General features: G+C 36.5%; 1 protein-coding gene, 1 long non-coding RNA gene and 1 other non-coding gene across 3 annotated transcripts; 2 read left to right on the forward strand and 1 right to left on the reverse strand.

Annotated features, from left to right (window-relative positions):
* Window positions 1-5,951: 5,951 nt before the first annotated feature.
* Window positions 5,952-33,722, forward strand: LOC110664453 (uncharacterized). Its single transcript, XR_002496680.2, has 2 exons — window positions 5,952-8,087; window positions 32,892-33,722. It is a non-coding gene; the product is annotated as an uncharacterized LOC110664453 (long non-coding RNA).
* LOC131175425 (uncharacterized) lies at window positions 8,095-9,644 on the forward strand. The gene is made up of 2 exons (XM_058139716.1): window positions 8,095-9,046; window positions 9,143-9,644. The coding sequence occupies exons 1-2, from the start codon at window positions 8,426-8,428 to the stop codon at window positions 9,380-9,382; spliced, it is 861 nt and encodes a 286-aa protein (XP_057995699.1). The 5' UTR covers window positions 8,095-8,425; the 3' UTR covers window positions 9,383-9,644.
* A 1,239-nt stretch (window positions 33,723-34,961) lies between the features above and the next one.
* Window positions 34,962-35,068, reverse strand: LOC131175699 (small nucleolar RNA R71). Its single transcript, XR_009145890.1, has one exon. It is a non-coding gene; the product is annotated as a small nucleolar RNA R71 (small nucleolar RNA).
* Between the last annotated feature and the right edge of the window lie 37,021 nt (window positions 35,069-72,089).

Below are 72,089 nucleotides of genomic sequence, written 5' to 3' on the forward strand. Positions count from 1 at the left end.
TGTATATCCACATCCTTCCTTTCAACACTCCTGCTAACTTCATCATTCTTCAAGGAATCTAGAATTACTAGTTTTCACAATTTCAGACTATGGTTTGGAATATAAAACCTATACCTTTTGTATTTCTCTGGATAACCAATGAAGTATCCACTTATCGTTCAATAATGTAATTTCTTTTCATGTGGATTATAAATTCTTACTTCCACTCAGCAACTCCAAACATACAGGTGCCTTAAACTAGGTTTTCTTCCAGTCCATAATTCATAAGGTGTTTTGAGGCTGCCTTACTACGAACCTTATTTAATAAGTATACAGTGGCTTTGAGTGCATACATCCACAAATATATAGGTAAAAAAGAGTTACTCATCATACTCCTAACCATATCCATTAAAGTCTGATTTCGCCTTTTCGTCACCTCATTTTATTGAGGAGCACTTGGTAAAGTATATTGTACACATATGCCATGACTTTCTAAGAACTTTACAAATAGACTAGGTCATTGTCCTATTTCAGTGTGTTTCCTATAGTATTCACCACCTCTATCTAACTTTACTATTTTCACTTTTCTATCTAATTGCCTTTCAACCTCATTTATGTATATTTCAAGTGCATTTATTAATTGAGATTTTTTATTAAGCAAATAAATATATCCATAACATGAAAAATCATCAATAAAGATAATAAAATACCTTTTTTTCACTAAAAGATGGAGTATCAAAAGGCCCTTATAGATTAGTCTGTATTATTTCAAGAAGCTGATTACTTCTTGTGGCTTCTTTCTTATTATGTTTGGTTTGCTTTTTCTTAATGCAATCCACACACATCAAGATCAGTAATATCTAAACTTGGTAGAATCACATTATTTATTGACCTTTCTAATATTTTTTTGAATATGTGACCTAAACGCTTATGCCACAAGAAAGTAAAATTTTCATTTAGTCTACTATGCTTAATTCAAATATTGTTACAAGTGACAGACAAAGATTCAACAAAATTATCATCAAGTTTCAGTCTATATAGACCATCAGTAAGGATTCCATAAACAATAATGGAATTATCATTATTATTAAATAAACTGAAATATCCATGCCCAAACATAACATTGAACCCAAATTCATCAAGTTTTGAAACAAAAATGACATTCTTAGAAATTAAAGGCATATAGAAGGTTTGTAATTAGTCTAATTGATAGCCATTATCTTAGACCAAACGATAAGTCTCTATGCCTTCAATTGGAGCCTTCAGATAGTTTCCCATAAATAGGAAGTCTTAGTTGGGTTTTCGGTTTGGACCGTGAGAAATCCTTTCATCACATTGGAGACATAAATAGTAGCACCAAAATTAAGCGACCAAGTATTATTAAGAACTTCAAATAAGTTTGATTTGAAACATACATAAGCATAAAGATTACCTTTATTTTCAAATCAAGCTTTACTTTTCAGGCTATTTTTCTAATAGTGTCCAACTATAGTACAGAAGCGACACTTATCTACCATTTGTTCATTTTACTTAGCTTGAGTAACATTCGAAGATCATTTCTTTTTCTTCTTAAACTTGTAGGCTTTAACTTTAAGTCCTTTATTAGCTTCTTGACCTATAATGTTGACAAAATAAGTCCCTTGATTTTTCAGTCTTATTTTCTCCTAAACTAGGTTACTAGCCAATTCATTACCATTCCACTTTTCCTTAATTGTGTTTGTAATTAATTTGAAATGGTCCATATTCAAGAGGTAATGAGTTCATAATGAACTACACCAAGAAGGAATCATTAACCATCATTCTTAAGGTTTTTAGTTTTACTGCAATATCACTCATTCCTATAATGTGCTCGTGCATACTTTTTGACCCATTATACTTCATGGTCGTGAGTTATGCCATTAGAGTATCAGCGAGTGAATTGTCTACAGAACAAAATTATTCTTCCACAAAATTAAGGTATTCTTTTGCATTTTCAGTTTGTGTAATTGTTGTCTTAATGTTGTTGGCAATAGTCATTCGCAGAAACATAAAGCCTAATTTGTTTGACTGTTCCCATTACTTATGGTATAACTTCTCTTCTTCACTGCTTGTATCTGTAATAGTAGCGGGTTTGTCTTTCAATAATGTTAAGTCAAGTTCCAAGACACCTAAATGGAACTTAACTTACTTACACCATTCAGAGAGGTTTAGCCCATTTAGACAATAACAGATTAAGCTTGCGAATGAAGAGAAAAAGCTTCAATATTATATTTATATGTTCAAAATAAATTCAGTCAACTTTAACAATTAGAGTATACTATAGTTCTCCTTTGAGTGATACTATAATATACTATCTAAATTAAATGCCTTTAAATTTGATTGGATAATAATTAACTTACATCAAATATACATGTTATTTTTGGACATTCTATATATATTTGATAAAATATTATTGTCCTCATAATTCTCACTATCATAGAATAATTGATTTACCTTTGAGTAAAATCCTTAAGTTCTAATGACTAGTGGGTATCAATTAATCCATTTTTCATCATAAACATCTATTAGTATGGATAATTGATAATTTTTATATACATGTAAACATCATTCATAGTTTCACTTTTGTGACTAAAAAACTATTAATTTTATTTTATTTTAGTTTAGCCACTTTGGTGACTAACAAACTAAAACAAATATCATAAGGCATGCATATAAATTATGTAATAAACATGATATTTGTTCATTGATTAGGTTTAATTACAAATCTTAATTAGATTGAGTAGAAAACATATATATTTTTTTCGATTTCCTTGCTTTAGGGAGAACATGTTCCGAAAAGAATTATTCTTTCCAACACGTTTTTTTCATCATATTGAACTTTCATGGCCCAATTAAATTTGGGCAAAAACTTTAATTTAGTAATTAATTAATTAATTAATTTTAAGTAGCTTCCATCATAAACACGTTTTCATGTAGTTTGAAATTGATGGCCAAAACAATTATGCCACTTTGATATATAATTTTTTTTTTCTTTTAATTTCTTTCTTTTGAGAAAACATAATCTCAAACTTAAATATCTTTATAACATGTTTTTTTGTTGTATTAATAATCCTCATCCCAAAACTTAATTGGGTCAAATTTTAATAATAATAATAATAATAATAATAATAATATTATTATTATTATTATCATTAACATTAATCATAAAACTTTCATGATCCACACTTTAATTTTGCTCATATCTAATAACAAGCAAGAACTTCAATATTATGTTCATCATCACAAATTTAATGGAGAAATTTAATTGTTCAAAACCTAGGGCTCTAATACCACATGTAAAATAATTCTTAATAGATCATAACAATCATAAACATAATGTGAATCATAAACATGAGATTTAACTATCACCCTAATAATGGATCTTGAACAAATAAATTCTCATAGATCTAGAAAGCGTACCTGACGCGAAGTTTAATTGAGCCATGGTAATAATTGAGAGAGACCCTTCTTGATTCAATAAACTAATTTCTCCATCTTGATCTTTCTTGATTCACACACAAAACTTTAGTGATGGAAGACTTTTTTGAGATAATCCTAATATCTCTGACTTTATGAAAGATAATGTGTGTCCTTATGGGTAAAGAGAGGACCAACTTTTATATATATATATATATATATATAAAGACTTAATCTGGTACGTCCATCAAGTATCCTTATACAATTAGAATTAGGATTTACTTTAATTAAAGTAATTCTTATATAATTAGGATTTGTATTAATTAAAGTAAATATCAATTAATATCGGGTCACATTAAAGGAATTGATTTTGACCCATATGATAATACTAATTACTGGGCAAAAATCTTGCCCTCATTCTTAATCTTATCCAATATCGCAATACTAGAGATATATCTTAATATCCACATATCTACTACATTCATATTGTTGGTATGTTGTATCTTAAATGCCCAATATTCTCTATTATACAATATAGCTAACCTTACCATACTTATTTTAAGCAAATAAAATTATAGAAACTCAAACATATAAAAAAAAGTCAATAGGATAAAAAGGCCAAATGTTTGAACAAATTTACAATTTTATTCAAACATTTTAAGTTTTAGCTAATTATCTAAACCTTTTAATTTTGAAGAAATTTTAATTAAAATTGAAAATTAATTGTCCAATTGATAACATCATACTTAGCCACATATTTATGAATGTTTAATAGAATACTCTTGCATCTTACCTCATAAAATCCCTTTTCAAAAATAAATTCTCTATAAATTTTAATTTTTGTTAAAATTTTTCAAAATTGAAAATTTTGATTGAATAATTGGTCCGTAAGGATAAAATGATAAATAGGCAAACGTTAAAAATTAAAATCAGGGATACAAAGATGTGTTCTTCCTTGATATACATGTTGCCTTAGTATAATAATACTAAATTTATTTTTATAATAGTGAGGTGTTAGATTGAGTCTTACACAGCATTTGGATAGGGAGGAAAGTGAGAGGAAAGAAAATAAGTGAGGTAAAATAACCATGATTTGATAGATTCTCCTATTTGGTAATTGCAGGGAAAAATTAAAAGGAAAGAATATAAGCCCTATTTTGCCCTTAGTATTTTCTCGCCAATTTGGAGGGAAAATGAGAAATCTAAGAGGAAAATTGACCTTGACTTTGTGTAATTACATAAGTGCCCATCTATTTTTTATTGCCATTTCCCGTTTTCCTTTTCTACGGTTCATAGTGGCCATCTACAAAAATTCCTTTTCTCAGAAAAATATCAACTCCCTCTCATTTACCTCTCGCCTCTCAAAGACTCTTTCCACTTTTCTCCCATCGTGCCTCAGCTTTATTTCGTCCTTCAGAGCTTACGTGGTGATGCCAACATTTCACTCCCCCTTGCATGCTCCCAAACCCCATTTCTTCATTCTCACGTCGCTGCATCCTTCTCTCTAGTCTTACTGTGTTTGATTTCGGCTCTTTATTCTGGGTTGGTAAAAATTCAAAGCTGGTGATTGGAGACCTTGAGCTCTTATACAATTACAGTTTGCAAGGTAGTTCAATTTAGAAAATCTTGGAGATCTAAGCAATTTCCTATCCAAAATTAAAATTTTGGTAATTTTGTTGGGTTGGTATTTCACTTTTTTTTTTTTTTTCATTTTCCAAATTTCTTTGATGCAAGTGAGTTAATGGTGCATTAGTAGAAAGAGGAACAATCAATTGGATAGTTTATTAAGGTTATTTACATCTTATCTTTGAACCGTTCAAATGATTTCTGAGGTTATTATTTGAATGATCAATTTTATGATTTCTTATCCTTGATGTGAATAGTATGTTTCTGGTTTAGGAATTCAAAGCCATTGACTTTAGGAATTCAAAATAACCTTAGCCATCTTAGAACCTCAGCATGGTTGGACTTTTCATGCTTCAATCCCTACACTTGTTGGAGTTCATATGCAATATATCTAGTGGGTAATTTGAGGAGAAACTTTGAACAGGTAACATGCAGCAGAATATGTTTCTTTTTACCAAAGTATTTCATTGAACTTTTAGGATCCATATTATTGTATTTAGAAGGTTGGTTCTTAGCTAGGATGATGCAGTTGTCCATGTTTTGAAATGAAGTTGAATTTAGGACTTTTCTTTTTCCTGGTATAATGAGCCTTCATTTGGTGTTTTTTCTAATGCTATAATGGATCGTAATACTTCAGCCGTAATTCAACCCCATTTTCGGTTCACAAAACTTCTTCCTGCAGACAATATTATGTTTTTAGTTAAACTTCAACAAGCTTTGTCTAATATGCTTCTTGGTTGGTTCATATTGTGGTAAGTATTAACAATGATGCGGATTAGTGTTATCAAGGCGAAAGGCGACACTAATGCGACAAGAGACCTTATGGCCTTAGGCGAGAGACGATAGGTGAGACGAAGCCTTTTCGAAGCAAGGTGCCATAATCAAAATTGTTTAAATTATATATATGTGTGTGTGTGTGTGTACTTGTAACATAAAATTCATACTTTTAACTAGTTAGATATGTAAAAAAATGCATATTGAAAAGAAAAGAAAAACATTATTTACATTATGTCTATATGTAAGATAAAAAAAATTGAAAATTGTGTGTACCTGCATTTTCAGGTTAAGTAAAAGATAAAAGTGAGACTGTAAAATTAAAACTCATAGTATAAGCAATAATACAAATAATAATAAGAGATGGTAATATAAAAAAAAAAGAAGAAATTGTGCATGCTTACATTTCTAACTTAAGTACAAGACAAAAGTTGATACTATAAAATTGAAATTCAAAGCATAAGTAACAATACTAATAATAATAATAATAAAAGTTGTTGAATCATAAAATAGAACATGCAAATTCTAGAAGTTCAAACTTTAATAATTATACATCATGCCATATTGATATATTTCAAAAGCATTTATAATACTAACAATAATCAACATAGAGAAGCAAATTGAGTCATCGTCGTCACCTCTTGGCTTTATAATACTAACAATAATACATTGTGGCCTCGTAGCCTCTTGGCTTCGGGGCAGCTTCCTCTTTGAAGTCGCCTCACCTTGGCCTGGGGAGTCGCAGCATGCTCGGCTCGGCTCACCTCGCCTGGCCTCTCGACTCGCCTGGCGCCTCTTCTCGCCTTTTACAACACTGATGCAGATAAGGAAAAAAATAGAACGTATTATGATTTAATTAGTAATTATGAAATTCAGATTTTTATTTATGTTTTTTCCCTATTCAAGAATATTATGTAGCTTCCTATTCAAGAAGTATAGGACTTATTATTTAGGAATTACCTTATTTGGAAAGGTAGTTGCTTAATTGGTAGTATTGGTTTAGTATTTTCCTCATTTGGCATTACTAATCCTAATAGGATATTAAGATGAGGAATTGCCTGTAGGTTGTTTAAACATTTATCTACTTGGTTGTTTTCTTTGGTTTTTGATTGATGCAATATTGCAGTATGAGTTAATTTTCAGTATTTGGAGTGCACTTTTGCCTTGTGCTTCCCCTCTTTTCCTTGTCTCCTTCTTCCTATTCAATTATTTTCTTTCTTTCAAATTCAAAGGCTGCCTGTTACTATAATCTGAGTGACTGTTCAAAGCTTGAAAACAGGTACCAAATTCTTCATTTTCTCACTAAAATGAGCTCCAATTTAATTTAGTATAGGATTTATGTTCCTAAATAGATATGATCTGTTTCTTAATTAGTAGAGTATATATTCCTAAATAGGTAAGTTTTATATTTCTAATTAAGTGGAGTAGTTATAAGAGATTATCATATATAAATATGTAAACTTTTATTTTATTGAGTAATGAGAAAAAAGATGTAGCCTTTTGGGTGATTTCCTTCTCTTCTCTTCTTTCCTTTTTTTCTTTCATAGTGTTTGGAATGAATGAATTCCACAAAATTTTTGAAATTCATTTCTAAATCCAAAAATTTTATGTATGAAAGCAAAAAAAAAAAAAAGAAAATATAGATTTCAATTCTATGATTTGATTTTTTGCAGAATTGAACATAATTATCCCAAATTTCATCAAAATAGGCGGAATTTCCAAATGAATTCCATAAAATTTACCACAAAAATTATTATGACAAAACTATCCACACTTAAACCTATTTTTTTACCCCAATCTTCATATCATCGTTACTCTTCTCTCTCTCTCTCTCTCTCTCTCTCTCTCTCTCTCTCTCTCTCTCTCTCTCTCATTATTGAGATTTGCTAAATAATTAAGTTTCAAATAGTCTCATGACTTTATATATAAAACTGAATTACTGAATTTTAACTGAAAAATTATTATATAGTTAAATGACGAGATTAAAATAAGATATTTAAAATATTAAAATAGAATCTTGATTTTGTCTTTCCCTGGTTCTAAATTCCATTGAATTTTTAATGTATTTGAATATTCTATTTGTTGTTAGAATGCCATAAAGACCAAGGTTATTGTTATTTGAAGTTGTGTTACATATAAATTTTACTTGTAGGATTCTAAACTTTTTAGCGATGTGTAACGGGCAGATTTGATAGCAGCTTCAAGACTGGATATACGGTTCATATAAAAATTTTGGCCACTTCTTCCTCGTTGCAAATATGAGTTTCGTACGCGTAAGTTGCTCTTCTCCTATTTTTTTTGTTCTCAAATTGTTTATTTTCTCTTATTAGGTCATATTTTGAAATGCATTTCTTTAATATGATTACTTAAAATTAGTATTATTAATATTTTAATTTGTAGATGCATAGGGAATCAACCACCTATTTTACTAGGTTAAGTGAATTAATTTATTCATCTTTTTTTTTTTTTTTTTACAATAAAGGGATGCTCCAAAATTTCAGTAATCAAATTTATAATTCAAAATTTTCACTTTCTCTATTTATTCCATTTTTTGAATAATTTTCTTTTTATTTGTTTTTTAATAATAGTATATTAGTATTATACTTTGTAGATGGATAAGGAACAAAGTGAAGATAATTTCTTAGAAGATGACATGGATGATGCATGTTATGATATGTCAATAGCCGATACAAATGATAGTTTAGAGTTTGAGAATATGTTGAAACATATAATGGACACTTGGCAACGACAACGAGTAGAGGCCATAGTTCAGCTATTGCGTTATGTTGTGAATCTCTTATGGTTATTGGACATCCAAGCAATGGTTATTGCCAAACCCTTAAGTAGTCTAAAAGTAGAAAGAGATGCATTACAAAATAAGCTAATGAGTGAGCTCACTACAAATGAAGTCATTTGTTGTGATATTGTACGTATGGGTCCAGTTGCATTTGCTGAATTTTGTGGAAAGATCAGAGCTACTGGCTTGCTTAAAGACTTTAGACATTCTACAGTGGAAGAGCAATTAGCTAAGTTCTTGCATATTTTAGGCCAAAACTTTAAAAATAGCGTATTGGGATTTTATTTCCATCGCTCAGGTGAGACAATAAGTCGTCATTTCCATAATGTCTTAAGAGCAGTAGTGGCACTAGAAGCTGAGTTTCTTAGCCTACCAAATGAAACTGAAGTTCCCCCTCAAATTTTGAATAATAATAGATTCTATCTGTACTTCAAGGTAAGCAAAATTTTGGTCAAATGAATATATATTACGTATTATTATTAGTTAGTGTGACTCTTATATAGTTATAGGTGCATGTACTTGTCTATACAGGATTGTGTTGGTCCATTAGATGGAACACATATTCAAGTTAAAGTGCCTAAAAAACATGCCCCTAGATTTCGAGGGAGAAAAGAATGGCCTATACAAAATGTATTAGTAGCATGTTCTTTGGATATGAAATTCACTTATGTGTTGCCTGGTTGGGAAGGAATTGCCTCTGACTCAAGAATCCTAAAAAATGGGCTGGTTAGGGAAGATAAACTTGTAATTCCTCAAGGTATGTGCAATTGAATATGAACAACTTCTACATTTAAATATATTATAAGACAACACGTCATATTTTCCCCCTTTGTTAGGAAAATTTTATCTCGTGGATGTTGGATTACCATTGAGGAGTCGATTACTTGCACCATATAGGGGTGTTCGTTATCATTTGAATAAATACTCCAGACGTGGACCTCAAAATGCCAAAGAATTATTTAACCATCATCATGCATCACTCCGTAATGTCATTGAGAGAGTTTTTGGTATTTTAAAGAAAAGGTTTCCAATTATAGCTGTCGACACCATATTTTGGCCGATCCCCCGAAATTAATAAACTTTGAAACCGATCCCCAACACAGTCCCCTTTGCCAACCGACCACACTTCCGATCTCCCCTCAAAAGGAATTTAATTAATACCAAGTCTCCAGGTCATTTAAAGCCTCACCGATCCCTCAAACCAATTCTCGAGTCCCCTGATCATTTAATTGTATTTCCAATCTTTTTTGTCAAATAAAATTGAACCAACATAAGGCCTTCGTAACACCAGTCTTGTTGCCGGTCTCTCATTTAAAATTTGAGAATGATAAAGGTTTCGACTCGGTTTAAAGATGATCCCGATCTTAAGTGTTCAAAGCCAAATTTCTAATTTTAATTAAGTCCCATTTCGTAACTGATTTCATGCATATTGTGTTTTCCGATCTCCTATACTTAGATCGAGTGCTTACGCAATTTAGAATTTTTCCGATCACAATCAATCATTGAACAAAAGGGGAACTTTCATTGCATTTCATTTCAAAATTTATACAAGTCATTCGGCTGGGGGATCGCCCCCAGCCTGAACTACATGTTGTTCATTTTCTCTCTCAACTTCAGCCTCCTCTTCACTATCCTCACCTTCGTCCTCGGGAGCCAGGTTGGCCATCCAGGAGAAGTCCTCCTCAGGATAACGCTTCTTGAGCTCAGCCAGGAGATCTCTATGAGCATTCACATAAGCGCCGGCCACTCCGGTCACCATTTCTTCTTCTTTTGCCTTGAGCTCCTCAGCAAGAAGAGCGAGTTGAGCAACTTCATAAGCTCGGAGCGCCTGAACTTCCTCAAGAACATGATCTCGCTCGGCCAGAACATGAGCTTGCTCGGCCAGCTTGTCCTCATAGAACTTCATTCGTCCCTCAATTTGAGATATGTAATCCTGAGCGGATGAAAGTTGGGATCGGAGAGAAGACACCTCATGACCCATCTTCTCGACTTCCTTACCCAGGCGATGAGCCTTCTCCCGGACCATGTGCTGGTTCACCAAACACTCCACGTTCAGGCTCATAGATCTAGTCAAGATGTCATCAAGGTTATCCGGAGACAGCCTATCCCGATCTTCTCGAAGGCAGATGGAGGACGCCAAGACCTTAGCGAAACCAGGGTTCTCTCGAACCGTGCGGTTCTTCTCCAATGAGTGGATCAGCACTTGGGCATCGCGGGAGAGAGTCCTTGGGGCAGGCTGGGAAGGACCCCCTTCCGCACTCGGAGCGACTGGAGGAGATGGAGGCGGCTCTTCTCGGTGAGGAGGAGATCGGACCACTTCTATGACTGGAGGCCCGAAAGGTTGAGATGAGCCTTCCTGTATTTCCTCGGGCTCATGACCAGGCGTTTGAAGCAGCTCAGAACGCTTCATCTCCCGTACCTTCCGAGAGATCACTCTCTTCTGCTTCCTGCTCTCCTTAGAAGCTTCGCCGCTTGCCATACCTGCACAAAGAAGAGGTCAGTGAGATCGCTAAGGTCCAAAGATCTGAGATATAGAAAATAATAATGCCGAGATCAGAGAGCTGAAGCCCGCGATCTTGATCGGTGACCAGCTGCATAGTCCAATGGTGTAGCTCGGCCGTCACGGCATCCAAACAAGAGAACTTCTCTCTGGACGCCTGTTCCTTCAACTCCATCACCATTGCCCCCTCTTCCCTATTTAGGGCGATGTGCTTTGCAAGCAAAGGACCCTGATGCAGCCAACTACAGGGGAAACCCTCAAAGCTATTCGGAATTTTGCTCCTCAGGATAAAGAAGCGGTTCTTCCAATTCTTCAGGGAGGAAGATAGATCGGTAAAAAGCCCACAATGGGGTTTCGCCTGGAAGAACCAATACTCATCGTCCTTACGACGAGTTAACCGGTGCAGTTCAGCGAACACCTTAGCCGTGGGTCAGAGCCCCTTAGCTCGGCATAGGCCTCGGAAGGCTACTAAGATCCGCCACGAGTTCGGGTGAGCTTGGGCGATGCACACTTGGTGATATTTTAAAACCTCTTTAAAGAAGTCGTCAAGAGGGAACCGCAGCCCGACTTTTAACTGTTCTTCATACACCATGATCATATCGTCCCTCTCAAAGAAGTGATCTGCTCGAAGGTCGCTATGACACCGGATAAGTTTGTACGAATCAGGCTAGATGTTGTACTCTTGGCTGAACGACTGCAGGTCGGTTTCTTACAAGATTGATGGCAGCTCGTCCATGGGAAGATTTTCCCTCCCCGAAGAAGGCACATGCCTTGATGATGCTGGTTGTCCCCGAGCTGGAACGGAGACCCTAGGAAGTTCAGGCTGCGCGCTTGGTTCGACCACCTCTACATCATCGGACGACCACGAGAACTGAATGGAAGGGGGGCTTGCTACTCTCTGACCCTCGGCACCGCTCATTTTCAAAACAGAAAATTTAAACTAAAAGAAAGATCAAAACCCTTACCGGAGCTTGATCGGTGTCGGAGGAACTTGAGAAAACGAGAGAATGTTGAAGTTGTTCGCGAGAGACTGAAAATGAGATAAAGGAGCAACTGGCTAACCCCACCCCTATTTATACTCGTCCGAGCATTTAATGCTCACGATGTTCTAGGTAGTGCATCGGATAGCGGGACTCGCCAGCTGTTCTGACACGTCTCACGAATATTCCAGAGATTCCATAAAGAGGTTGGTTAACTATAGAGCGACAGATTAAGGTGTTTTGAATTACGGATCGGATAAGTGTCATTCAAATTAAGAGTCGGATCGGATAAATACTTTAGGGATCGGAAAATAATCAATAATAATAAAACAACAGTTGTCAAAATAAATTTTATTTCCGAAAAGATCTGATTACATCATTTGGGCGATCTCTAGAGATCAGATTACATTAAAGGTCTAATTACATCATTTGGGCGATCTTTGAAGATCGGATTACATTAAAGGTCTGATTACATCATAAGGGCGATCTTTAGAGACCGGTGGAACATCCTATCTAAAAGGCCTATGTCAAAGCCTAGTCTTGTGGCTGAGTCAAAAGATGTGTTTGACCAGGAGACCAGCTGGGGGAACTATGAATCTCATGAGAAAGAGAGAGGTCGTCATCAAAGTTACCGCTCGAAACCGAGCCGCTGTCGGAACACCCAGTGTGGAGAAGAGCCAGATGAACGCCAAAGAGCAGTCACCGGTCTTGAGGGGAATATTAGCAGTCTTCTCTCCCGAAACTAGTTCACTGATTATATTGGGCGAATGATTCGAGATCGGTACGATCGAGGTCCTCAATCCAGATCGGCACGATCGAGGTCCTTGATCCAGATCGGTTAATTAGTCCAGTTCTCTCACTGTCATCAGATAAGGTCATCATGATTTTTCGATCACCGGGATCGTAAATTTTCAGGCAAGGAACAAAGAGGACAACCGGAAAAAGATTAAAAGCGGTCATTTTGTCCGGGATTGTTGCCGGAGCAGCTAGAACAAGGAAATGAGGAGAATAGGGGAGAAAGTCAAGTGAAGTAGGGCTTTCCGATAGAAGATATATATATAGGAAAATTTGAGCATTTATTGCAAGCAGAAAACAAAGCGGACGCCTCGAGAATTGAGGGAAATAAATGCTTTGACTGGATCGAACCCGACAAAAAGGAAGACTGGTGTGGTAAAGATCGGTAGAAGAAAGCGTGTCAGGAAAGATCAGAAGAGAGCGTGTCAGGAAAGATCGAAAGAGAGGAACCCAGTATGAGAGATCGAAAAAGGATCACGTTGAAAAGACCGGAAAAGAGGGGAGGTCGAAAGACAAAGAGAATAAGACAGCTCCTGTCAATTATCGTCATAATCAGAGCCGAGGTAGTTAAAGCGTTGCAAGAGAAATCTCAACCGCATGCCCCAGAATCGCCCGCATTTCTGACATGTGCCAGAGTACGTCAGGACAGTGCTGTACATCCTAATCTCCACCGTTGATCTTACTTGTAAGGACGAGCTCGGAGCCCTCAGATCGAAGAAGAAAACGACAAGATCAGCGCCTTTCACTCCCAGCCCTCGGATCGCCCCGAACAAGAGAATTTGGGACCGTCAGATTAGAAGAAGAAAATGACAAATATTCTGAAGGGGATCTCAGCCGTCCGTTCTGATCCTCTTTAATTCCTGAGCCTCAGATCATGTCCTTCAAAATCCTGACCCTCCATCTCCCTCAAAATAGATCCTGACCCTTCAGGGGAAGCACTCGGTTCCTATAAATACCTGCATGAAAACTGTTCAAAGGACGGGCAAAAAAAGGAGAAATAGTTACTATAGTGGAAGAACTCTGAAATTTAATTCAGTTCGTTACTCTGCTGTTTTTAAGTTTTTGATAAGGAAAAACTTTTGAAACCAGTTTTCTGAAGTGTTTTCTTGCAAAAGGGATTCTTGAAATACTGGAACTCTCCATTTTCAGTTCTTTCATTATCCTGTGACGCCCTTACTTTTAGTTCTTTGTCATCTTTGTTTCCATTCTTATTTCCCAAGCTCAACTTGCTTGTTTAAACCTGATTGCCGTTTAGCTAAGCATCCTTCGTTTCTTGGTGAGCTTCAGCCTTCGAGCTAAACAGCTTGTGCCCCTATTACGTTCTGCGATTAGTTTAGTAGGTTTGGCTCCTCACAGGTGAGTGTTTATATCTCTGTTTTACTAAAAGCTCTTTATTTTACGTATTCCCTTTACTTTTATGTTTGTAATCTTCGCCAAGTTTATATGGTGTAATGAAGGTTATTCCCGAAGTTTACTTTCTTTGTCAACTGGTCCATTCTTTTTGTTAAGCTTTGCTACTTCTAAATGCGAAAGTCCTCATCTCAAGTAGCGTATAAGTAGTTCGGTAAAATGTAGGTAGTCGTGTCTTAAGTGCTTCTTTAAAATAGAAAGCCTGAATAATACGTCAAGAAAATAATAGAGTTGCATCACTAGGCTAACATAGAAGGTGATTCAGTATGACGTCATAAAGCAGAATGAAACTAAATTTCAGGTAAATAGACAGAACGGATTATGTATAAAAAGGTACTGGTAAGGTAATTACATAGGAGATCGGTAAAATTTAGTCTGGCATCTTTTGTCTGGTCATAAGGTACCAACCAGTTAAAAGAAGCCTTATTTCGACCCTTGGCATCTTTGAATGCCGAAACTCTTAGTCTCAGGTTCTTATGATGCGTAGCTGTAATTAAACCTTGAGAGATCGGAAAAGTCTTTATACGGTCCCCATTTAAATGTTTAATAGAGGTCAGAGGAGAGTTCTTACCCGATCCTCGCCCAAAACTTCCATAAATATTTAACAGAGGTCGGAGAAGAGTTCTTACCTGATCCTCGCCTAAAACCTCCATAAATATTTAATAGAGGTCGGAGAAGAGTTCTTACCCGATCCTCGCCCAGAGTTTCCATAAATATTTAATAGAGGTCGGAGGAGAGTTCTTATCCGATCCTCGCCCAGAATTTTAATAAATATTTAATAGAGGTCGGAGGAGAGTTCTTATCCGATCCTCAAGCTTAAAATTTTAACAAATATTTAAAGGAGATAAGAGGAGAGTTCTTATCCGATTCTCAAGCTTAAAAATTTTAACAAATATTTATAAGGAGATCGGAGGAGAGTTCTTATCCGATTCTCAAGCTTAAAAATTTTAACAAATATTTATAAGAAGGTCGGAGGAGAGTTCTTATCCGATTCTCAAGTTTAAAAATTTTAATAAATATTTAAAAAAGGGAGATCGGACGAGAGTTCTTATCCGACCCTCAAACTTAAAAATTTTAATAAATATTTAAAGGGGATTGGAGGAGAGTTCTTATCCGATTCCCAAATTAAATTTTAACAAATATGTAAAATGATTCTCCCTAAAATAAAGTTAATACACAACCGCAATTCACCAAGGTCATCTCATTTACTTATGTATCTGGGTAATCCGGATTAGTGAAAAATCAAACATTCCTTTCGGTCAAAAGGATTAGCATTTCCATTCAAGCCCTCCTAACTATGAAGAACGTGAAATTAAATCTGCTTACCCTCGTTGAGGGACGAGGTGGGGTGCCTAACACCTTCCCCACCCGTTCATGGACCCCGAACCTAGAATCTCTGTTTTTGAAGTGGTTTTAGTGTAACTTACTTTCACAAATGGTTTTCTTTAATTTCCCTTAAAATTAAAGTGGCGACTCCTCACTTTTCCCACTTCGGTGAGTGTTCGTCCAGGCGACCGCAAAATACCTTGCGACAGCTTGGCGACTCCACTGGGGAGGTTAAAACTTAACCCCGGTCTAGAGGTCCAAAAGTATATTTAATTTTGCGATCAAATCATAGTTAGGTGGGCTCACTCCTCAAGATTATGTATGTTAATTATTGTTATTCCTGCTAACCATTTTGTTTGTCTTGCTTGTCTTATTTTCTACAGTGCTCTACATTTAAAAAAAAAAGGAAAAATAAAATCCCCCTGAATTGGGAAGAGGTAAAGGTGTCCCTTCACACACTGAACACTCACACGATGTCCTCACACACTTCAGCCCTATACCCGGGCTTTCTTACCCTTTTAGGAAAGTAGGAGGGAGTCATGTAGCGGTGCAGTGGGTTTTACCTGTTAGTATCCGTGAAGGCTTCGCTCAAATTGAAACTCGTTCTATTCAGCTGTGATACAGTGGAATTTTCAGACGATGATCGTGGGGATAGAATGGGGCTCCACTGTTCTGATCGGGCAATTTGGGAACCTGTGGCTTTTAGAAAATTAGACCCTGAGCTAAACTATCACGATAGTTGGAAGCCGTAGCGAGCTACCTTGTAAGATAGAACTGTCCAACTAGATAGCACCCAGCTGGTATTAGGACTTTCCTTTACTTTAAGACAAAGGGGGCATACTTACTCTTACCCTATTCCGTTTATTTTATTTTGTTCTTATTTTTAAGAGTAATCTCGAATCATACTGTTAAGAAAACCTACACATTTTCATACTTTGATAAATGTGTAGGTGTCACTCTGCCAACAGTATAATTCAAGATTACCTGAATTTATCCCGCTAACCAATTTTTCCTGCAGGCATCACCAAAATAAGGTCTGTAAAAGGATAAGCATCATTTTTAACATGGCATCCTCGAGTCAGTCGGCAGAAGAAGTTCTTAAATCTGAACAGAATGCAAAACCATGGCCTGAATCGTCTCATAGCTCAGTGCCCCCACAAAGGGATATTAGCTCATTACCTCCATTGGACCTGACCAAAATTGAAGTCAGGATGAACAGTCTCGAAGGTCTGGTCAATGGTTGGAAGTCGTTTCCTGATCAGGTCAAAGCACAATTTGAGAAGAAATATGGGAGGATTGTAACTTTAATGTGAGTTAGGGTCCAGGTCCTGGCCCTAAAGGCCATGTTGCCGGTTTGGAACCCTAAGTATGGAGTATTCTCTTTCAACGACATCGATACTGCTCCCACTATCGAAGATATCAAGCATTGCTAGAAATCCCTTATGCGGCGCAGAATCGGATTTACCTACACCTTGAACATAGGCAGACCTGGAAACGGCTCGCACATATGCTGAGGATCTCACCAGAAGAAGCAAAGGTGAGAGAAATCGTCAAAGGAAACACGCATGGATGGTATTGGACTTACCTCAAGAAAGGGTTGGATCAATGCATCCAAGATCAACAGTGGGATCAAGCTTCATTGATGTTCGCTTTAGCAATTTACGGCTTGATCTTGTTTCCTGGGCCTTTCGGGATCATAACCTGCAGTGTTGTGGAAATGTTCTGGGCAGTAGAGAAGTAGAAAATCAATCCAGTACCGGCAATACTTGCCGAGACTTTCTTAACCCTCACTTACTGTAGACAGTAAGGCAAGGGGTCCATTAAGTGTTGTTCTCAGCTGTTGCACCTCTGGATTATTAGTCATATGTGTCCGGTGGAGACAAAGGGACTAACTTGGTATCTTGATCAGCCTCTCATCGAGAAAATGACCCGATTGGTAATTAGTCCGAAGGATGAGCCACAGTGGCAAGAACGGATTTTGAGCTTCAATAGCCATAACTATTGTTGGAAGAAATTATGGACGTCAAGTCAATCCATCTTAATCAGCACGGGGAACAATCAATCACTATCCCTAATCGGAGTGACTGGGTACACAAGTTACACTCCGGCCTTAGTAATGAGGCAATTCGGCTCAACACAGTTCAGAATCGGTGAAGAAGAGTGCCACCAAGGTCACTTCTACCATGAGCTCAAGGAAGAGGAGGGGTTGAAAATAGCTCGCAAATCTTGGGAAAACATCACTCTGATGGAGAGGTCGCCTAAAGGTCCGAGTGCCACAGGCGACTATCTTAAATGGAGGGCTGACAGGGACCAAGAACACTCGACTGCAGAATTCGAAAACAGCGACCCTCGCCGAAACATCCTATCGGAAGAAGCTAATAATCAGTTGGCTGACTCGCTACAAAAGGCAAACACCGAAAACTCGCGACTGCAAGAACAAATAAAGCAGTTGGAGGATCAACAGCAGAATCTTAAAAGAAAAGTGAGAAGACTCAGGGAAGAGGCAAGGGTCGAAAAGATGAGCTTCGAAGAAAAAGAGGCATGGTGGGAAGAGGAAAAAGGCTCTCTCCGAGCTGTGGTAAGAGAAGTAGAAGGGCAGAATAGTAAGCTTCAGGAAAAGATGAAATACCAAGAAATACTCGTAGAAGAGTATAAATAAGAAAACAAAAAGAAGAAGCTCGAATTGAAGGAACAGGCACTGCTCATCAACGATATCCTGAAAGAATGTGCTAAAGAAAGAAAGGAAAAAGAAAGACAAGTTTGCTCTTTATCGAGGCGAAAGAGAATGTTGGCGGTGGAGAGAACAATAGCACAGGAAAACAAGAACTCCTTCACGAATCCGAGTATGCTCAAAGCATTCGACCACGCCAAACAAGAAGAAAGGTTATACGAGTATCTCAGAAAATGTCATCTCATTATAAAGAGCCTCCCTGAGCCTAGGCCGATGTAAAGAATGCTGTGTATAAATATTCGATTAATGGAAAACTTTTTGGGCCATTGTTTAGCAAAATTGTGAATGAATAGTATAACTCCCGTAGGAACCCCCTCGCTAGGATTATGCGAAAAATTGAATATGCCATATGAACAGGTATCATAAATGCGCATTCAATCCGGTCATTCACAGTCAGACTATCGAATGATGCCATGATAAAATTGATGCAACCATCCTTCTGCAGATTTCATTTTGGCTTCCAAATGCCACCGTATCCTTCGTCCGAACCAGGACCTTTAGTTTTTTTTACAAAATTCAAAATTCACTAACAATTTTTATTTATCTCCTCACAGAAAATCAAACATTGCTTCAAACAAGGCAAGTCTGACCAAGCACACGGTTCAACCCAAGCGAGTGTACTTAACAAGATCTCGAACCAAGAAGATAATGGAAGATCAGGAACAAGTACAGAACTTACAAGGGCAAGTATCCGAGTTGAAGGACCAGGTCTCAGAACTTATGAGGCTAATGAGGGAGATGTCCCAAAATAAATCAGCTTCAGAACCTAACCTACCACTACGTCCTCCACCACCCACGACAATGGATCATCATCAGGCTTCAACCTCCTTTACCTTTTCCACCTATCCGGACCAGTGATCACAACCCGGCTACCATAAATAATGACCTACCTTTCTCCCATTACCCAGTCGTCTCAAATATAGACCCGTATCCTCTGGTTCACTCCACCCCTCATTTCCCAGCTGGGGGAGTATCTTTTGCAGCAGGAGAAAATAAGACCAGGGAAAATGAAAAACTATCTGCTCTGGAAGAAAGATTGAGAGCAATAGAGGGGCTGAACATGTATGGTTCAGTCGATGTGGCTTCACTGAGATTGGTGCCAGATGTGGTGGTGCCACCCAAATTCAAAGTCCCGGATTTCGATAAGTACACCAAGAACTCAGATCCCCGCATTCACCTGGCAACCTACATTGCCAAAATGTCTGCCTTGACAGAAGATGACAGACTTCTCATCCATTTCTTTCATGAGAGCCTCTCTGGAGCAGCCTTGAGATGGTGCATTCAGTTGGATAGGAGCAAACTGCACTCCTGGAAGGATTTAGCTGATGCATTCTTAAAACAGTACAAATTTAACTGTGATGTGGCCCCTACGAGGAGAGATCTCCAAAACTTGGTGCAGAAGGACAGGGAAAGCTTCAAAGAGTATGCCCAAAGATGGAGGGAGAAGGCTGCAGAAGTATATCCTCCGGTGACCGACAATGAACTCTGCTCCCTATTCATCAAAACACTGAAGGCTCCTTACTTCAACCTGATGATTGGGAATAGCTCCAACAGCTTCTCTGACATCATCCAAGCCGGTGAAAGGATAGAAGCTAATTTAAGGATGGGACGGCTGCAGGAGTTAACTAAGAATCCTGCAAAGAAAACTGCCAGTTTTGGCAAAAAGAAGGAGGGTGATGTGCATTCCATTACCCGTCAGAATAACTATTCCCCTCTTCCCCAAAGTAACTACCAACCATATCCCCCCCGTGGCCAAACCATTGCCAACATTCCACCTCCTTTCCCAAATTATCCACACACACGCCCATAATACCCACCACCTGCAAATTATCAACCTAGACCTCCTCCTCTACCTACCCAACCAAGGCCACCTCAAAATAACCCCAAACCACCAAGAAATCCCGATCCACCCCTTCCCCTCCCACTTAGTGAAATATACCGATACCTCGTCGGTATAAACTAGATAGTACCCGTTCCCCTAGACCCAATTCAGCCACCCTACCCTAGGTGGTATGATGCCACTGCCCATTGTGAATATCATGGAGGGGCACAAGGGCATTCAACTGACAACTGTGGGGCACTCAGAGGGAGAGTGCACGCTTTAATCCGGAACGGGTGGTTGAAGATTGAGGGAAATAGTTCCCTCCCCAATGTTACCTCAAACCCGTTGCCCAATCATAATGTGGGCAATGGAGTAAATATGATAGAACCGAATGGAGAGAGGTTGGCACCAGAGGTAGAAGAGCTAATTCCTCACTTTGAGGAAATTTTTGCCATGGCGATGAGGGAAGGTTACCTTTACCCTCAGGTATCGGAATCAGAAAAATGTACGGGATGTCCTTACCATGGAGGGGCAGCTGATCATGAGCTGCGAGACTGTGAGGGATTCCGGCAAGAGGTCCAGAATCTGCTGTCCCTCAAAATTTTAAGATGCCAAAGGAGGTCAAAAGTAGAGGGCGAAGTAAATACCGCCAGGTTTGGCCGGAATGCCTCTACCCCCAATCCTAGATTAACCTTCTCTGTCCCCAATGCCCCAATGCGCTCACCACCAGTAACAATTATCCGAACCCCGCATCAGCTCCCTATCACCAATACCCATGTCATACCTTGGAATTATAACTTCTAAGTTTTCACCCAAGGAGCATCAAGCAGTACGTCGGCTCCTAATCTTGCTACACCTCCGGCACCTCCAAAACCGTGCTTCACTCCCCATGAGCACTTCAGAATGACATATGCCGGACCTACCAGCAATACTACTCCCCAACCTAATCCTCAGCTCGTTGTTGCCACAAAATCCTCCCCACCTGAGCAAGAAGTCGAGTTTACAACTCGAAGTGGGAGATGTTACGGGAATGAAGAGAAAGAAAAGAAGAAGGGGAAAGTAAAAATGGGAGAATTACAGCAGAGTACAGAAGATGAGAAAACGGGGGAAGTGGAGCTCACCGGGCCTAAAGAAGAGGAGGAGCTGTTGCTCCAAATAATGAAGCAGAGTGAGTATGATGTGGTGGAACAGTTGAGAAGGACACCTGCCTAAATTTCACTGTTATCACTGATTTTGAGCTCTGAGGTGCACCGTCAAGCCCTGCAGAAAATCCTGGATCAGGCCTTTGTGAACCCCGACATCACACCGGGGCAATTTGAGAAAATAGTGGGACAAATCTAGACATCCAGTTTTGTTACCTTTTCTGAGGAAGAGATAGATCCTGCAGGCTTGGCACACACTAAAGCCCTTCATGTGACAGTGAAATGCAAAGGATGTATAGTGGCCAAGGTCCTCATTGATAATGGATCAGCACTCAACGTACTACCTAGTGCTACCTTGGCTAGACTGCCAGTTGACCAATCGAATATACGTCAAAGTGCTATGGTGGTAAGAGCCTTTGACTGTACAAGAAGAGAAGTATTGGGAGATATTGACTTGCCACTTCAAATTGGCACATGCACCTTCAACATCACGTTCCAAGTGATGAACATTGAACCGGCTTATACTATGTTGCTGGGGAGGCCGTGGATCAATTCAGCGAATGCCGTTCCTTCAAATTTGCATCAGAAAATAAAGTATATTATGGACGGTAAAATCATCACGGTGAGAGGAGAAGAAGCCATTTTGGTCACCAAGCCACAATCACTTCCTTATGTGGAAGCGGCTGAGGAGTCGTTGGAAAGCTCCTTCCAGGCCCTTGAACTACAAGAAACCAGAAATGAAAGGGCTATGGCTATGGTAGCCAAGATAATGTCAAGGAATAGGTATGAAGAAGGCAAAGGCCTAGGCGCCGCATTACAAGGAATTGTTGAATCCATACCGGCTATCCAGAAGGTGGGCCGTTGCGGTTTGGGATATGAGGAAGATGCCCTCATGGATGGGCGATTCTGGATGAGGAATAGACTTTGGGATCAGAGATTCGACCAGAAGATCGGGAGAATGAAAGTAGTCCCGAGAATCACAGAGGTATTCACTAAACCGGTCATTGAAAGTCCAGCTGAGGTTGAAGAATCACCCGATGAACCATCCATTGATGTCATCCACTTGGATTCCTTGTATGAGGCTCTGGTCTCGCCGATAGCTGAGGGGCAAGAGTTGGACAACTAGACAGCAGAGGACATCCCTGTACTTAATTTCGAGTAAAGTACCTTTGGTTATCTACACTTGATCATTTTGTCCATGATGGCAAGTGTAACATTGTAAATGGACCCTCTTCTTATGTCATAAATTTTTAATGAATTAATAGCGCATTAATTTCCAATTCTCTTTTCCTTTCCACTTGAATTCCATCCTTATAATATATTCTATTTTCGTTCATTCAGGACCATTCATCAATTAACACCTAATAATTCAATAGACTTAGAAACTCCTCTGGTTAATTTTGAAATCCCCATAACTGCCATTACTTCAAGTGATTCTGAGGTAGAGCTCACAGAAGAAAGGGATGAAAGGGATGAACCTTCCCTAGTGCCTTGTGGAGACAAAACGTGGACCATAAACTTAGGCATGGAAGAAATGAAAAGGGAACTTAAGGTTGTGGATAGTGAAGAATTGGGAGATATGATCAGTTTGCTTAAAGAATTCCTGGATGTGTTCTCATGGAGCTATGATGATATGGTTGGTTTGGACCCCCAGATAGTGACGCACAGAATTCCCCTAATTCCGGGGACAATCCCGGTGAAGCAAAAGCTGAGAAGAATGAACCCTGACACACTGCTCAAAGTTAGGGATGAGGTTAAGAAACAGTATGATGTTGGGTTCCTGGAAGTAGTCAAATATCCCCAATGGATAGCTAATGTTGTCCCGGTAATGAAGAAGGACGGGAGAGTTAGGGTGTGTGTTGACTACAGGGATCTTAATAAAGCAAGCTTGAAAGATGATTTCCCTCTCCCCCATATTATTGTGTTAGTAGACAACGCAGCAGGATTGGGCAGGTGTTCGTGTATCGATGGGGCATCAGGGTATAATCAAATCCCAATGGATGAGGAAGACAAGGAGAAAACTGCTTTTATCAGCCAATGGGGGGTATTTTGCTATCGGGTCATGCCTTTCGGATTAAAGAATGCTGGAGCCACCTACCAACGCGCCATGGTCACATTATTCCAGGATATGATGCATAAGGAAGTGGAGGTGTACGTGGATGATATGATCATCAAATCCCGGGGAGAGGAGAGCCATGTACAAGTGATGAGGAAAGTATTCGAGAGACTCAGGAAATATCAGCTGAAACTGAACCCTGCCAAGTGCATATTCGGAGCTAGATCGGGGAAGTTGTTGGGATTCATAGTGAGCGAGAAGGGAATAGAAGTTGATCCGGAAAAAGTTCGAGCCATTCAAGAAATGCCATTCCCAAAAATAGAAAGAGAGGTGCGCAGCTTCTTGGGGAAGTTGAACTACATATCAAGGTTTATTTCCAATCTCACCGCTAAGGTTGAGCCTATTTTTAGACTACTCCGAAAAAACAACACCACTCAATGGGATTCGGTTTGTCAAGAAGCTTTCGAGAAAATCAAGCAGTACTTGTCAAACCCGCCAGTGCTGGTTCCACCAGTGGCCGGGAGGCCTCTGATTCTGTATATGGCAGTCCAACAAAGCTCAATGGGATGCGTTTTGGGACAACATGATGACACCGGCCGGAAGGAAAGAGCTATTTATTACCTGAGCAAAAAGTTCAACGACTGTGAGTCAAGGTATTCTTCCCTAGAGAAAACTTGCTGCGCACTAGCCTGGACAGCGAGTCGCCTCAAGCACTACATGTTGAATCACAAGACATGGCTCATTTCCAGAATGGATCCTATCAGGTATGTATTCGAAAGCCCATTCGTGCTGGGAAGAATAGCCAAATGGCAGGTCATACTATCCCAATATGATATTGTCTATATGACCCGGAAAGCGGTGAAAGGTAGAGTGATCACTGATCTCTTAGCAGAAAACCCCATCCAGGATTATGAAGCTCTGGATTTTGAGTTCCCTGATGAGCATATTAATGAAGTAGACTGCGAAGAAGAAGAGCCAGCTGATGTTTGGGAAATGTATTTCGACGGAGCCGTCAATTTATCCGGTAATGGAATCGGAGCTGTATTGATATCTCCAGATGGGAGACACTTTTCGATAGCTATCAAGTTGAGATTTGATTGCACCAACAACATCGCAGAATATGAAGCTTGTGTAATGGGTCTACAAGCTGCTATCGAAATGAAAATCAGAAAGTTGGAGGTGTATGGAGACTCAGCTCTGATCATTTATCAAGTCAAGGGAGAATGGCAAACTAAAGATCCGAAGCTAATCCCCTATTAGAAGTACTTACTGGAGCTGATTAAGAAATTCGAAGAAATCTCTTTCACTCACCTTAGTCGAGACAAAAATCAATTTGCAGATGCCTTAGCCGCCCTGGCTGTTATGGCTCAAATGGAAGAAGAACAGACGACCCAGGTGCTAAAGATTAAAGCAAGAAGTGAGCCAGCTTACTGCTTCATGATCGAAGAAGAACCTGATGGTAAACCTTGGTACCATGACATCTTGCTCTACATCAGAACCAGAGAATTTCCCTCTGGGGCAAGCAAAAACAAAAAGAGGATGATTCGAAGATTAGCATTTGGATACTTCCCCAGTGGAGAAATCCTATACAAAAGGAGCTCCAACGGCGAATTGTTGAGATGTGTGGATGCAAAAGAGGCGAAGAAAATCCTTTTCGAGACTCATGAAGGGAACTGTGCCACCCATGCTAATGGGCATATGATGGCTAAGCAAATCATGCGACGGGGGTATTTTTGGACTACCATGGAAAAAGACTGCATCGAGTATTTCTAGAAGTACCATAAGTGTCAAATCTATGCGGATCCGATAAATGTTCCGCCTCACCAACTGTTCAATCTCGTGTCACCATGGCCTTTCGCAATGTGGGGCATCGATGTGATTGGTCCAATCAACCCTAAGGCATCCAATGGGCATAGATTTATCCTGGTGGCTATCGATTTTTTTTCTAAATGGGTAGAAGCGACATCATATGCTCACATTACGCAGAACACATTCCTCAAATTCCTCAGAAATAATATTATCTGCCGACACGGTCTCCCCAATGAAATTGTCACTGACAACGCCAAGAACTTGAATGGCCCAAAGATCCAGAAGTTATGTGACCAATACAAGATTCGACATCTCAATTCCTCCCCATACCGGCCCCAAATGAATGGAGCAGTGGAAGCCGCAAACAAAAATCTTAAGAGGATAATTCGGAAAATGACGGTCACATATAGGGATTGGCATGACATGCTTCCCTACGCTCTTCACGCATACCGGACTTCTGTAAGGACCTCAACTGGTGTGACTCCTTATTCGTTGGTTTATGGGATGGAGGCTGTATTACTCATTGAGGTAGAAATTCCTTCTCTAAGAATTCTAAAAGAATCGGGGATTGATGAGTCAGAATGGATCCAGTCAAGGTTGGACCAATTAAATTTGCTAGATGAGAAGAGGCTAACGGCGGCATGTCACGGATAGCTGTACCAAAGAAGAATGGCTAGGGCATTTGACAAAAGTATTCGCCTATGCGAATTTCAACCTGGGGACTTAGTTCTGAAGAAAGTATTGCCAACTCAAAACGATCCCCGGGGCAAATGGTCACCAACCTACAAGGGTCCCGATGTGGTTAAAAAAACATTTTCAGGTAGGGCCTTGATCTTGACCCACATGGACGGCGAAGAATTTCCAAGACCTGTGAATACTGACGCCGTCAAGAGATACTATGCTTAAAAAAAAAAAAAAAAAAAGAGTAGGGGTGAAAACCTGAAAGGGCGCTCCTAGGAAAATGTGTGAAAGAAGGCGAAAACCCTCGAAGGGCACTTTCTATAAAATGAGTGAAGGGCGAAAACCCGAAAGGGCGTCCTGAAAAAGCGAGCTGAAAAAAAAAAAAAAAAGAAAAAAATCTAGGGGTGAAAACCCGAAAGGGCATCCCAAGAACCAAAAAGAGAAATAAGGAACGGGGCAATGAAACCGAGGATGGAAATAAACCGTCATGGCATGAGGCTTCAAAGTACTTGAAATAATGGCAATTAAAGGACTTCAAAGCTAACTACAAGGAATATGTGAGATCTGTCCTTATACCCTTCTCCTTTGACACTATACCTTTGTTTCTAAAACCATAATAAAGTCATATTTTCCTATTTCTTTGCTTCTATCTTTCCTTCTCTAACATTGTCCTTCTTTAATCTTTTTACCTAATGCGCTATTAATCATTTAAAATTTTGCTATAAGATTAGGATTTGAAATTAATAACCTCACGTACTTTACTATGAGATTTGCAGGAAAAGGCCAAAAAAAAAAAAAAAAAAACTAGAGGTGAAAACCTGGAAGGGCGCTTATAGTCAAAAGGACGAAGGGAAAGTGAAAACCTAGAAGGGCGCTTCTTTAATCATCTGCTTTCAGAATCCTGTTAAGTACACTTCTTCGGGGAAGAACTTCTTCTGTCGAGATTAGGTTTGCCTTGTAACCTGCATTTAAATTTCCTGTTATCAACCTCTGGTTCCTTGATCTAAGTTGATTTTAATTTCCTGCTTTTAAATTTCCTGTTATCAACCTCTGGTTCCTTGATCTAAGTTGATTTTAATTTCTTGCATTTAAATTTCCTGTTATCAACCTCTGATTCCCTGATCTAAGTTGATTTTAATTTCATTCATTTAAATTTCCTGTTATCAACCTCTGGTTCCCTGATCTAAGTTGATTTTAATTTTCATGCATTTAAATTTCCTGTTATCAACCTCTGGTTCCTTGATCTAAGTTGATTTTAATTTTCATGCATTTAAATTTCCTGTTATCAACCTCTGGTTCCCTGATCTAAGTTGATTTTAATTTCATGCATTTAAATTTCCTGTTTTCAACCTCTGGTTCTTTGATCTAAGTTGATTTTAATTTCTTGCATTTAAATTTCTTATTATCAACCTCTGGTTCCTTGATCTAAGTTGATTTTAATTTCATGCATTTAAATTTCCTGTTATCAACCTTTGGTTCCTTGATCTAAGTTGATTTTAATTTTCTGCATTTAAATTTCCTATTATCAACCTCTGGTTCCTTGATCTAAGTTGATTTTAATTTCATGCATTTAAATTTCCTGTTATCAACCTCTGGTTCCCTGATCTAAGTTGATTTTAATTTCCTGCATTTAAATTTCCTGTTATCAACCTCTGGTTCCCTGATCTAAGTTGATTTTAATTTTCATGCATTTAAATTTCCTGTTATCAATCTCTGGTTCCGTGATCTAAGTTGATTTTAATTTTCATGCATTTAAATTTCCTGTTATCAACCTCTGGTTCCCTGATCTAAGTTGATTTTAATTTCATGCATTTAAATTTCCTGTTATCAACCTCTGGTTCCCTGATCTAAGTTGATTTTAATTTCATGCATTTAAATTTCCTGTTATCAACCTCTGGTTCCTTGATCTAAGTTGATTTTAATTTCATGCATTTAAATTTCCTGTTATCAACCTCTTCCTGCATTTAAATTTCCTATTATCAACCTCTGGTTCCTTGATCTAAGTTGATTTTAATTTCATGCATTTAAATTTCCTGTTATCAACCTCTGGTTCCCTGATCTAAGTTGATTTTAATTTCCTGCATTTAAATTTCCTGTTATCAACCTCTGGTTCCCTGATCTAAGTTGATTTTAATTTCATGCATTTAAATTTCCTGTTATCAACCTCTGGTTCCCTGATCTAAGTTGATTTTAATTTCCTGCATTTAAATTTCCTGTTATCAACCTCTGGTTCCCTGATCTAAGTTGATTTTAATTTCCTGCATTTAAATTTCCTGTTATCAACCTCTGGTTCCCTGATCTAAGTTGATTTTAATTTCCTGCATTTAAATTTCCTGTTATCAACCTCTGGTTCCCTGATCTAAGTTGATTTTAATTTCATGCATTTAAATTTCCTGTTATCAACCTCTGGTTCCCTAATCTAAGTTGATTTTAATTTCATGTATTTAAATTTCCCGTTATCAACCTCTGGTTCCTTGATCTAAGTTGATTTTAATTCCATGCATTTAAATTTCCTGTTATCAACCTCTGGTTCCCTGATCTAAGTTGATTTTAATGTCATGCATTTAAATTTCCTGTTATCAACCTCTGGTTTCCTGATCTAAGTTGATTTTAATTCATGCATTTAAATTTCCTGTTATCAACCTCTGGTTCCTTGATCTAAGTTGATTTTAATTTCATGCATTTAAATTTCCTATTATCAACCTCTGGTTCCCTGATCTAAGTTGATTTTAATTTCATGCATTTAAATTTCCTGTTATCAACCTCTGGTTCCTTGATCTAAGTTGATTTTAATTTTCCTGCATTTAAATTTCCTGCTATCAACCTCTGGTTCCTTGATCTAAGTTGATTTTAATTTCCTTTTTCTTGTTATCAACCTCTGGTTCCTTGATCTAAGTTGATTTTAATTTTTCTAGCATTTTAATTTCCTGTGACCAACCTCAAGGTTTCGACCAAGTGGATTTTAGCCTCCGGACTTTAATTTCAAATTTCAAATTTTAAATCGTCCAAAATGTGGGTCTGAATCTTTACATAATTCCTACGCGGGAAAATTTTTCCCTTCAATAGAAATTATATAAAGAGGGGCAGCTGTCGACACCATATTTTGGCCGATCCCCCGAAATTAATAAACTTTGAAACCGATCCCCAACACAGTCCCCTTTGCCAACCGACCACACTTCCGATCTCCCCTCAAAAGGAATTTAATTAATACCAAGTCTCCATGTCATTTAAAGCCTCACCGATCCCTCAAACCAATTCTCGAGTCCCCTGATCATTTAATTGTATTTCTGATCTTTCTTGTCAAATAAAATTGAACCAACATAAGGCCTTCGTAACACCAGTCTTGTTGCCGGTCTCTCATTTAAAATTTGAGAATGATAAAGGTTTCGACTCGGTTTAAAGATGATCCCGATCTTAAGTGTTCAAAGCCAAATTTCTAATTTTAATTAAGTCCCGTTTCGTAACTGATTTCATGCATATTGTGTTTGCCGATCTCCTATACTTAGATCGAGTGCTTACGCAATTTAGAAATTTTCCGATCACAATCAATCTCTGAACAAAAGGGGAACTTTCATTGCATTTCATTTCAAAATTTATACAAGTCATTGGTGAGGATCGCCTAGCTTTGAACTACATGTTGTTCATTTTCTCTCTCAACTTCAGCCTCCTCTTCGCTATCCTCACCTTCGGCCTCGGGAGCCAGGTTGGCCATCCAGGCGAAGTCCTCCTCAGGATAACGCTTCTTGAGCTCAGCCAGGAGATCTCTATGAGCATTCAAATAAGCGCCGGCCACTCCGGTCACCATTTCTTCTTCTTTTGCCTTGAGCTCCTCAGCAAGATGAGCGAGTTGAGCAGCTTCATCAGCTCAGAGCGCCTGAACTTCTTCAAGAACACGATCTCGCTCGGCCAGAACATGAGCTTGCTCGGCCAGCTTGTCCTCATAGAACTTCATTCGTCCCTCAATATGAGATATGTAATCCTGAGCGGACGAAAGTTGGGATCGGAGAGAAGACACCTCATGACCCATCTTCTCGACTTCCTTACCCAGGCGATGAGCCTTCTCCCGGACCATGTACTGGTTCACCAAACACTCCACGTTTAGGTTCATAGATCTGGTCAAGATGTCATCAAGGTTATCTGGAGATAGCCTATCCCGATCTTCTCGAAGGCAGATGGAGGACGCCAAGACCTTAGCAAAACCAGGGTTCTCTCGAACCGTGAAGTTCTTCTCCAATGAGTGGATCAGCACTTGGGCACCGCGGGAGAGAGTCCTTGGGGCAGGCTGGGAAGGACCCCCTTCTGCACTCGGAGCGACTGGAGGAGGTGGAGGCGGCTCTTCTCTGCGAGGAGGAGATCGAACCACTTCTATGACCGGAGGCCCGGAAGGTTGAGACGAGCCTTCCTGTATTTCCCCGGGCTCATGACCAGGCATTTGAAGCAGCTCGGAACGCTTCATCTCCCGTACCTTCCGAGAGATCTCTCTCTTCCGCTTCCGGCTCTCCTTAGAAGCTTCGCCGCTTGACCGATGACCAGCTGCATAGTCCAATGGTGTAGCTCGGCCGTCACGGCATCCAAACAAGAGAACTTCTCTCTGGACGCCTGTTCCTTCAACTCCATCACCATTGCCCCCTCTTCCCTATTTAGGGCGATGTGCTTCGCAAGCAAAGGACCCTAATGCAGCTGTTCAAAATTTTGCTCCTCAGGATAAAGAAGCGGTTCTTCCAATTCTTCAGGGAGGAAGGTAGATCGGTAAAAAGCCCACAATGGGGTTTTGCCTGGAAGAACCAATACTCATCGTCCTTGCGACGAGTTAACCGGTGCAGTTCAGCGAGAGTTCTTATCCGACCCTCTAACTTAAAAATTTTAATAAATATTTAAAGGAGATTGGAGGAGAGTTCTTATCCGATTCCCAAATTAAATTTTAACAAATATGTAAAATGATTCTCCCTGAAATAAAGTTAATACACAACCGCAATTCACCAAGGTCATCTCATTTACTTATGTATCTGGGTAATCCGGATTAGTGAAAAATCAAACATTCCTTTCGGTCAAAAGGATTAACATTTCCATTCAATCCCTCTTAACTATGAAGAATGTGAAATTAAATCTGCTTACCCTCGTTGAGGGACGAGGTGGGGTGCCTAACACCTTCCCCACCCGTTCATGGACCCCGAACCTAGAATCTCTGTTTTTGAAGTGGTTTTAGTGTAACTTACTTTCACAAATGGTTTTCTTTAATTTCCCTTAAAATTAAAGTGGCGACTCCTCACTTTTCCCACTTCGGTGAGTGTTCGTCCAGGCGACCGCAAAATACCTTGCGACAATAGCTAGTGGCACTGAACCCCATTACTCATTCTAAATAATGACTGAAATTGTTTTGGCCTGTTGTATAATACACAACTTCTTAATGAGTGTAGATCCAGATGAAAATTTAATTGCTGAAGTTGATCGTGAGCTTGTGCATGTTGAGGTTGATCACCATGTCAGTACTAGTGGATTGGCAAAAAATGCAGAGTATAGAATAGGGGTTACGTTAAAGGAACAAATAACAGCACAAATGTGGCATGATTATTAGCATAACTTGTAATCATAATTAGGATTAATATGTGACTAGTATTTCTAATCTCTAGTATTAATCAATTGCTTTCATATATATATATATATATTGTTTTCGAATGCTTGGGTTAAATGTGTATTTTTATTGTATGTACATGTGTACAGTAGATTTTATATTCTATGTTTATTATCTTTTCTTCAACAGGAACATGTTATGTAATTACTTTATAAATAAATAATGCCAAGATTGAAAAAAATTCAAAACCAAGGAAGTTCAACATATGTTAGAGACAATGTAGTTTGGACAAATGAAATGGATATTTTGTTGTTAGATGCCATGTTGGAAGAAGAACATAAAGGGAATCGACTTGATGGAACATGGAATTCTAGAGCTTTTGATAATATATTAAAGGTGTTAAGGAACTCCTTTGGCCCACATATTCAAAAATCAAACATTAAAAATCGAATGAAGACAATAAAATGAACCTTTGTTGAGTGCAAAGATTTATTTCATGGTCCCAGTAGCTTTGTTTGGAATCCTCTAACAAAAGATGTTTGAAGCTACAATGGAGGTTTGGGAGCAATTAATTCAGGTAAAGCTTAAATATTTCAAAGCATGTATTAAGTTAAAGTTTATTAGCCTATTTAGCATTCATTTTTGAATGACTGCAGCTTTGTTTAAGTAATTGTTTACTGAGTAAATGGCATTTTTTTAATGTAGGAAAAACCGAAACCACGTAAGTGGATGTATACACCTATCAATAATTATGATAAATTATTTGAGCTTTATGGTGAGCAAAGAGCTACTAGTGAATATGCAAAAAGTGCTAGGGAAAAAGTTAGATGTTGGCAAAGAGAGGGAAGTTCATCCCAAATTGATTTGAGTGACACATTTGATAATGTAGTAATGTCTGATAGTGATATCAATTGGAGTAATGAGGTTACTAATAATGAATTGAATAGTCTAGAACATTCACTGGAATCTCAAGGCACTTCTTCTAGAGTTTCTAAATGCAAAGTTTCTATGATGGAAATGTTAGAGAGACAATATGAAAGGTTAGACATAGGAATTAAACGTGTGTCCGAGGTCTTGGAAAAGGGAAACATGATTGCAGAAAAGTCTCTTGCAATTCTAGAAAGTGGCCGACCCCATTATTATAAGGAGGAAGAGTTATTTACAGAGTTGGAATCAATAGGAGTCCATCTAGATTTTGTGATGACTGCTTATTGTTATCTTTCCAAAAATCCATTAGCAATGAGATCTTTTTTTGGTGTTCCGCGTGCTAGGTGGTTAGAATGGTTGATGAGGATTATGTCTAATGATACACATGTATCATATAGATGTTTTTAAGTACAATTGTATAGTGTTTCATAGCATTTAGATAAGTAATCTCATGCATAATCATTGATTTCATCAACTTGTGTAAATTCCATTGTCAAACTCTGAATTCTATATTTTCTGTATGTTCCAGGTGTTTTGAAGAGGTCCCAAGGCATGGGAACAAAGTTGAAGACTTCGAACGGCCAAAGAATTGAGAAATGTTGCTGATACAATTTACACGAGTCATGTAATCAAAGCCATAGATCCATGTAACTTACTGCTAGGAGAAAGACAAAGAACCAAAGAAGAATCGAAGTACACGGGCCATGTTCTGTGCCCCATGTAAAATATGAATACTTGTGTAAGTCTCTGCTGGGCCAAGCTTGAAGATTTCCTTGAAATACAAAAGTACACGGACTGTGTTATCAGGCTCGTGTAACTACCTAAAGACCGTGTAAACTCCTGTACTGATGCAAGATGCAACCAATCAAGCTCCAGTAAGTTACACGACCCTAGGCTATGTAGTGATGCACGTGCCGTGTATCGTGCGGTAGCCGGTTTCCCAACTTGATTCTAGCTTCAGTTTCTACAGAGAAAAGAGACTCCTTATGCCTTAAGGACTTTAAAAACCTAACCTTAGCCCAATCATTATAAATAGAGGCAGCAGATAACAAGAGGGAGAGCTTTTTTGACCTTCACTATTTTCACACAACCGTTTAGAAGAATAGTGCATTGGCATCAAGGAGAAACCCTCAGCTGAAGTTCCACAAGATCAAAGCTGCAGATTCTCTTCGGTTCTTTTGTTTTATTTCTTTAAGCAGACTTTTTATGTTCTTTCATTTTATTTTCATTATGTTTGCTAAACTCACCATGAGTGAGTAATTCCTTTATTCTGGGATTAGGAGAGTAGCACTTGTAATCGTTATTATGGATCAATATTAAGTCTCTATTTATTGGATCTGAGTTTTTCCCTTTGATTTAATATTCTGTGTTCTTAATGCATGCTATGTGTTGGTACCCACTTAGACATGATAAAAGATACTAATTGAAGAATTGAAAGGTGAAGCTTAGTGTTAGAAAATCATAATATTGAACTTAGGAAATCTTACTTAGAGATAGGCTGAAATCCTTCGTGGAGTTCCATAATTAATCATAGATCTTAAAGGGTTTTAATTAATTTAATCACCACGAAAGTAGAGTTTAGGTTAATTAAAATACACTTTGGGTTCCTTGAGAGAGGACCTAGGATACCTTAGGATTAATTCCATCAAAGCAACGATTCTCAATCCGATGACTAGAAAAGATCAAAATCCATCGTAAGGTTGCGGTGTGAAATCTTAATTCTGGAATTACTTTTAATTGATAATTTTATTCAAAGTTTATTTTCAGCATCCAAAATAAGTTTAATATACTCTTCATTCATATTTGGTAGCTTAAACAGTCACAACTACTATGTAGTTTGGTACTAACTAACCAAATTTCTCATGGGACCATGTTTTACTCACTACTTTATTATTTGTTAGTGATCCATGCACTTGCGTTGCTTATAAAACCAACAAACAAGTTTTTGACACTGTTATTGGGGAATTTAGTTTTAGTAATATTGAGCAATAGGCAATTTAGCTGATTTAGGCATTTATATTTACTGTTTAGTTTTGTTTAATTTGCTTTATTTCTTTTATTTTCTCTTAGGTATTTGGTTTGGTGCATGACCAGAACAAAGCCAGAGGCAGAAGTTTTGGACTTGGATCCCGAAATAGATAGAACTCTGAGAGCCATCAGGAGAGAAAGGAGACACCAAGAATAAGATCAAGGAAATCCAGAAACTCTAATCATGGCCGACAATAATAATAGGCTAAGACTCTTGAGGGACTACGGAGCTCCATCTATACAAGGATTCTAGCACAGTCTTACAAGACTCGCAGTGAAAGCTAATAATTTTGAACTGAAACTAGCATGGCTCTAGATGATTTAACAAACCCAGTTTGGGGTTACACCAATGGAAGATCCACATTACCACCTCTAGTGCTTTCTTGCCCTAAGTGACACATTCAAGATGAATGGAGTATCTGATCAAGCTATAAGACTCAGATCATTCCCATTCTCCCTTCGAGATAGAGCAAGGAAGTGGTTACTTTCTCAACCAGCTAGAACATTCATCACTTGGGAAGACCACTCACAAGCTTTTCTAGCAAGGTATTTCCCACCTGTAAAGATTGCAAAGTTGAGAGTTGAACTCAATACCTTCAGACAAAAGGAAGGTGAATCACTTTATGACGCATGGGAGAGGTATAGAGACCTACAGAGGGAATGTCCACACTATGACATAGAGGATTGGCTCCTAGTTCAGAATTTCTATAATGGGCTGTTGCCCTTCACAAGGAGTACAATAGATTCGGCTGCAGAAGGTGACCTAATGGAGAAAACAGTGACACAAGCACTTGAACTTCTGGAGAGGGACACATATCATAACTATAGGTGGTCAAATGAAAGAGAAAACACAAGGAAAACAATAGGGATCCTAGAAGTGGATGCCCTAAGCATGATAAATGCTCAGTTTGATAAGCTCATGAAGCGACTTGATAGAGTGCAAGCCAACGTTGTTAGTACAAGCAACCAGTACTGCGATGACTGTGGAGGAGGATATACAACTTTGGAATTTAACAACTTCAATGAACAAATGAACTATGTGAACAACGTGAAGGAGTGGAAGCATGAGAAACATAAGTTTAGATCATTGAATTCAAAAATTTTTCATCTAGGGTCATATGCATCATGCAAGATTCATTTTATTTATTTGTTTTCAATGATAAACAGCATATTAAAACTCTTTTAATATATTTTTGGATATACATTTGCCATTTAAGATTTTAGAATTAACAGATTAATTCATTAGAATTCTAGATTAGATCAAGAATAAGTGCACTAACCTTTTGATGCACTGTAGTGTGTTTGGCACCTTTGGGATGCACCTAGGACACCAGATGTTGTCCCTCTAGCTTGTCCACACTAAGATCACCAATGGCAGCCCTTGAACAGCTTCTAAAGCTTTTCCAATCAATTAGAAAATCAGGTTTTGCCTTTCTAGAGATTACAGATGTAAATAAGACACTAGAAATGATTTCTAGTATTTTTAATTCAAGAGATTATTGGCAAATCTCTTTGAATTGATGAGAGATGAAGAAGAAGAGAGGGAGAGGCTCATTTGGGTGGTGGCACCAAAGAAGAGCAGCAGCTTTTGTTTTTACTCTTTCATAACAACACATTATATAGCTAGGTCATCACTTAAAACCCTTGCCACATGTCACCTTTTGATTGGCTCTTAGTTTAATTGACCCAATCGCATTGTGCCAAGTGTCAAACTTAGATTTAGTCTTGACTTTAATCATCTTATATGATTAAGAGACAATTAGCAAGCGTAGGTGTAGTGCCATGAACTGCTGACTCAATGGAAAGAACTACTGCAAGTTCTGTCACGAACTTCTTTATCTAAACAGCTTCTTTTGCAGCATTTGATGCAGCAATATACTTAGCCTCAGTAGTGGAATTTGTAGTCGTACTCTGTTTGAAACTCTTCCAACTAATTGTACCTCCATTACAAGTGAACACAAACCTATAGGTAGACTTTCTATTATCGATATCTGATTGGAAATCAGAATCAATATAACCATCCAATTGCAAGTCACCATCTCCATATATCAAGAATAAATCCTTAGTTCTTCTCAAGTACTTAAGGATATTCTTGACAGCTATCTAGTATTCCAAACCTGGATTAGATCGATACCTGCTAGTCAAACTAACAGCATATGAGATATCTGGCCTAGTACATAACATTACATACATCAAACTTCCAATAGCCAAAGCATATGGAATCCTGGCCATTTTATCTCTTTCTTCAGGTGTCTTTTGAGACATCTCTTTAGAAAGGTGGATACCATGTCTCACTGGTAACAATCCTCTATTGGAATCAAGCATGTTCAATCTCTTTAACACCTTTTCCAAGTATAGACTTTGGGATAAACCAATTATTCTTTTCGCTTTATCTCTATAGATGCGAATTCCAAGAATATAGGTTGCCTCCCCTAAGTCTTTCATAGAGAATGTATTTGACAACCATACCTTTACAGTTGTTAACATACTTGTGTCATTACCTATCAACAGAATATTATCCACATATAAGATAAGGAAAGTGATAACACTATTACTAACCTTCTTATATACACTTGGCTCATCCTCATTTTTGATAAAACTAAATGACTTAATGGCTTCATCAAAACGGATATTCTAACTCCTTGAAGTTTGTTTCAACCCATAAATGGATCTCTTTAGCTTGCGCACTTTGGAACCATCTTAGGATTCAAAACCCCTAAGTTGTTCCATGAAAATGTTTTCTTCAATGTATCCATTGAGAAAAGCTATTTTGACATTCATATGCCAAATCCCATAATCATAGTATGTAGCTATTGCTAATAGAATCCTAATTGATTTAAGCATGGCAAAAGGCGAGAAAGTCTCCTCATAGTCGATTCCTTGCCTTTGGCGAAACCCTTTCACTACTAGCCTTGCTTTATAGGTTTCTACCTTTCCATCAGAACCAATTTTCTTCTTGAAAAAACCCATTTGTTTCCTATAGGTACAATACCTTCAGGTGGATCAATAAGATCCCAAACTTGATTCTTATACATGGAATCAATCTTGGATTTTATAGCATCAATCCATTTTGAAGAGTCTATATTTGATATAGCTTCTTCATAGGTAAGTGGATCATCTCCATGGTTTACTTCTTAATGAGTTGATAACTCTTATTCTTCTTCATGAAGGAAACCATATCTCATTGGTAGGTGAGATACCTTGGTTGATCTACGAGGAACAACTGTAGATGTTTCATCAATAGGTGTAGGTTGACTAGATGGATCCATATCCATCTGATCTGTTGGTTGGTTAGAATTCTTCAATTCTAACTCTATTTGCCTTTCTTTGCCTCCTTCTTGAATAAACTGTTGTTCAAGAAATGTGGCATCTCTACTTACCACAACCTTTTGTGATGTAGGCAAATAAAAATAATATACAATACTATCTTTTGGATATCCAACAAATCGACCCTTTTTTAATATGGTTTTCAATTTATCAGTGTTCAGCTTTTTGATTTAAGCTAGACAACCCTAAATCTTAATATGCTTAAGACTTGGTTTTTTTCCATGCCATATCTCATAAGGTGTGGAAGATACTGATTTTGATGGAATCCTATTCAGAATATATAAAGCTGATTCTAATGCAAATCCCTAAAAGGAGATTGGTATATCAGTATAGCTCATAATACTACGTACCATATTCAATAGGGTACGATTTCTCCTTACAGATACACCATTCAGCTATAGTGTTCCTAGAAGAGTTAGTTGGGAAACAATGCCATGCTTTTTTAAGTATTCATCAAATTCAGTACTCAAGTATTCACCTCCACGATTTGATCGAAGAGCTTTAATACTTTTTCCTATTTGATTTTCTACTTCAGATTTAAATTCTTTGAACTTTTCAAAAGATTCATGTTTGTATTTCATCAAATACAAATACCCAAATCTTGATTTATCATCTGTAAAGGTAATAAAGTAATGAAAGCCGCCTCTAACCATCTCCATAAATGGACCACATACATCACTATATATTAGTTCCAAAATATTTTTTAGCTCTTAGTCCTTATCCAACAAAGGGTGATCTAGTTATTTTGCTCTGAATGTCACACCCTACCCCTCTGTAAGGCACAACATGATCCCGTAGTATACCTAATGAATTACCAACTCCGTCTACTAATAACCCATTAAATACACTACAAGGGATTTTAAAAACTTTTCTTACTTCTTTTACAGTGGTGAGCACTATTTATAGGTATTAAAAACTTTTATGAACTGAAGTGATAGAACCAATACATTTGAATTATTTGGAATTTCTGTAAAAATTTTGGCAGAGTGCCATCTGTATTTTGGACAAAACAATTCTTCAGAAAACCTGTAAAAAGCACTTCAATAAATTTCCAAATCTTAACTTCAACATTTTTCTCAACCCAACACAGTTCTCAAGTCAAATTCACAGTAATTTTTTTTTTCAAGGACTGAGATAGAGAAAATATAATACAATTTTACAAGTCAAAATAACTCATAATTATTTTATAACTTCAATGTACAATTTTTATTTACAACTGCTCAAAACCAAAAACAATATGTACATATAGTGAACATACATTACATTACAAAATACAAAATACTGGTATACTCATTATACCCGGTAGTCTCTCGCTGGAGGTACTAGCAGCCTAGTCTGCTGCCCTGTCTGTTTGTCTACCTGCGACAGCAATAAAAAGCTATCGCTGAGACAATGTCTCAGTGTTGCACAACATTAACCAAATACAATTTAAATCACAATTCATAAGTCATATAAATAGTGGATACTTAAAACCATAGTTAATTTCAAGACAATAATTGTCAATCAGAATTTAAACTCCATTTCTCAATATCACAATAAATTTCAATAAGTCAGATCATGGTTGAAGTCAAAAGACAGTATATGTCAATAAGAGTTTAAATTCATTTCACAATCTCACAATACATATCAATAAATCACACACAGCTTTGATCATGTTCCCAAGTTCAATTCATCCCAAAAGCCGATGGCTAATGAGGTATTCAATTCATCCCAAAAGTCAATGACTAATGAGGAATAACATAGCTAGCTAGCAAAAATATGAGTACTCATTCTATTCGTCCTCAACAGGCACACACCTCAACACTTCAGCCAAAGAGGGAATTCAATTCATCCCACTAGACAAGCTAGCGAGGAATACAATCAATGTACATGATAGCTGTGGTTTCAAACTAATTACAGTGCTTTTCAATCAATAATTATCCATCAAATATCTTTCAAACCATTTTTCACAATTTCACAACTTAAAACAATAATATGCAAATAGTCATAATTTATTTCAATTGAAAATAATTCAAAAGAAATAGTTGTTGTGCACAAACACAATTTAAAACAATAACATGCAATTAATCATAGGAAATATTATTCAGAGCAAAATCAGTTGAAAACTAGTTGTGCACAAACCTCTAATAACTATCTCCGGGTCTGGACTCAGTATTTCCTTCCCTTTTCCTGAGTCTTTGGTAACTGAGAAACACAATTTGAAGTGTTTCAGTACTAAATTAAACTGTCTCTAATGATAATGTTCGATAAGTAATTCACTGAAGGTTATTATTTGCTCAATTACCTAATATACCGACCCTCGATGCGTTTTAGGTAAATTAGGTTTTAGTGTCATTAATATGTCACATTCGATAGGGTTTTAGGGTTGGTATGTTTTACCAAACTCATTTCCTTGTTTAGTGCATTTTAATGCAACTTGCTGGATTCCAGAATACTAGTTTGACCAAGCCGGACGACCTAGTTTCCTCGGTTTTCGGGTTTCGATCAAAACTACAAACTTGTAGATCTATGTCTTATTGCACGTGGGGAAAAATTTCAGGTCAATCCGAGTTGTGTAGACCAAGTTATGGTCATTATACTATTGCTGGTCAAATGGCATCAAATTAGGTCAATTTTAGGTCAATTTGGTCAACTTTGGTTCGGCCAGTTTTTGGACCCGAACTTGTGCAAGCTTTTTGACTTGCTTCTGGTCATTTCTGGGCTTTGGTGAAGACTTGTAGGTATGGGTCTTAACTATTCATGGTTAAAATTTCAGGTCAATTGGACCTGTTTTGAGTGAGTTATGGCCTAAACACTAACTGCTGCCCAATTGGTCAAATTTCAGGCCTCAAATGTACTCAATCCGAATTGGTCATTTTTCATATCACCTTGCAAGCAGAATTTTGGTATGCTTTCTCAATGAAAGTTGGCACATTTTGTGCCTAGTTTCACCTCCAATTGGTCTCATACCAATTGAGGTTACACATTTAAAGTTATTAACTAAATTGCATACTGCCTTTAATTACTTTGCTTATACATGTATCCATTACACATTTAATTGCTATATGTCCACTCCCCTTACAATTTCTGTTTTGGTACATTACCAAAAACCATATTCCACTTCACTTAAATGTCACTTTGGGCAGATTGCAATTATCCTCAATACACCAATTAAACTCACCTTTACAAGTTCTAAGTACAATCACATATACCCTAAACATTACAAATTTTTACATACACTTACACAATCAATCTATACACATATCCATCAATTCTCAAGGTCAATATTCTGCCAATACTTTCATGAACATATACATTTATCCAAGAATCTCAAGGCTGTCGAAAACTTCCTCAACACCAAAATATCCTACAATTTATCAATTTCCATCCAAGTGCAAAAATCACCATATACATATGGAATAATTTACTAGGTTTTTAAATCACCATAACCAACATCATTTCTCATCAAATATATGCACAAATATTTCATCAAATACATAACTCCATGGCTGTCCAAAATGAACATCTCAATAACTCTTCAAACTTAAAAATTTTCTTCACAAAACCAACACCCATAACATGAACACAAAGTTTAACAAAGCTATCTTCAAAAATGCTAACTTACCTTATGGTTGGAACTTGCCAAACCTTGATTAAACTTCTTAATTTTGGTATCAAGATCTTCCTTATGATGTGTAGACAAACTTTGATGAAGGAACCTAAGTGATTGGAGTTAAAATGGAGGAGTTAGGAGAGCTCATGCAAAACGGCCATGGAGTTCTTCCTTAGCTCTCCATTTCGGCAACTTTGAATCCAAATGAGGAAGATGAAATGCAGATGGTATAATGGGTGTACACCTGCCCCATTATTCTTAGTTTATTCCTTTAGTGGCCCACTCACTCAAATTTAACTATATAATAAGCTTACATGTGTTATTTACACATTTTTCACTCCATTTTGGCTATTTGTATTAGGTACCCTCAATTTAATTTTTCATTTTATTTTCTAAGTGTAATATTATTTATTTTTAGTGGAAATTTAGGTCAAAAGACAATTCGGGATGTCAAATGACCATAATGCCCCTGTTCGGGTTGCATTCCTGATTTTTCGATAACACCGGATTTTGTCTGTTTTTCGATTTCTCACTTTTCTTTGTACTAATTATTTAATTTTTCTTTGATATTTCTAATGATATTTATACTTCCATAAGGGTCTATTTAAGTCCTAAAAATATTTTCCAGGGTTCCATGATCCGGGAGCTAGTCAACGGTCCACGCCGTGACTTCCCGGTGCGGTCACCCATCGCTAGGGTTCCCGGCTCGCTTAACTTGATCACATTTCTTTGCTATTATTTTCCTTTATTTTTCTTGTATTTTCTTTTCTTTTATTTCATTATTTTATGTCTTCTCACTCATATTGAAGTGTAGTTCTAGGCATCCTAGCTGTCCGGACAACACTGGTCACCGGAGCAGTAGAACGCACTACCGAACTTAGGGGTGTTACAATTCTCCCCCCCTTAAATAAATTTCGTCTCGAAATTTTACCTGGCATTAGTCTCTGAACAGCTGTGGGTGCTGTCTCCTCATATCCTCTTCACGTTCCCAAGTAGCTTCCTGGCCTGAATGATGGTTCCACAGCACTTTAACCAGGTGTATCTGTTTGTTCCTCAGCTGCTTCACCTCATATGCCAGAATTTTTATGGGTTCTTCCTCATATGAGAGGTCTGGATTTACCTCAATCTCTTCAACTGATAGTACATGAGATGGGTCAGATCTGTACCTCCTTAACATGGACACATGGAAGACACTGTGTATCCTTGCTAGCTCTGGAGGTAATGCCAACCGATATGCCAAAGGACCCACTCTTTCCAGAACTTCATATGGTCCGATGAAACGAGGACTCAGTTTCCCCTTTCTGCCAAATCTCATAATCCTCTTCCAAGGAGAAACTTTGAGGAATACCTTATCACCCACTGCGTACTCAATATCTCTTCTTTTCAGATCAACATAGGACTTTTGACGGTCTGATGCAGGCTTGAGTCTATCTCTAATCAATCTAATCTTTTCCTCTATCTGGTGGACAACTTCTGGCCCAATCATCTTCCTTTCACCTACCTCATCCCAACATAAGGGAGTTCTGCACTTCCTGCCATACAATGCTTCATATGGAGGCATCCCAATGCTTGATTGGTAGCTGTTGTTATAAGCAAACTCAATCAAAGGCAAGTGTGTATCCCAACTATCTTCAAATTCAATCACACAAGCCCGTAGCATATCCTCCAATATCTTAATGACCCTTTCGGTGGCCATGCATGCATGGGTGGAATCTTTGTCTTTGAAGTTCAATCTAGTTCCTAGGGCTCTCTGAAGACTACCCCAGAATCTAGAAGTGAACCTAGGATCTCTGTCAGATACAATTGATACTGGCACTCCATGCAATTTTACAATCTCATATATGTACAATCTGGCCAATCTTTCCAGGCTATAGTCCATTCGAACTGGCAAAAAGTGAGCAGACTTGGTCAATCTGTCAACTATAACCCATACTGCATCATGACTACTCTGTGTCCTTGGAAGTCCTGTAACAAAATCCATAGTTATTCGTTCCCATTTCCACTGCAGTGCGACAAAGGATGTAACAAACCAGCTAGAACTTGATGTTCTGCCTTTACTTGCTGACAAGTTAGGCATTTGGAAACAAACTCAGCTATATCCCTCTTCATGCCCATCCACCAGTAATGCTCTTTTAGCCCTCTGTACATTTTAGTTCCACCAGGGTGCATAGCAAATGGAGACTCATGTGCTTCCTTCATAATGATCTGTCTCAATTCAGCATCATTAGGAACGCACATTCTGCCCTGATGTAGCAATAAACCATCATCTCTCACGGAGAATTCAGGTTTCTTGCCCTGCTGGACTTCTTTCAGTAGCTTTTGATACTTTTCATCACTCTGAGCAGCCATTCTGATCTGATCAATCAACACTGGCTGTACATGCCAAGCAACTACTGTCTGTCCCTCATCATCAATCTCTAAACTGGCATGCTGTGCTTTCAATTCATATACCATGGACAAAGGAGAAACTCTGAGACTTGCCATAGTCTTGCGACTTAAGGCGTCAGCCACCACATTTGTTTTTCCTGGCTGATAGTCTATTAAGCAATCATAGTCTTTGATGAGTTCTAACCATCTCCTCTGCCTCAAATTCAATTCCTTCTGGGTACCTAAGTACTTCAAGCTCTTGTGATCTGTGTAAATGTAGCATTTCTCCCCATACAAATAGTGTCTCGGATCTTGAGCAAAAACAATAGCTAGCTCCGGATCATGTGTTGGGTAATTCCTCTCATGCGGTTTCATTTGGCGTGATGCATAAGCAATGACATTCGATCTTGCATCGATTACAGCCTAACCCATTGTGAGAAGCATCACTATAAACTGTGTATTCTTTACCCGGAGTAGGTAAAGTGAGGACTGGAGCTTCAGTCAAACACCTCTTCAACTCATTAAAACTTTGTTGGCATTTATCAGTCCACTGAAATTTTACATCTTTCCGAAGCAGTTTGGTCAGTGGAGAAGATGACATAGAAAACCCCTTCACAAACCGGCGGTAATATCCAGCTAAACCCAGAAAACTGCGAATTTCTGTGATGTTCTTGGGCGGCTTCCAATTAAGGATAGCTTCTACGTTGCTGGAATCTACCTTGATCCCTTCAGCGGACACAACATGTCCCAAAAAGGAGATTTCTTTCAGCCAAAATTCACATTTCGACAACTTGGCGTATAGTTGTTTCTCCCTTAAAGTCTGTAGTACAATCCGCAGATGTCTGTCACGCTCCTCTGCATTCCTTAAATATATCAAAATGTCATCAATAAACACCACCACAAATTGATCAAGATATGGTCTGAAGATAGTGTTCATCAGATCCATGAAAGCAGCTGGAGCATTTGTTAACCCGAATGGCATTACTAGAAACTCATAGTGGCCATATCAAGTTACGAAGCGGTTTTGGAATACTCGCTCTTGCACCTTCAATCGATAATAACGGATCGCAAATCAATTTTGGAGAATACAATTGCACCTTTCAACCGATCAAGCAGATCATTAATGCGAGGCAATGGATATCATTCTTTATTGTCACCTTATTCAACTGTCGATAGTCAATGCATAAGCGGAGAGTACCATCCTTCTTCTTAACAAACAACACTGGTGCTCCCCAAGGTGACACACTAGGGCGGATGAAGCCCTTTTCAAGTAATTCTTGCAACTGTATCTTCAACTCCTTCAACTCTGCTGGTGCCATTCTGTATGGCGTTATGGAGATTGGATCCACACCAGGCATAACATTAATTTCAAACTGCACTTCTCTTTCCGGAGGTAATCCTGGCAATTTATCAGGAAACACATCTGGAAAGTCATATACTGTAGGGATGTCCTTCAATGCTGGACTCCCCACTTGGGTGTCTACCACATGTGCCAAGTAGGCTTCACACCCCTTTTCTGATCATCTTTCTAGCTAGTGCAGCCAAAATGATGTTTGATGGCAATAACTGCCTTTCCCCATGTATTACCACATCATTGTACTGAGGAAGGCCAAAAATGATCTTGACCTCTGATCCAATCATGGCATGATGCCTAGCTAACCAATCCATGCCCAAGATGATATCATAATCTCTGAAGGGCATTTCAATGAGATCGGACAGAAAAGTGTGTCCTTGGATCACTAAAGGACAATCTCTATACATCCTATTAACCCTGACTTCCTGTCCTAGTGGACTTGTTACTAGCACCTCAAAGTCCATTTTTGTACATGGAACAGCAATGCAATCAATGATGCTAGCACTCACATAAGAATGGGTAGAGCCCGGATCAAATAACACAAACACATTTTGGTTAAAAGTTGAGAAGGTACCAGCCACAACATCAGATGTCTCGGCCTCTTCCCTCTGTCTCATTGCATACATTCTGACCGGAGCACTGTCTGGCTCTGAGTGTTTCACTGTGCCTTGGCTGCCTGCTGGGTTACCTCTACCCCTGCCTCTACCTCTGCTAGGTGGTTGTGAACTTCTAGTGACAGGGCTCTGAACTGACCCTTCTGCAGTAGTAAGAGGTGGTCCAACTCTGCGACTACTGGTGTAGTCCTTGGCAAAGTGTCTTGTGCCTCCACAGTTATAACAGGCTCCAATAGCCTTATAGCATATCCCACCATGATTTTTTCCACAAGTTTCACATTGGCGGGGAGGGTAGGAACTTCTGGTACTCTGCTGACCAGATAGGGGAGGTCTCTGTCCTGAATATCTTCCCCTACCAGATTTCTTGCCACCTCTGCCATGTCCCCTATGGTTTTTCCTCTTCCCAGTATGACCACTGGAACTCTGTTCTACTGACTTTCCCTCTTTATCTGTCTTCTCTGATTTCTTTTTCTCAGAAGCAGTCTCAACCTCAATTCTTTCCAACTCTAGGGCTTGAGAAATAAGTTCAGAGAAGTTAGTGTGTTTGAAGCCGATTACCTGTACTCTGATACTGGGCTTCAAGCCAGTTTCAAACCTCTTGCATCTCTCCCTGCTAGTAGAGAGTAGACTCACTGCATAATGGCTAAGGCGGGAAAATTCTTTCATACTCAGCCACTGATCTGTTCCCCTGTTTCAGACTTAGGAACTCTTGCAGCTTCTGGTCTATATAAGCATCAGGGACATATTTCTACCTGAATTCCCTGAGAAAGTCATTCCAGGTCAGCACTGCAGGTTCTACCAGACTGTGGGCAATGGTTTTCCACCAATCATAAGCATCCCCCTGTAACAAAGATACAGAGTATTCGAATCTGAGCTATTTCTTGAATACCCTATCCATCATCTCTAACCATTGTTCAGCTTCTAGAGGATCTACTGTCCCCTTAAACTCTGTAGCCCCATACTTCATCAATTTATCATACTGCCTAGTAGGAGACTGTGGTTGTACCATCGGGTATGCGTATTGGGACTTGAGTAGGTACATTACGACCATTTGTTGGAACATTGCGACCATCTCACGAGCGATGAGCAAGAAAGCTGCGATCTGCGGTGGTCTTCTTTGAACCACTAACATTTTGTAGGCCTGGGGCATCCCCTTGCACCTCAGCCTCAATAGATTGATCGACTGAACGATCTCCCTCTTCCATAGTCAATGTGAGGATTTTAGATCTCCTGAACAAATAACACAAGGAGATATCCTCCCGTTAGTGCATATTTATAATGTAATGTACTGTATGTATCAAACAATGATATTGAGCAGTTGTATTATGAAGAAAGAATATTCAAATAACAGGTGAAAACAGAATTTAAAAACTTTGCTCTGATACCACTAAAACATGTCACACCCTATCCCTCTGTAAGGCACAACATGATCCCGTAGTATACCTAATGAATTACCAACTCCGTCTACTGATAACCCATTAAATACACTACAAGGGATTTTAAAAACTTTTCTTACTTTTTCTGATGGTGAGCACTATTTACAGTATTAAAAACTTTTGTGGTAGTGATAGAACCAATACATTTGAATTATTTGGAATTTCTGTAAAAATTTTGGCAGAGTGCCATCTGTATTTTGGACAAAACAGTTCTTCAGAAAACCTGTAAAAAGCACTTCAATAAATTTCCAAACCTCAACTTCAACATTTTTCTCAACCCAACACAGTTCTCAAGTCAAATTCACAGTAATTTTTTTTTTCAAGGACTGAGATAGAGAAAATATAATACAATTTTACAAGTCAAAATAACTCATAATTATTTTACAACTTCAATGTACAATTTTTATTTACAACTGCTCAAAACCAAAAACAATATGTACATACAGTGAACATACATTACATTACAAAATACAAAATACTGGTATACTCATTATACCCGGTAGTCTCTCACTGGAGGTACTAGCAGCCTAGTCTGCTGCCCTGTCTGTTTGTCTACCTGCGACAGCAATAAAAAGCTATCATTTGAGACAATGTCTCGATCTTTGCACAACATTAACCAAATACAATTTAAATCACAATTCATAAGTCATATAAATAGTGGATACTTAAAACCATAGTTAATTTCAAGACAATAATTGTCAATCAGAATTTAAACTCCATTTCTCAATATCACAATAAATTTCAATAAGTCAGATCATGGTTGAAGTCAAAAGACAGTATATGTCAATAAGAGTTTAAATTCATTTCACAATCTCACAATACATATCAATAAATCACACACAGCTTTGATCATGTTCCCAAGTTCAATTCATCCCAAAAGTCGATGGCTAATGAGGTATTCAATTCATCCCAAAAGTCAATGACTAATGAGGAATAACATAGCTAGCTAGCAAAAATATGAGTACTCATTCTATTCGTCCTCAACAGGCACACACCTCAACACTTCAGCCAGAGAGGGAATTCAATTCATCCCACTAGACAAGCTAGCGAGGAATACAATCAATGTACATGATAGCTGTGGTTTCAAACCAATTCTGATGCTTTTCAATCAATAAGTATCCATCAAATATCTTTCAAACCATTTTTCACAATTTCACAACTTAAAACAATAATATGCAAATAGTCATAATTTATTTCAATTGAAAATAATTCAAAAGAAATAGTTGTTGTGCACAAACACAATTTAAAACAATAACATGCAATTAATCATAGGAAATATTATTCAGAGCAAAATCAGTTGAAAACTAGTTGTGCACAAACCTCTGATAACTATCTCCGGGTCTGGACTCAGTATTTCCTTCCCTTTTCCTGAGTATTTGGTAACTGAGAAACACAATTTGAAGTGTTTCAGTACTAAATTAAAATGTCTCTAACGATAATGTTCGATAAGTAATTCACTGAAGGTTATTATTTGCTCAATTATCTAATATACCGACCCTCGATGCGTTTTAGGTAAATTAGGTTTTAGTGTCATTAATATGTCACATTCGATAGGGTTTTAGGGTTGGTATGTTTTACCAAACTCATTTCCTTGTTTAGTGCATTTTAATGCAACTTGCTGGATTCCAGAATACTAGTTTGACCAAGCCGGACGACCTAGTTCCCTTGGTTTTCGGGTTTCGGTCAAAACTACAAACTTGTAGATCTATGTCTTATTGCACGCGGGGAAAAATTTCAGGTCAATCCGAGTTGTGTAGACCAAGTTATGGTCATTATACTATTGCTGGTCAAATGGCATCAAATTAGGTCAATTTTAGGTCAATTTGGTCAACTTTGGTTCGGCCAGTTTTTGGACCCGAACTTGTGCAAGCTTTTTGACTTGCTTCTGGTCATTTCTGGGCTTTGGTGTCTTCATAAGACTTGTAGGTATGGGTCTTAACTATTCATGGTTAAAATTGCAGGTCAATTGGACCTTTTTTGAGTGAGTTATGGCCTAAAAACTAACTGCTGCCCAATTGGTCAAATTTCAGGCCTCAAATGTACTCAATCCGAATTGGTCATTTTTCATATCACCTTGCAAGCAGAATTTTGGTATGCTTTCTCAATGAAAGTTGGCAAATTTTGTACCTAGTTTCACCTCCAATTGGTCTCATACCAATTGAGGTTACACATTTAAAGTTATTGACTAAATTGCATATTGCCTTTAATTACTTTGCTTATACATGTATCCATTACACATTTAATTGCTATATGTCCACTCCCCTTACAATTTCTGTTTTGGTACATTACCAAAAACCATATTCCACTTCACTTAAATGTCACTTTGGGCAGATTGCAATTATCCTCAATACACCAATTAAACTCACCTTTACAAGTTCTAAGTACAATCACATATACCCTAAACATTACAAATATTTACATACACTTACACAATCAATCTATACACATATCCATCAATTCTCAAGGTCAATATTCTGCCAATACTTTCATGAACATATACATTTATCCAAGAATCTCAAGGCTGTCGAAAACTTCCTCAACACCAAAATATCCTACAATTTATCAATTTCCATCCAAGTGCAAAAATCACCATATACATATGGAATAATTTACTAGGATTTTAAATCACCATAACCAACATCATTTCTCATCAAATATATGCACAAATATTTCATCAAATACATAACTCCATGGCTGTCCAAAATGAACATCTCAATAACTCTTCAAACTTAAAAATTTTCTTCACAAAACCAACACCCATAACATGAACACAAAGTTTAACAAAGCTATCTTCAAAAATGCTAACTTACCTTATAGTTGGAACTTGCCAAACCTTGATTAAACTTCTTAATTTTGGTATTAAGCTCTTCCTTATGATGTGTAGACAAACTTTGATGAAGGAACCTAAGTGATTGGAGTTAAAATGGAGGAGTTAGGAGAGCTCATGCAAAACGGCCATGGAGTTCTTCCTTTGCTCTCCATTTCGGCAACTTTGAATCCAAATGAGGAAGATGAAATGCAGATGGTATAATGGGTGTACACCTGCCCCATTATCCTTAGTTTATTCCTTTAGTGGCCCACTCACTCAAATTTAACTATATAATAAGCTTACATGTGTTATTTACACATTTTTCACTCCATTTTGGCTATTTGTATTAGGTACCCTCAATTTAATTTTTCATTTTATTTTCTAAGTGTAATATTATTTATTCTTAGTGGAAATTTAGGTCAAAAGACAATTCGGGATGTCAAATGACCATAATGCCCCTGTTCGGGTTGCATTCCCGATTTTTTGATAACACCGGGTTTTGTCTGTTTTTCGATTTCTCACTTTTCTTTGTACTAATTATTTAATTTTTCTTTGATATTTCTAATGATATTTATACTTCTATAAGGGTCTATTTAAGTCCTAAAAATATTTTCCAGGGTTCCCCGCAGTCCAGGGCTAGTCAACGGTCCATGCCGTGACTTCCCGGTGCGGTCACCCATCGCTAGGGTTCCCGGCTCGCTTAACTTGATCACATTTCTTTGCTATTATTTTTTCTTTATTTTTCTTGTATTCTCTTTTCTTTTATTTCATTATTTTATGTCTCCTCACTCATATTGAAGTGTAGTTCTAGGCATCCTAGCTGTTCGGACAACACTGGTCACCGGAGCAGCAGAACGCACTACCGAACTTAGGGGTGTTACACTGAAGGCAGGATTCACAGGTTGAAGTAGGTTCAGAACCCAATGAGGATAGAATCCCCATTTTCTGCAGTTTTGCAATCCTATCTTCTACAACATGACCCAATCTTAAGTGCCAAATATATTTTAAACTTGAGTTTATTTTTATCATGGCATTGCATTCTTTTAGATTGCTATACTTTGGGCAGTTTCTATTCCTGTGCCCATCCTTCTGGCAGTGAAAATACTTTCCTTTGCCAGCTTTGATCATAGTTTTTATGTTTGGCTATCTTTTTGGAAGATCCTGGAACTTGAGGTTTCTTTTTCTAATTGCCCTTCTTATTATTGGACTTTCCAACAGAAGAAGATGCAATCAAAGCTACCTCTTTTCCTTTATTGCCTGACATATTCTTTTAGGCAATAAATAGCATGTTGAGTAAACCAGCCAATGTGCATCCTGTTTAGTCATATGGAAATTTGTCACAAAATTCCCAAATGACTCAGGAAGGGACTTAAGGATAAAATCCGTCTACAGTTGGAAATCCATGTTAAAGTCAAGATGTTCCAGCTGCTCAATCAGCCGAATCATCTTGTGGACATGATCCCCAATATTCTGTCCCTTAGACATCCTCATGCAGAACAGCTTCCTAGATATCTCATACCTAGCATTCCTGCTATGCTCACCATACTAACTTAGCGAATCCTACACTTCTAAAGTAGAAAACGGAAATCCTAGTTGGATGGATTTCTAGTGGATGATTGAATTCTTATAATTCTATTGATCATCCTCAGGTACATCCATTATTGGAATTACAATAAACTATAAGTGAGCAACTCTTTGCCCATCACATCTCATGTGAGGTTCAATCCTTTACCTAGCCCCTAATGCTCAAAATCTCAGGTACATCCATTATTGATTTATCTTGCATTAGTTAAGTTGATCCTATTGAGCCAGTAATTATACAAATAATTTTAATGTCTTCAGGTACATCCAATATTGGGCACCAAACCATTTACATATTTACAACATCTCATGCTTAATAATTATTCTTAAGAAAATCTCTTAAATTAATTGCATCATATGCAAGTATTTAAAATTTCTTAAAATAATTACCTCAATGGAGGGCCCATGTTATAATTACTTTAATTATACCATATCCAACTTAATCATTTGATTGGAAGATTTTGTAATCGTCCTAATTACTATTAAGGTCTCACTTTGCATATTATCCATTTAGCATGCATATATCATATACTTGCATACATTTCCATACATCTCATGCATTCATGGATAAACAATAAATATGGTATGATCATGAACTTTCTAAGGGATTTAATTATAAGCCACCAAGAATTGAATCAGGGCATTTCTATGTGCATTTCATTCATTCATATTACAAGAGTTGCTAAAGGAGTACATAATCAACACTTGATCTGGAATTCCTCCCACTGGTCCCACTAATGCTCTTGACCTCCTTGACCTTCTTGCAATCCAATTACATACCAAGGCGAATTTACAAGAACCAAATAAATAAAATTACAATCCAAAAATATTACAACCTTTATAATACATGCCACCAAAATAAATTTAAAATAAATTAAATTAATTTACAACCCAAAGAAACATAAAAGAAATAAATCCAATCACATTGGTCTTTTATTGTCTATGATCATCCATCATGTATATCAATATTTAATAATTAAATAAAATATACATACTTAAATTAAATTGAATATCTCATATTCAACTTAAAAATCCAGATTTGAATATGATTCAAATAAATTTAAAAATTTAGATTTGAATCACATTCAAACAAATTTAAAAATTCAGATTTGAATCATATTCAATCAAATTTAATTGTGTGATTATAATTCTAATTAAACAATTTAATTACATATAAAATGGACCTTAGATCATACAACAATTGAACATTCAATATCCATCATACCTTGCGCACCATTGTGGTGCATCAACCATGCTCACCATGGTGTTCATCAAACATGCCGCCACCTTGCTTTGCAACCAGCAATGAACTTTTGATCTCATGATTAAATCACACAGTTAAATCATATAATCAACAATCTAAATGGCAAATATAGTGGCTCTGATACTAATTGAAGGAGCAGAAGCATGAAAAATATAAGTTTAGATCATTGAATTCAAAAATTTTTCATCTAGGGTCACATGCATCATGTAAGATTCATTTTTATTTATTTGATTTTAATATATTTTTAGATCTACATTTTCCATTTAAGATTTTAGAATTAACAGATTAATTCATTAGAACCCTAGATTACATCAAGAGCAAGTGCACTAACCTTTTGATGCACTGTATTGTGTTTGGCATCTTTGGGATGCGCCTAGGACACCAGATGTTGTCCCTCTAGCTTGTCCACACTAAGATCACCAATGGCAGCCCTTGAATAGCTTTTAAAGCTTTTTCAATCAATTAAAAAATCAGGTTTTGCCTTTTGAGAGATTACAGATGCAAACACTAGTATTTTTAATTCAAGAGATTATTGGCAAATCTCTTTGAATTGATGAGAGATGAAGAAGAAGAGAGGGAGAGGCTCCTTTGGATGGCAGCACCAAAGAAGAGCAGTAGCTTATGTTTTTACTCATTCATAACAACACATTATATAGCTAGGTCATCACTTAAAACCCTTGCCACATGTCACCTTCTGATTGATTCTTAGTTTAATTGACCCAATCGCATTGTGCCAAGTGTCAAACTTAGATTTAATCTTGACTTTAATGATCTTACATGATTAAGAGACAATTGGCAAGCTTATGTGTAGTGCCATGTGTCACCATCTCATGGTGCAACATGTCACTCTGTGAAATGACCAAAATACCCTTGTGTCTTAATTTTGAGTTCTTAACCCAAAATAAATATTTCTCTTCTTCTAATCAATTTATATCAAATATAAATTAATTAATTAATCTCTATTAATTAATTTCTCATAATTAAATTCATATTTAAACACTTTAAATATAAATTTAACTTATACTATACATCCAATAACCTAGAATTGGTTTCAAGCCATGCTAGGGACGTTGCAATCTAATTGCAAATCAAACCTATTTAATTAATCAATTAAACTCTTTAATTAATTAATTAAATCACATTTAATTTGGTGATTACTTGTGTATGTGTGTGACTCACTAGGCTCATCACTAATTGGCAATGAGACATGATATCAACTCTTAATATCATCAGAACTTTTTTTTACCATAAATGATTTCTCTAAATCATTTTATGTACCTCATAGACCATGGTTAACATCTAGTATAGCATGCCATGGCCACCCAATTAGTAATAAGGTTTACCTTAAATGAACCTATAATCATATGTTACCATGCACTAGAACCTCTCTATTATAAAATTCTAATTTGAGCTGGAGTCATAGTTTATGTCAAACTCTATTTGCTATGAATATTATATTCTCTTTTAATTCCAGTTCTTGATTAAAAAGATTTTCTCATTAGAAACTTTTTCTGAATAAATTTATCTGTCCTGGCCAGGAACTTGAAACATCAAGAACAATTAAATGAACATAGGATTTTATCCCTATTTACTTAGGGTAACAGATTCCATCTTGATCAACACCTACCTCCATATATAACTAGTAGGAGCCAACACATGCCCATATACCCATATACACAGTACAAGTATGAAAGTAGTATCAAACTCAAACCACCTATATACAAGATAATTGTGCTATCTCAGGTCTAAAGATTATATGCACTGATATGATTTATGATAATGCATTGACAAGAGTAAACTCCATGTGCTTGTCATAAATGTCACTGGTTCGGCCTACTTATCATGTATAAGTGCCTATCATGTTTGTTATATGGCATGAGACTCACCATTCTATCTTATTTATATCTCATATAAATACGTTGGGAACAAACATGAATACAATCTTTCTGGATAAGTCATATCCTTATTGTGAAGTATCCTCGATTATGAACCAATTTATGATACTTTGTGCTAGAAATAATGTCACTCATATTCTTAACAAATTAAGAATAGAATTTCTAACAATATATCAATGTACCTTTTCTATTACACATAAATATGTTATGTAAACAGAAAAATGAAAATGCCTTTTATTAATAAAACATGCACAAGATACATACTAAATGATCTGCTCTAGGGCATACTACTAACACAACAAAGGAAACTTCAACTAGAGGCAGCTCAACAATTCATACTCAAATACTTGCAACCCTGGATGGAGTAATCACCCGAATTTCTCATGGTCAAATTCCCAGAATAGGCAAATAAACAAACAGCAAGGGTACAGACCACCACCATCCCCTGGATTTCAGAATAGAGGATAAAATTTTGCACAGCCACTATTACCTCCTCAACCTCAACAGCCTGAACCGAAGATGACCATGGAATCCATGATGGAAGGCTTCCTAGTAGTTCAATAATAACAGAATGAAATGATCAAGCAGTTGACTTCCAGAATGGACAAACTTGCTACCCATAACAAGATGCTTGAAAATCAAATTGCTCAATAAGCAAGTTTTTCAAGCAAAGTTGCTGGTAAACTACCTAGTTAATTAGAGATGAACCCAAAGGAACATTGTAAGGCAGTTACATTGAGGAGTGGAAGAATTCTAGAACAACCCAAGGACGAACCAATAGAGGAAACCTCTGATAAATTTGAAAGCTAAGCAGAAAAGAAAGAGGAAGAAGTCAAGAAGGATCAGGAAGGGGAAGCAAGGAAGAAAAAGAAGCTACCAGAGTCATATCAACCTCTCCTACCTTTTCCTTAAAGTTTCCAAAAAGCCAAATTGGACAAGCAGTTTGGAAAGTTTTTAGAAGTTTTACAGAAACTCTACATCAACATTCCCTTCACTGAAGCACTTTTTCAAATGCCATCCTACACTAAATTCATTAAGGAAATTCTGTCAAAGAAAAGAAAGCTAGAGGACAATGAGACTGTTGCTCTAACAGAGGAATGTAGCGCCATACTATAAAAAAAACTGCCTCCAAAGCTGAAAGATTTAGGAAGCTTCTCCATACCTTGTTTCATTGGCAATAAGAAAATAGACAAGGCCCTCTGTGATCTTGGGGCAAGTGTGAGTCTAATGCCTTTATCAATATGTCAAAAGCTGGAGATCGAAGAACTAAAACCCACAACAATTTCACTGCAATTGGCTGATCAGTCTGTTAAATATCTTGTGGGCATACTTGAGAACATCCCTATTAAGGTAGGCAAATTCTTCATTTCAGTTGACTTTGTTGTCATTGAGATGGAAAAGGATGTTCAAATCCCTATCATCTTGGGAAGACCTTTCTTAGCAACTGCCGAAGCAATGATAAACGTAAAAAATGGGCGGCTAACTCTCAAGGTAGGAGATGAGGAAGTGGAATTCAACTTGTTCAACACAATGAAACACAAAATTGAACCTGATGAATGCTTTAAAATTGATACGGTTGATAAACAAATCAAAGAGGAATCTCGTAAAGCATATCCTAAAGATCCTCCTGAAGCATGTTTACTGCACACTCACACTGCTGATAATGAAAATAAAGAAATTGTAGTTTGTGCTCAATATTTAGCAGCTCATCCACCACTACTCTTAGCTCAAGCTTTCAAGTGGAGGAGGTAAAGGAGGAACAACCTAAAAGCAAGCCAGAGAACAATACTAAACAGGTAGAACTTAAAACTCTCTGCTCCTCATTAAGGTATGCATTTTTGGACTCAATCTCTAAATATCCTGTAGCTTACACGGGCCGACACCGTGTAACATTACATGGGGCATGCTTCTACGATGGTGAGAGAAGCTCAAAGTTTGAGGAAAACAAAAAGTTACACGGGTCCTATGTCGCATTTACACAGCCCGTGTAACAGGCTAGTGAAAATAACTTGGCGGTAGGAAGTTACATGGGTCCCGAAACAAATTTAATTGGGCCATATAACTTGGCAGAGAAGGGACTTTCTGGGCAAAAAGTTACACTGGTCTGATGGTCGGGACCCGTGTAGTGATACACGCCCCAGGGCGTGTATAATGTCACAGACGTGATACCTGGGGTGCGAAATGCGTGAAACGAAGGGTCACAATGACCCTTTAAATCTGCATAACTCCCATTAAACTTCTCCCCACTCAGAAACTCTTCCTCTCCATGCTTCCTTCCCTTTAAAAACCCCTAAAATCCCCTTTTTCTCTTACAAAAACCTTGGCCCTTCCCTCTCCAAAAACTCCAATGGCACCTACAAAGAGACCAGCCAAATGAGTGGGGTCCTTCTCTAGGTAAGAACATGACTCCTCACCTTTTCCTCCTCAGCCATCGCCTCAACGCCCACAATCAGGGCCAACCCAACCACTACAATCATAACCCCAACCACAACCATCACCTGAACAGCAACCTCCACAACCACCACAACCCGAGTTCTCCATTACTTGGGGATTCTGTGACAATGCCCACAGAGATCTATGTGCTTGGCTTAACAATCGAAGAATAATCTCCACAAAGTATATGGACTTAGGGCTGCTAGAGTAGATAGGGTTGTAAAACGAGATTGATGGGCTACTTGATGGCATTGGGTGGACTAGATTCACCCAACTTTAGTTTTCGGCCTACAAGGACACCACTTTGGAATTCTTTAGTAGTTTCAAGGCCACACTATGGCTCATAGACTGGAAAGATAGGGGGAGGATCGAATTTTGGCTTCTTCGCATTAATCAAGTTGTGAATATAGATGAGTTCAATGCGGTGTTTAGTTTTGGCAGTACCGGATTCTAAGAGATTTTGCAAAATTGGATGGCCTACAACAGTGTTGACTTTTGGAGTTCCATAGCCCCAAACACCGACGTTTATAACTCCAGCAAGTCCAAATCTTCTGGCATCACCAGTCCTACTTTGAGGTACATGCACCGGCTAGCCGCCCATGGTGATAGCCTAGGTGTGGTGAACGCTAATGAGCTCTTCTTCCTCTAGTGTATTGTCACCGGCCAGCATTGTAGCATGGGATTCGTCTTATGTAACCACCTTTGCCACTTATCTCACCAGCCGACAGGCCATATAATACTTAGGGGCCTCATCACAGCCATCGCACTCCACTTCAAATTTGTTGCAGGTCATCATAGGCTGCACTCCATCTCGGGCACCTCCAGGATTGACCAGACCATTTGCATATCAATGGGGATATGTAAGAAGGTCGATAACATGTGCTACCTGATAGATGCCGAAAGGAATTTCATCCCCAGGAGAGACGAAGCATAAGTAGAACCTGGAGAACCATCATAGCCACAGGAGGAAGCCCAAGAACCACTCCACCATGAGTCCCCAGCACGAGTGCGTCCCTACACTCTAACATCGACGGACCTAATCCTTGCATACCTTCAGCAAATGGAGACCACCATAAATAACAGGATGCAAGCACTTGAGGACAGTCTCCAGGAGGCCCACAACAAGCTTGATATGATCATGAAGAGACTCGATGGAGAGGGACCATCATCCCCATCAGAGGCTTTTTAGAGTTAGGACTATAGGATAGGTTCTTCATGCAAAACTTGTATGCCTTAGTCCTACTTTATGCTCATAGGTATCTAATTATAGCTTTTTGTCCAACCCTTAAATTTTCCTTTTTGCTAATTTTGTGTGCTATACCTTAATTTTGCATATCGTGTTGACATTGAGGACAATGTCAGATTTGGGTTTGGGGGTATAAATGCATTTCATGCATTGCATTTCATTGCATTGCTTAATTATATCCATATTATACTTGTGTATTAAAATTTTAGAAAATTTTGCAAATTTTGAAATTTTGAACTAGCTTTTAACTTAGAATTTTAACCACAAATATTAATAAGCTAATAATTGGACTCCATGGAATTAAGGAATGAATATATCTGGATAGGCACAAAGGCTTTAATTTGTTGTCTGTAAAAGACTTAATCACCTTAGTGGAGCTAGACTAGTTAAACCCTTTCATAGCTATTAATCTGTCAAACTGAACTTGCAAAATCAAGAGAAAAATTTTAAATACAAACAAACCTATAATTACCTCACCAACTCTAGAACATATCTCTTGGACCTATCGAGGCAAAATCCTAGCATATATTTGAAAAAGAAATGATTAAGGCATTCTTTCATTCAGCCCCATTAAGCCTTAAGCCACCCTTAGTTACAATATACCCCTTGCAGCCAACTTGAGCCTATATTTTCACCTGTATAATTTTCCTTATTTACCCAGACATGTTTACCTAGCCCCTAGCCTAAACACATACCTTACCCTTTTGAGAAAGCTAAACACATAAGTAAAAAGTATATTAGGTGCAAAAAATTGAAAGAGGATGTAAAACTCAAGAAAGAGTGCAAGTGTACAATTGAAATAAAAGAAAAATTTGCCTTTCTAACCCAGCAAAAGCAATGAGTTTGGGGGAGAGGACAAAAGGGAGTGGCAAAGAAGAAGAAGTCCCAAGATAAATATCATGGAAGCATGCTTGGTACTATATTGAAAAAAAAAAAAGCCCCTCCTCTCCACACAAAATCAGTAGAATAAACTTAGTATATTTGGTATTTTATGCATACATACTATCCTCATATTTGTATTCCCTAAAAATTTTTTATTGGCAACCAAGTCACTATCCCTTTAGACCCATTATAGCCCTTTTAATGACATTTTGATCCTTTCAAAGTATGTGCTACATTAGTGGAGATAGGAAATTGAGATATGCCTATGGAGTTGGAAGTAAATCAATCTCAATAATTCCCATAATAAAGGCTAAACTTGAGGTGAATGAGTATTTTATAAATCTATCCTGGTAAAATAGGTTATTTGTGACTTATTAATAGCCTTGCATAGAGGAATAACTAGTTGAAACACCATGAAAAGGGAGTGAGGTTCTAAGCATGTAGCTATTGAAACCTTTATGCCTTGAAGGAAAGGAATCGGTAAGAAGGTTGAAGGAGTTCAATTATATGCATATTGAATCTATGGTTATACTTCTGAGTTTTCCCCCTAAAAAAGTGTTCTAAAAATGTTTTATTTTTTCAATTTGCTTGAGGACAAGCAAAAGTTTAAGTTTGGGAGTATTTGATACACATGTATCATATAAATGTTTTTAAGTACAATTGTATAGTGTTTCATAGCATTTAGATAAGTAATCTCATGCATAATCATTGATTTCATCAACTTGTGTAAATTCCATTGTCAAACTCTGAATTCTATGTTTTCTGTATGTTTCCAGGTGTTTTAAAGAGGTCCCAAGGCATGGGAACAAAGTAGAAGACTTGAAAAGGCAAAAGAATTGAGAAATGTTACTGATACACTTTACACGGATCATGTAATCAAAGCCATAGATCTGTGTAACTTACTACCAAGAGAAAAACAAAGAACCAAATAAGAATCAAAGTACACGGGCTGTGTATTATGCCCCGTGTAAAATATGAATACCTGTGCAAGTCTTTACCGGGCCAAGCTTGAAGATTTCCCTGAACTACAAAAGTACATAGACCGTGTTATCAGGCCCGTGTAACTACTTGAAGACCGTGTAAACTCCTATCCTGATGCAAGATGCAACCAATCAAGCTCTAGTAAGTTACACGGCCCTGGGCCATGTTGTGATACACGGGTCATGTATCCTATGGCAGCTAGTTTCCCAACTCGATTCCAGCTCTAGTTTCTGCAGAGAAAAGAGACTCCTTATGCCTTGAGGACTTTAAAAACCTAACCCTAGCCTAATCATTATAAATAGAGGCAGCAAATAACGGGAGGGAGAGCTTTTTTGACCTTCACTATTTTCACACAGCCTTTTAGAAGAAGAGTGCATCGGCATCAAGGAGAAACCGCAGCTGAAGTTCCACAAGATCAAAGCTACAGATTCTCTTCGGTTCTTTTGTTCTATTTCTTTAAGTAGACTTTTTATGTTCTTTCATTTAATTTTTGTTATGTTTGCTAAACTCACCATGAGTGAGTAATTCCTTTATTCTGGGATTAGGAGAGTAGCACTTGTAATCGTTATTATGGATTAATATTAAGTCTCTATTTATTGGATTTGAGTTTTGCCCTTTGATTTAATTTTCTGTGTTCTTAACGCATGCTATGTGTTGGTACCCACCTAGACATGATAAAAGATACTAATTGAAGAACTGAAAGGTGAAGGTTAGTGTTGGAAAATCAGAATATTGAACTTAGGAAATCTGACCTAGAGATAGGTTGAAATCCTTCATGGAGTTCCATAATTAATCATAGATCTTAAAGGGTTTTAATTAATTTAATCACCACGAAAGTAGGGTTTAGGTTAATTAAAATACACTTTGGGTGCCTTGAGAGAGGACCTAGGATACCTTAGATTAATTTCCATCAAGGCAATGATTCTCAATCCGATGACTAGACAAGATCAAAATCCATAGTAAGGTTGCAGTGTGAAATCATAATTGTGAAATTACTTTTAATTGATAGTTTTATTCAAAGTTTATTTTCAGCATTCAAAATAAGTTTAATATACTCTTCATTCATATTCGGTAGCCTAAATAGTCACAACTGCTGTGTAGTTTAGTACTTACTAACCAAATTCCTCGTGGGCAATACTTCACTCACTACTTTATTGCTTATTAGCGATTTGTGCACTTGCGGTGGTTATAAACTAGCAAACATCTGACAAGTGACTAGAAGATTCAGATTAATTGAATGCATGCGGTAGCACTAATATTATCTAGAAGCTTTAGGTAAATTGAATGCATGTGGTAACATTGACATTAGCTCATGTTATATGAACTTATTTTGTATGATTGTGGTAGGTAAGAATGCTAAATAGTATTTTGATTAATACGCTATGATCTAATGATAATATTATCTAGAAGCTTCAGGTAAATTGAATGCATGTGGTAACATTGACATTAGCTCATGTTATATGAGCTTATTTTGTACGATTGTGTTAGGTAAGAATGCTAAATAGTATTTTGATTAATACGCTATGATCTAAGGATTACTAGGAGTTATCATTAATATCAGAACTAGATTCTACTTGAATCGTTTATGATAAGGAAATGGTATTTGATCATAACTTCAATTAGTAGATCTTTTATTATTTCAAGAAAGAAACTTCAATATCAGTTTCAATTGAAAGTTTGCTAACTTAGTGTGCTACTGTTGTGACACCCCTTACCCGTCTACAGTATATCCGAGTAAGTTATGTCACACGGTGTACCAGAACACTTTATTTTTTCTTAATTAATTTTTATCATATTTTTGAATATAACTTGTGAAATATAATTCATTTAAGTCATTTATTGACATTATAATTTATTTGAGGTTTCGAAAATTTTATAGAAAATCCGGCAGAGTACCGGCTAAAAATGGAGAAAATAGTTCTTCAGAACCTGTGAAAAACACTTCCAAAATCATTTCCAAACAATCCCAACTCCATTTTATCAACAAAGTCTTAATATGATTTTCAACAACCTTTCCATTACTCAAACATTCATTTCTCATGATACTCATATACAAGCAATAAATAAACACTCAAATTTTACATTCATAACCACAATTTTCATTATTTACATGGACATCAAAATACATTACATAAGTTCAATTACATATGATAAAATAAAAATTAGTTACAAAATACCAAAATGAAACCTAGTGTCCTACCAATGCACTGAAGATGGTGAGGTGACACGGACACTATGCAGAGCTGCAGGATGGTCTCACCCAGTCTACGGTCTACTGGGCTCTCGATCAGTATCTCCAGAACCTACGCGTGGCAAAAGCAATGCGCTAAGCAATAATGCTTAGTGGTGTCAATAATAAAATAAAAAGACATAACAGAAATAAATATGCATTGAATGTATCGATGTTTTACTTGTTTTGTACTCGTTATAATCATTTATTTCGTTAATTTTATCCACTTTCATTCTTTTGGTTGCCCAAGTAACCTATACTGAATGACTGGACTGGATAAACGGGTAAACTGGCAATGGGTATCAAGTACCTCAGGCCGTCACACCATCGGTCACATATGTATCTCTAACAAGTCAGTAAATAATATGAGACACGAGGCTAAGTCTCAACACAATGTCAAAATGGCTAAAAGCCATAAAATCACAGAATGGCATAATGCCATGTGCAGTACTGCTAACTGAACCCTATTGGCATACCAAACTATCCAAACCAATCTTGTTAGGTATACTAGGGCATCTGATGCTTTAGAATTCTTCAATTTTTGGATTTCAAGTTTTGATGTTACTATTCACTTCATTAGTCAACAAAAATGTTGACTTTTGCATAGAAAATAGGTACATTGGTTTTGACACTCCCAACATACCACATTTTGCAGTCAAAACTTGTTGGCATTAATCACCAATACCATTTCTAAGCTTAAACTAAGGGAGCAGAATTTTTCAGTTTTCATACCTAAACTTTACTGTTCCATTAGTTGCTGTTGTAGTGAGAATTTGAGAAAATGATAAACATGAAAGTTGTTCCTTATTTTGTCTAGTTAAATTTATTTTTTTGAATCACTCCATTTGGAGTTTTGTAGCTCCAGTTATTGTCCAAAAACTACAGCTAGCCAGATTGAAAAATTGCAGAACTGACCATATCTATAATGCAGTGAACAGTGACTGCAACTGCCTTGTTGGATAGGTTCTGGTCATAATTTGGGATAGGTTTCTTCATGAAAGTTGTTTTTCTATATCTTAAATTGTTGCTGTAAAAATTTCAGGTCAATTGGGCCATTCTACAATGAGTTATGACCAAATGAACAATTACTGTTCATTTGGTCATTCTGCAGAATCTGGTTGTAGGACATCCGGATTGGGGCCAGTTTTTGGTCCACTTGCTTTGGTCTTTTGGGCATGGTTTCTTCACCAAAATTGTGCCATTATGTGTCTAGTTTCATGTCCAATTGGCCAAACACCAATTGAACCTACACAGCCAGAGTTATGGCAGTCCAAACAGGCTGGACTCACAGCCTCACCTGCTGCCCTCACTAGGCAGCATACCAATTCATTTTGTAATACCCTAATTCACTTCAAATTATGGTCAACTTACCTCAAATGGTCACTAATTGACCATTAGAATGTTCACTCACCATTTCATGAGCAAATTCCAAGTTTCACCCCCAAAACCCTAATTCCCATTATGAATTTACACAAGATACCTTAATTACCTCACTAATTCATTATTCACATATATATATATTCTTTAATCATGATCTCTAGTCCATTCTAAGTCCATCAAAAACAATCAATCTTATCCCTTCCTTAGGGCTGCCGAAATTCATAGTGTACATACACATGAATTTTATTCATTTAATCCACAAATCCTTACTCATTTGAAGTCTCTAACATGGAATAAGAGAGATTTATGTATAGATAGGCACTAACCTCTTGTAGGGCAGAATTTTCTCAAGCTTAAACTTCACTTTTTTTCCTTTTCTAGGCTGCCAAATACTTCCCCAAGAGGTATAGACAAGTTTTAATGAAAGATGTCTAGGGTTTTGTAGTGAAAATTCATGGGAAAATGGAAGTGATGAAAGAAATTTTAATGGAGGGAGATGGAAGAGAGGGTCACGGCTTGAAGAGGAAGAAGAAACCAGAAATTGGTTTCTTAATTTGTCATTTTTCCCTTTTTAAAGAATTTTTGTTGTGTTGTTGAATGTTGATTAGTGGAGGGCATTTAAATGACATCATAGTGATGTCATAATTAAGGATTTAAGTCATTTTCTTTTTCCTTCTTTTCTATTCATTTTTAATTTAATTTTTAGCAATATTTATTTATATTTTAGATCATAATAATTATTTACTTAACTGAACAAGTCGGCCAAAAATCGTCTTTGAAGGCGAAATGACCAAAATGCCCTCCGTTTGGCTTAACGGGTCAAAATTATCTGTACCGATTGAAAAATTTTTCTAAATATTTTCTTGGCATTGTAATGCCATAGGAACCTCAATGACCCTTCTCTGGAGTCCCAAAAATTATTTTATGAATTTTTCCCCTGGTCTAAGGCTCCTAGTTGCGAGAACCGCAACTTTCCTCTGGGTTACCCATCGCTTGGGCACCGACTCATTTGACTTAGTTGTATTTTATTTCTAAAATTTTTACTAAATTTTTATTATTAATATTTGAGTTAATTATGGTCCCTCACTTTAGTTTAAATATTTTTCCGATCGTTCTAGCTGTCCGGACCAACACTGGTCACCGGAACAGTAGAATGTACGGAGTTGCTACAGGGAGGGTGATACAACTGTTTCATGTCAATTTTGTCTCATAAATGCCCATTGATCTGTAGAGTGGCCAAGGATTGTTGTAAGTTTGCTCTTGGTTGGTTTCAAGGGTTCAAAATATCATAATATTATGTTGGTAGTAGAAAATGGGTGTAGATGCTTAATTTGGCATTCAACTATTGTTGATGTAATAAGGGTTGGATGTAATAAGTGACGATATTATATTTCAGTTTCTCTTCTGAAACAAGAAATTGTATTTTAGGGAGTAAGCAAGTTTTGTTTGGATGTGTAAGTATTCCACTTCCCACCATCTCTTTCAATCCCATGTTATGGTGGATTTTTAAGAAATATATTAATTGCAAATTATTAAAATATAATTTTAAATTAAATTTATTTTATTTTAATAATAAAAATATTCAAAATAAGCAAATAATTTTTATTTTAAAAAATTACTTAAAATTTTCAACTGTACCAGTATGAAATCACGTAGAGCTATTCCCATTCCCATGGAAATTTCATACTAAAAAAAGAGGGCATGGGCTATAAGCATGATGAGCAAAAATATTACAACTTTCGGCTCCGAAGTCATGAAAATATGAAATCACATTCATATAAAAGATGCCATAGGCTGCCACATCTTGAGCATATGACCAATTAAATAGGAAAATTTAATTTTGTAAAATAAGGGCAAAATAGTAATTTTAGTTATTTTCTTTCCTTTCCTTCTCTTCCCAAACAAGGGAAAATAAATTTATTTTCTTTCCCTTCTTTTTTTATTTTCCACTTATCCAAACACAAGGGAAAATAAAAATGTAATCCCTTCTTCTATTTTCCTTCCTCTCCCTCAAATTATCCAAAAAAAATTATTAGACTACATGTAATTTTTAATATCTAATCAAATAAAACTGTTAAAAATTAATTTGAATATTTTAGTTTAGTAATTTATGTCTTATTAAAATTTAGAATTATAAGATTTATAATTATATTATGAAATTTAAAAGTATAAAATATCAAAAAAATTAATATTTGAGCATTAAAAATAACAATTAAATAGTGGATTACAAGAAATATACATATTAATTAAGGATACGGTCTCTTTGGTTCGAATTAGTGAATTATAAAAAAATAAGAATCTGACAATTTCAGTTGGATATATATAACAGTTTTATCCATTTTGAATAATTTTTGCGCGGTGAGACCTTTTGCACAAATAAATAAATGCCCTTCTGCAGGAATTCTTCTCTCTCCCTTTCTTTAATTACTAGACCCTTTGCACCATATGGATTTGAATGAAATATCAGTTTGGCTGTTAGTAAGTACTTCCATGGATATGCATTACATAGCTGCAGTAGCTCTGTTTATTGTGGCTGCAGTAGAGCATGAACTAGTTCACTGTTGCAAATTTATTTTTACCTTTGAACCGTATTTTGCTTTTGTAATTTTCACCTCACTCACATTCTCTGAAGCACGGAAACGGCATGGTCAAACGTTTCTCTAGCTCGGAAACATTTCTGTGTTGAAAATGTCAGGATACGGCCAGAAAATGCGTTGAGGCCATGTCCACAAATTGTTAAAGTTGGGTACAAGTTTTTATTTTTATTTTTTTTTTTATTTTTCAAAATGCTTAGGTTAAAAACGCAGTACCCATCGTAGACAGAAGAAGAACCGCATGGCAGATAAGAAGAAGAAGAAGAAGAAGAAGAAGAAGAAGAAGAAGAAGAAGAAGAAAAGACTCACCTGATCAGCACAGTGGCTGGATCATTGGTTGCACAATCACATGACGTGGTGAGAATTAAGATGAGATTAATTTTATCATTTGACCTGTGCGAGGAGGAGGAAGAAGAAGGGTTGGGTCTCACAATTTTTAAAAGAAAGTATTTACAGTAATCTTTAATAAAAATTCATAATAATAAAATAATCATTTAAAATAAACAAATAATAATTTTTATAAAAATTTTAATTTAATTATAAACAAATAATTTTATTTTAAGTTTAAATTTCATAACGTGAATATATATTTATATTCATTCTAAAAACATTTGAATTATTTTAGCTTTTTCCTTTTTCTTTTGCAATCTTTTTCTAATTCCAGTGAGTAATTATAATTAGTGTAATGCAACAATACAATAATTAAAATTGTAAATATTAAAAATTATAAAATAAAAAAAATAAAAAAATAATAATATACAATAAATTTTTAATATTTAATAATATGATTAAATTTCTAAAGTTATAATTAATTATAAATAAATGAATTTTAATTTTTAAATTTGAAAAATATCTAAATTTTTCCAATCAAAATATAGCAAAATTAAAAAAAAAAATAAAAAATATAATATATTAAAATTAAAAAATGTAATATATTATGTATGACTCATACATTTTAAATTAAATATGTTAATCTATTTCAAGTTTCCTGTAAAATGTAAATTATCTTTTACTATTTTCTAGTTTTTGTTTTTGAATTTAATTGACAAGGTGAATCTCTAAATCCCTCCTGAATTATAGCTAATCATTTCTTATAAGATTTTGCTATAATTGCAAGTAATTTTAAAATTAACTAACTCGTCACATTATAAGTGTTTTTTAAGATTTTTTTAAAAAATAAAAAAAATTAATTAAATATCTTATCTATATAAAAAAAATAACTAATTGGCTATTTAATTAACATAAAAAGTGATAAGAAAGAAATAAGGTTACGTTTGGTAAAATGTAATGTAATATAATGTAATCATTTATGTAATACAGTTAAAATTATAATGTAATGTAATTACAATTACATTCGGCTGTTTGGTTACAAAATAAAAATATAAATTTTTATTTTTTATTTATAATATTAATAATAAGTGATAATGGTTGCGGGTTGATAGTTGAGTGGTGGTGGCGGTGGCAGCTAAGTGGTGGTGGTGGTGATGATAGCGATAGTTAGATAGTGATAGTTAGATAGTGGTGGTGGTGACAAGATGATGTTGTGGCAGAGGTTACAATAGTTAAGTGATGATAACAGTGATCAAGTGATAATGATAGCGATGGTGGTAACAGAATAGTGATGGTGGTGGTGGTGATGGTGGTGATTGTGATTGTGGTGGTGATAGAGTAAGAACAGTAGTGATAATCGCAGCGGTGGCCGAATAGTAGAAAGAATTAAGAAGGGATTAAATCTGCTACACATGCATGTTCAATATTATGTGAAACACCGAAGAGAAGATAGAATTTTCATGACTGGCTTTGAAATTTGCTTAGTTCCTCTCATTATAGTTGCTTAAATCCTATCTATTAAATATTACTAAAATGAAATTGTTTTTTAGATCATATTGATCAGAATCAATTGGGTTATAAGTTTATTTTCTATTTGCAGAGTAATTAATGTTACTTTTTAATGTTAAATTCCCTTTTAATATCTTTTTCTTCAATTATTTTGCATTAAATTATCTTCGCCATTTATATTCACCAACTTCTAATTTTTCTCTCCTTTTATATCTTTGTATGTTGTTTTGCTTTGGTAATTTTCACCTCATTTACATGACGGAGCAAAGTGATAGTTAAGATAAGATAAACACTCAACTATACATGAATGTGCATGTACAAAATTTGTTCATGTCAAACACTGAGGAGAATATAGAATTTTTATGACCGATTTTGTAAAGCCCTGAAAATTCAATGTACTACACTATGTAAAATAATTCTTAATTATAAACATAAGATTTACCTATCACCTTAATAATGGATATTAAATAAATAAATTCTCACAGATCTAGAAAGCGTACCTGATGCAGAAATTGAGAGACCCTTTGATTTAATAAACTGATTTCTCCTTCTTGACTCTTCTTGATTCACACACAAAACTTTAGTGATAGAAGACTTTATTGAAATGACCGTAATATTTTTTACTTTATGAGAGAGAATGTATGTGACCTTATAGGTAGAGAGAGAACTAGCTTATATATATATATATATATATATATATATATATATATATATATATATATATATATATATATATATATATATATATATAATCCATGTAAAATTGGGATTTACTTTAATTAAAGTAATCCTTGTACAATTAGGATTTGTATTAATTAAAGTAAATATTAATTAATATTGGGCCATATTAAAGGAATTGATTTTGGCACATATAGTAATATTAATTATCGGGTAAATTCTTATATTCTCTTACTTGGCACGGTAATCAAGTGATATAAATGTTAATAATATAAACATTAGGCGCGCATGAAATGAATAAATTCTTTCCATAATATACTTTATAATTACCTTCCTATAATAAATTACTAAGTGTGGGTTATGGCAGTTGTATATTGTTTAATCATATACTCCCTTCCATATACCATAACACTAGTAACTTTCCATAGTAGGTTCACAATAGATATATGTATAACACATCATGATTCACAATAATGTCTTAAAAGACTTTTCCTATTATCATTCACTCAAAGTATTATGTGTACACAATCATGAGAAACAGGAAACATATAATGTATGTCAGAAACACATCAATGAGCTCAGAGTGCCAGAGCCAATACTTTGTTCATTAATACAACCAATAACCATTATAAAAAAATGTTATTTAAATGTTTAGGTTGTAAACTTTTAATTAACAAATTTACAATAATGAGATTACTAATAATGTGCTTTAATAGACACTCTTTGTTTCTGAACTTTTCTTCTTAACAACAAAAAACTTTAATTCCATATTTTTGACACTTTGGAATATTTATTGTTCTTGGAGAAAATACTACTACGGAATTATTATAATAAATTCTCAACCACTTGCTAATGGTGTCGACTACCCCAAGTCTTGAGATAAAATTTTGCATCCATAATGCATGGATTATAGCTTCAAAATATGCTACAAATTTTTCTTTCATAATAGAAGAAGCAATGACAGACTATTTGGCACTTTCATTGATACTATTCCTTTAGCTAATAGGAACAGGTAGCCAAATTGACTTTTACGGTTAACATATCTAGCGAAATCTGAACCTGAGTATTCATCCATTTCTAAATGATTAGATCTGAATCTGAGAATTTAACCACTTCTAAATGATTAGATCTTCTATAAGTGAGCATGTAATCTTTAGTTCCTTGTAGGTACTCTAAAACTTTCTTTGTAGCTTTCCAATGATCAATTCTAGGATAAGGAATTGTTCAGGTTTTAGCATACATTAAATTGCCCACAACTGAAGCATAAGGAATTGATTCCATTTCTTTACGTTCCACATCATTCTTTGGACATTGATTAAGACTAAATTTGTTCCCTTTCTTTGTGGGAATAACTATTGCTGAACATTTATGCATGTTAAATCTCTCTAGAATTTATCAATATAGGATTTCTGAGACAATCCTAACAGTCCTTGTGATCTATCTTGAAAAATTTCTATTCCTATTATAAAGGATGCCTCTCCTATATCTTTCATTTCAAAATTTTTTAAGAGAAAGTCTTTAGTCTCAAGTAATATGCCCAAATAATTTGCAGCAAGTAAGATATCATCAACATACAAAATTAACAAAACGAATGTACTCCTACTGATATGAAGACATAGATCAATAACTTTTTCTTTAAATAAAAAAGACTTTATGATATTAATGAACTTAATGTAGCATTGGTGGGAAGCTTACTTAAGTCTGTATATCAATTTCATAAGTTTACACACCATATTGCCTTTTCGTTCAACTGAGAAACCTTCCGGTTGGTTCATATGAACTTTCCCTTTAAGTTATCCATTCAGAAAGATTGTTTTCATATCAATTTGGTGTAACTTTATATCACCAATACCATAATAACTCTTAATGAGTCTTTTTTTTTTTAAACTGGTGAGAAATTCTCTTTATAGCCAACACCATACTCCTGAGTATAAACTTTGGTAACAAATCTTACTTTATATTATTTGATATTATTATTTGAGTCACACTTGGTCTTAAAAACCCATTAACACCTAACTCGTTTAGATCTTTTAAGTAATTCAATGAGATCCCATAGTTTATTTTGTTCCATGGATTTTAACTCATCTTTTATGGTGTCTAACCACTTATCAGACTTAGTACTTTCCTTTGGCTTATTTAAATGAAACCGAATCTTTATTCAAAATATAATTGCTCCAGGTAAATCACATAATCATCAGTAATTGCTAATCTCTTTTCTCTTTGAGATCTTCTTAATGGCATTTTTTTTTGTTTTGTAGTTCACCTTCGTTAGTTCTTCATGGGTTAGCTTTTTCAGGATGTGTTTCATTCTCATGTTGTGTAGCATTTTTAGAACATTTAACAATTGCTAGAACAACACGTGGAGTAGGGGTGGATATAAAAAGATTAATAGGCAAAGGAAAATAAACTTTAATTTCCTATATATCCACATCCTGCCTCTCAGTACTCCCACTAACTTTATCACTTTTCAAAGAATTTAACATTATCAGTTTCCACAATTCTCAGACTATTGTTTGGAACATAAAATCTATACTATTTAGATTTCTTTAGGATAACTGATACATTTCCATATATCATTTGAGAACCTAATTTCTCTTCATGTGGGTTATAAATTCTTGCTTCTGCTTAACAACCCAAATATGCAAATGCCTTAAACTAAGTTTCCTTTCAGTCCATAATTCATAAGGTTTTTTTGAGATTAACTTACTAAGAACCCTATTTAATAAGATACGGTGGTTTTAAGTGCGTACATCCATAAAGATATATGTAAAGAAAAGTTACTCATCATACTCCTAATGATATCCATTAAAGTTTGATTTCTCCATTCTGCCACCCCTTTTTATTAAGGAGTACTTGACATGGTATACTGTAAACATATGCAATTACTTTCTAAGAACTTTATAAATGGACTAGGACATATTGTCTCAGTTATGTTTCTCATTATATTCACCATCCCTATTTAACCCTTATATTTTTGACCTTTCTATCTAATTGCCATTCAACCTTATTTATGTACAATTCAAGTGCATTTATTGATTGAGATTTTTCATTAAGGAAATAAATATAGCCATGACATGAAAAAAGCATCAATAAAGGCGATAAAATACTTTTCTCCACTAAAAGATGGAGTATCAAAAAGCTTATATATGTTGGTGTGTATTATTACAAGAAGAATATTACTTCTTGTGGCTCCTTTC

Source organism: Hevea brasiliensis, chromosome 17 (assembly GCF_030052815.1).
Source record: "Hevea brasiliensis isolate MT/VB/25A 57/8 chromosome 17, ASM3005281v1, whole genome shotgun sequence".
NCBI classification, from domain to species: Eukaryota; Viridiplantae; Streptophyta; class Magnoliopsida; order Malpighiales; family Euphorbiaceae; genus Hevea; species Hevea brasiliensis.

Bases quoted from the DNA above. Each gene is read 5' to 3' on its own strand.
- LOC131175425 (XM_058139716.1), top strand. From the start codon at position 8,426: ATGGATAAGGAACAAAGTGAAGATAATTTCTTAGAAGATGACATGGAT. The intron at 9,047-9,142 runs GTAAGCAAAATT...TTGTCTATACAG, and splicing joins GATTCTATCTGTACTTCAAG to GATTGTGTTGGTCCATTAGA.